At 45.7% G+C, this 72,089-nt stretch overlaps 1 protein-coding gene across 1 annotated transcript; it reads right to left on the bottom strand.

Moving 5' to 3' along the window:
- Window positions 1-32,976: 32,976 nt before the first annotated feature.
- Window positions 32,977-34,404, bottom strand: LOC123100606 (zinc finger protein 7-like). Its single transcript, XM_044522508.1, has 2 exons — window positions 33,675-34,404; window positions 32,977-33,479 (listed from the first exon to the last, which is right to left on the bottom strand). The coding sequence occupies exon 1, from the start codon at window positions 34,263-34,265 to the stop codon at window positions 33,714-33,716; it is 552 nt and encodes a 183-aa protein (XP_044378443.1). The 5' UTR covers window positions 34,266-34,404; the 3' UTR covers window positions 32,977-33,479; window positions 33,675-33,713.
- Window positions 34,405-72,089: the final 37,685 nt, after the last annotated feature.

The raw sequence follows: 72,089 nt of genomic DNA on the forward strand, positions 1-72,089 counted from the left end.
ACCTTGATTCAGGGGCTGCAGACGTGGATTGCGGGCGGCCAACAGGGGCCGCCCCCGGTTCCCAGCTTCACGGCCAGCAACTCGCACAACGCGCAGGCGGCGCCATTGGTGTCTCCGGCGGAGGCGGTATTGGTGTCTCCGGCGCCGGCACGGGCATTGGAGCTTAATGCACCCGGGTGTACGCCGGCCGGCACCTCGGCAGCAAGCGGCCCCTCCGTCAGTTGCACGCCCGCCGTTGGCGGTGCCTCGACATTAGCCGAGCTCGACGCCATCACGGTAACTAAGCCTCTCGGCCGATGACTTCATCTCCTTGCCTTTGACTGGGCATCCCTGACGCCCTACATGTTTTCGCAGGGCGCCGCCGACGTTCCATGCACTCTCCTGCACTTCGTGGGCGGCGAGTTGATCGATGTCGCCAAGGGCAGAATCGTTCAACCGGGCAACCCCGTGTTCCACGGTAATCCGATGCCACCCACCGTGTATAGGGTTGAACTGGTTCGGGTGCTGCCAGGCTGCGACGAGTTGTTACCTCCGATTCGACCCGCTGGGGCCGACGAAGATGATGTGATGACCCTCAGCGCCTGCGTAAGCTGGCCCCTGCTTTGGCCGAAGAGCCAGATTCGTTTGGGGGCGGGGGACACCACCCCACAGACAACACCGCCAGTCGTGCCGGCGCCAAGCCATGGCAAGACCGCCGCAACGCTACCGGACATGCCGGACATCCCTATGGCACAGGATCCGGACATGCATATGGCACAGGATCCGGACGACGACGACAACGACGACGGTACATTTACCAACGTCGATAAGTACTTTGCCGAACATGGGTACGGTGACGAATTCTTCGGGCCTCCTTCTCAAGAACCCAACCCTGAAAAAGACGACCGCGATCTAGCTGGTACCGCGGAGAAACCCAATTGCAACAGGCGTCGTCTGGCGTTCAGTTCTCAGGAGACGCCTCCAGCTGCCGCCTTCACCGAGCCTCAGATAGCCGAGGTGCGGAATATTATCAGCCCCAACACACTCAAGAAGGCGGTCTCTGAGCAGAACTCGATCCCATTACAGGAGATGAGGAAGAAGGGACGGAAACGAAAGAATAACAAGGGCGGTGCGAGCCAGCCGGCACCGAGTACGATCCGTGCTCAGGACGGGCCACCTTCACCTAAGGATATCTCGAGGAGGGTGCATGTGGCGGGTAGGCCGATGCTACCGACTAATCTGCTCAATGCTGCAACCGGTGCTATGCGGAGTCTGCATGACAGTGTTCTTTCTTTGGAGAAGCGGCGTCTCTCCGAGAATGATGTGGCATACCCGGTTTTCGTGGCCAAGGTGCCAGAGGGCAAGGGCTTTGTGGATAGCGCCATCGGGGGTACGATCGTCCTGCGGTTTGATGACATCTTCGCTATGTTTAACCTTCATCCGCTGCACTACACCTTCGTTCGGCTATTTTCGCTGAGTATGGAGATGCGGATCATTAGAGACAAGACCCCGGACATCGTGATAGTCGACCCCTTCTACATGCGTGCCAAGATCTTGGGCAGCGCTGGGGACCGGCAAGTCGCGAGTTCATACCTCGAAGGCGTCATTCTGGCAAACCCAGATAAGGATAACTTCCTCGTGCCTTACTTTCCCGAGTAAGTCATCCCCTCACCGCCCCGTAACATATGATTTCTTAGATTTCGATCGTTCTTTTTTTTCTAACATTCCGTGTTTTGTGCAGTGACACACATTGCACACTCATCCTCTTAAGCCCGAAATATTCCATGGCCACGTATTTCGACCCGGACCGTCAGTCGAAGAAAGACTACACAAATATCAAGAAAGTTCTTGATGATGTTCTCCCCGGCTACGCCAGATCTGGAGGCACCTTCAGCAGGCCAGTTCGTAGGTACGGCAAGCACATCTTCACCCACAATACGACGTTCCCCTGCGTCAAGCAGCCGCCTGGCGGTCAGAAGGATGCCTACTACGCCCTCCATCACATGCGGGCGATCGTACGGGACCATAATCACCTTCTGCTACCAAATAATCTCAAAGATTGGGCCGCACGCTTGTCGGCAATCCAGGACGCGGACATCAGACAAGAATTCTTTCGCATCCAGTCGGAGTTTGCGGAAATCATCCATCAAGATGTCCTTCGTACCTCGGGGCAGTTCTATCTCAGACATCAACCGTCCAACAGTGAGATAGAAACAACGCTACAAATGCAGGCTGACAACGCCCGCGATTTCATGACCATCACGAAAGACGGCGGCTTCATCCACGCTCCGGTCCCTGAGTCGAGTCGAAAGTAGTGATGCTATGTAGTTCTGAAATGTCGATTGGCTCTTGTTGTAATATTAAACTTTAATGAACTTGTATGTCTCTTTGGTTTGGACAGTCATTCAACTTATATGTAATCGATGCTATTTATTAGTAGGACCATGAATCGTGCTATTAATGTGTTGCTTTTCTCTTCCGATCCTTTTGTTGCATACTTATATATTGCTTATGTATTGTGTGTGAATTGCTACTAACGTTTTGTTTGGCTAGTGCATAGAGATGCCATCGTATGTCGTGTACAAGGGTAAGGTTCCCGGAGTGTCGGAGATAGGTAACAGTTTCAGCGGTAACAGTTACAAAGGGTGCACCACTAGGGCGGAGGCGGAAGCTAGATACGCGCGCTATCTAGCGAGAGAGAGGAGGGAGCGGAGGAGGAACCGGATGAAGACCAGTTTCATCGCGATGATGCTAATCGTGATGACCGCAGCTCTCTTCTATGTGATGGTAGTTTAGATGATCGATATCGACTTGTAATGTGAAGACAAACTCTCTACTCGCGGTTTCGAGACTTGTAATGTTCTAACTTTGTTCGGTCTTTTGAATTCGGAGACTAATATGATGAATTGTATTCGGAGACTAATCTTCTATTGTATTCGATAACTCTGCTGTTTATATGTTGTGCTGTCTATATTCTGTGCAGTAATATGTTTTGTAACCTGTGCAAATATCAGAAAAGAAAAAAAATCCCTAGTATTCATACTAGTGGCGCACCACCCAGAACTTTAATGGCGCACTGCAAAATGCACACTAGTGGCGCATCATCAACAAGTGCGCCATTAGTAAGCCAGAGCACATGGTTAAATATGGCCCCCTGGGAGGCATTCTAATGGCGCACCGTATGGTATACTAATGGCGCACTACATGGTGCGCCATTAGTATCTAGTATACTAATGGCGCACCTGTGGTGCGCCATTAGTAACAAAATCTAATGGCGTGGTGCTAGTGGCGCACCTGTAGTGCGCCATTAGTAGGCAAAACAGGTGCGCCACTAGCAGGCCTTTTCCTAGTAGTGAACCTATACAACCACGAAATACATTTCCCGCTGCCACAAGTTCCAGAACCACGAGAACCCATTTGGAAGCCTTTCCCGACACTCTGCCGGAGGGGGATTCGATCATGGAGGGGGTCTACATCATCCTTGTTGCCCTTTCGATGATGCGTGAGTAATTTACCATGGACCTACGGCTCCATAGTTAGTAGCTAGATGGCTTGTTCTCTCTATTTGATCTTCAATAAACTGTTCTCCTCGATGTTCTTGGAGATCTATTCGATGTAATCACTTTTGGTTGTGTGTTTGTTGGGATCCGATGAATTGTGAGTTTATGATCAGATCGATTCATGAATATTATTTGAGTTTTATCTGAACTCTTTTATGCATGATTAATATAGCTTCATATTTCTCTCTGGTCTATTTATTTGGTTTGGCCAACTGATTGATTTTTCTTGCAACGGGAGTGGTACTTTGTAATGGGTTTGATCTTGCGGTGTTCAATCCCAGTGACAGAAGGGTACATGACACGTATGTACCATTGCTATTAAGGGTAAAAAAGGGGTTTATTCATACATGGGTTTATCTTGTCTAAATCATGTCATCTTGCTTAAGGCGTTACTCCTTTTTTTCATGAACTTAATACACTAGCTGCATGTTGGCTAGCGGTCGATGTGTGGAGTAATAGTAGTAGATGCAAAATTGTTTCGGTCTAATTATCTTGGACATGATGCCTATATATGACCATTTCCTTGGATATCATCATAATTATTTGCTTTTCTATCAGTTGCCCAACAGTAATTTGTTTACCCACCGTATGCTATTTTCAATAGAGAAGCCTTTAGTGAAAACTATGGCTCCCAGGTCTATCTTTTATCAATATAAAAACCAAAAATACCTTGCTGTGTTTTTATTTTACTTATCTTATTTTCTATTTTTTTCCAACCTATCTATCAAATACCATAGAATTTAATCTTGCTCGTAACCGTCGAGGGATTGACAACCCCTTGTTCGTGTTTGGTTGCAAGGATTTGTTGTTTGTGTGCAGGTGCTGCTAACGAGTTGTTGCTTGGTTCTCCTACTGGATTGATAACCTTGGTTCTTAAGTGAGGGAAATATTTATCTCTACTGTGCTGCATCATCCTCTCCTCTTCGGGGAAATCCCAATGCAGTTCACAAGTAGCAACCACCTATCGGAACCACGCCAAAAATCACCGTGTCCTCATTGCGCTTGCTTTCTCTAAACTCTTCCCTTTACCTACATGTGCAATGTCTTTCTTTCCGCTGCTATACTCTTAGAATTGCATGTGTAGGGTGTTCCTTGACTTATTACAATTGCTAAAATTGCCTACAACTAAAATTGGGAAAAGGTTAGGTTTATTTGGTCAAGTAGTCTAATCACCCCCCTCTAGACATACTTTCGATCCTACAAGTGGTATCAGAGCTTTGGTCTTTGTAAGGCTTGGTTTCCATTGCTTTGGTCACTACAACCTTGGTTTCACAACCTAGGAGAGTATGGCGTCTAGTGAGGGTAACTATCACCATAGAGGTCCATATTTTGATGGTACAAATTTTGCTAGTTGGAAGCATAAGATGAAAATGCATATTCTTGGTCATAATCCTGCCGTTAGGGTTGTTGTTCGTATTGGCTTGCAAGGTGAATTCTTTGAGGATGATAGAGAACCAGGTCACTAAGCAACCACGGAAGAATTGAAGATGTTGCAATACAATGCTCAAGCTTGTGACATTCTCTTCAATGGTTTGTGCACCGAGGAATTCAACAAAATCAGTCGCCTTGAGAATGCAAAGGAAATTTGGTATATTTTGGTTAATATGCACGAAGGTACCGAGTCCGTCAAGGAATCCAAGTTGGATGTGCTTCAAAGTTAACTTGACAAGTTCAAGATGAAGGATGGTGAAGGAGTCGCTGAAATGTACTCTAGGCTTGCTCTCGTCACAAATGAGATTGCCGGCTTAGGAAGCGAAGAGATGACCGACAAGTTCATAATCAAGAAGTTCCTTAGAGCCTTGGATGGAAAATATTAACCGTGTGCACATTGATCCAAATGATGCCCAATTACAAAGATCTCAAGCCCACGGAAGTTCATTGGAAGAATTGTTGCTCATGAAATGTCACTCAAGGATAACGAAGAGCTCTACAGCAAGTCAAGTGGTGCATACAAAGCTTCAAGTGATGCTCCTACAACATCAAGTGACAAGCTAGTATCCAATGAGGAATTGAGTCTAATGGTGAAAAACTTCAACAAATTCTACAAGAGTAGAAGCAAAGATAGAAGCTCCAAGTCAAGGTCCCACAATGGTAAAAGATCTTCTAGCCATGATCACAATTGTGGGAGACCCGGACACTACTCCAATGAGTGTACGAAACAATACAAGAAAAGAGAAGACTCGCCAAAAGGGAGAAGTAGAAGAGATGAATCACCTCATAGAGAGAGAAGGAGTAGAGATTATCGTTATGAACGAAGACCCTCTCGAAAAAGCAAGGATTCGGAAAGTAAAGACAATTCATCAGAGAGCTACACAAGACGAAGACATCAAGCTCATGTTGGTGAATGGGTATCTGGCTCTGACTCCGACACTCACTCCGAGAGAAGCTATCACTTCGACTCCGACTATACTCAAGATGAAGGTATTGCCGGTCTAGCACTAGTGTCATCCAACTCCCACGACATATTTTATTCACCAAATGAAGGAATTGGAAGATGCTTCATGGCTAAATGCCCCAAGGTATCACACCCCGAGTATCTTGATTTCAATAGTGATGAAGATGATTTGCTAGGTGGTGATGATTTGCTTGTTGATAAAACTAGTAATGTGAGCTATAATGAACTTGCTAGTAATCCTGATAGTCAAGATGAAATGAATGACAATTCTAAGAAGGAGATTGAGCACAGAACTAAGGAACTAAAGACTCTTAAGTTAGCTCATGAAACAACTTAAGAGGATCATAGAGAGCTCCCAAGAACTCATGAGAAGCTACGCTTCGAGAAGCTAAATTTAGAGCAAGAGCATGAGTATCTAAAAGCAATCAATGATGATCTTTCGAAGAAGAGTTGTTCTTACATTGCCAAACGTCTCCTCTTGTCTACTTGCATGCCACAAGTTAAACCTAGTAACAAGAGCAAGAAAGATTCTTCTTCTAGTAGTAACAATAACCATGCTAAATCCAATGTTATTACTTCTAGCAATTCTCTTGATTCCACTAATGATTCTCTTAACCAAGTTACACTTGAGCAAGAAAAATAGCTTATTAAAGGGAATTCTAGAGAAAGGTGTTTACATGAGTCTTGCCGGGAGTAAGGAATTCAAAGAGATTGTACACAAGCAAGGAAGACACCGGAAGAATCAAGGTGTTGATTTTGAATGAAAGTTCAATGCCAATGGAGTTGAATGGGAAGAAGATCAATACCCCAAGATGAAGTTTTTTCCTCAACAAGAGAAGTATGACCCCACTTCTTTTGAGGGAACACAAGCTCAAGATGATCTTCCACCACAAGACCACAAGCTAAAAGGCAAGGCAAGCTTCAAGAAGAGATTGAATCATTTGAATAAGCACCTAAAGCCATGGTCAAATGGGTTCCCAAGACTTCATCAAGCTCTACTTCATCAAGTTCAACTACAACTCCAAGGGTTCCCATCAAGTTGATGTGGGTCCCAAAGAACAAGAACTAGAGTGTTCTTGAGGTGACTCCGCCAGCAAACTTCACTCATATTCATTTTGGCAAGGACTTGTGCAACCAATTTCCACATCTTGCACTAGTTCATGGAGTCACAAACCCTCTTGTTGGTAAGACAAGGGACAAGGTAACTCAATGCATTCATGGACATCATCTTTGTGCAACTCACTCTATGTTTATAGATATCCTTGTATGTTCCTTGCGGGACTAACCTATGTAGGTATTGAAAGTGCAAAACTACAAAGGATTGCTCCAAACTCTTAATGGACTACATCAACATTCAGCATCCACATCTTCATTATCTACATGAAGTCATCATCGACAAAACCCAAGATTAGTTCTTCCCTCTTTGGGGGAATATCACATCTAGGGGGAGCTTTGCTCTAAAAATTGAGCTAAAGCAACTCTAATGATGTGAACACATTAATGCTTTATGTAAAAGTGGTAACCCCACTTGTTCACTAGTAGACCTATCACTAGTAGAAAACAGGCTTTGGTCACAGGGCAGTTTTCACATTAGTCCCGGTTCAGTCATGAACCGGGACTAATGTGAGCATTTATCGCGGTTCGTGCGGCTAAGGCATTAGTCCCGGTTCACCTGGGCCCTTTAGTCCTGGTTGGTGGCACCAACCGGGACTAATGGGCTTTGAGGCATTAGTACCGGTTCATGGCACGAACCGGTACTAAAGGTCCCATTTTCAAACTCTCCCCCCCCCCCCCCCCCCCCGGTGGACCGCCTTTTCAGTTTTAGAAAAAACAAAAGAAAATGATGGAAATGTCAAAAAAATAAAATAAAATAAGTTCCCCATGTGATATGTGGTCTAGTTGTTGGGAAAATTTACAAATATGAATTTCGACTTTATTTGCAAAATCTCTCTGGAATTTGTAAAATGGGCATAACTTTTGCATATGAACTCGGATTAAAAACTTTTTTATATGAAAAATCATCTACTCAAAAAGTTACATAAGAATTTAACGGGGGGAACCCCGTTAAACATATTCAAAATCCTCAAAAACCTAACAGAAAAAAAGTTACGGGTCTTTTAAGATCTAGAGTGGAAAAAATCGAAAAAATTTCAAACTTACTAGTGGGGCACCATTTGCTAGGTGCGCCACTAGTAACAGAAAAAAATATAGTTTCAATTTTTTTTGGAAAAAATGTGGTCAAATCTGGTCAAACAGTGGTCAAACTGTGGTCAAACAATGGTCAAACTAATTATTATAGAATATTAGTGTTACTAAATAATTATTTCAGTTATTTTGAATTTTGGTCAAATCTGGTCAAACTGTGGTCAAACAATGGTCAAACTAATTATTCAAGAAATATTAGTGTTACTAAATAATTGTTGTTTTTTAAAACAATAGTTTCAAACTCAAACAGTGAAATGTGTCACTTCATGCTCAAGCAAAATTCCTGAAGGTTAATAGGATTGACATCTTACTATTGTCAGGAAAACAACAAGTGCACACTTGGAAACGAGGGAGAATAGAACCCGGAAGTTAAGCGTGCTCAGGCTGGGGGAATGGGAGGATGGGTGACTGTTCGGGAAGTTAGATGATTTGGAATGATGAGGGGTGATTAGAGGATAAATTGACCAGTGATGAGGGGTGGTGATTAGAGACTAGAGGTTAAAATAATTCGGAAATTTGAAAATAAAAAAATCAAAAAATTCAAAAAAAATTCAAAAAAACTTTTTTAAAAAAATCATAAAATTTCCTTTAGTCCCGGTTGGTGTTACCAACCGGGACTAAAGGTGGAGCTCCACGTGGCCGCGCCCTTTAGTCCCGGTTCATGTAAGAACCAGGACTAAAGGGGAGAGGCATTAGTAACGACCCTTTAGTCCCGGTTCGAAAACTGGGACTAAAGGGCCTTACCAACCGGGACAAAAGCCCCCTTTTTCTACTAGTGTATGATCAAATGTTCTCATTTGACTCCTAAGTCAGTATACTCATATATAGATGACCAAGTCATTGCAAATTGCTTGATAGATGCTAGAATTGGTTGCGCATGTTTGACACATATTTCATTTGCTATCTTATTGTGTGAGCATGTTGGTATGCATGTTTTCTTCATTCGAGGACATCCATTTGTTGTTTTGATTGTCATGTTTTTTGGCCAAGTGGATGTACAAGAATGCCTAAGCACCTACTCTAGCTATCTATGCTTTCTTGTCTCAAATTCCATTCTTGCTACATCACAAAAATTGAACAAGTCTTTTTCGGACCCTCCGGGTGAGGCGCACTCGGAGCCACCGATCTGAGATGGATTGAACTCCAAAACCTTCTTTATGCATTTTAGTTGGACCAATCCACCCAAACTCGTTCAAACCAAAATCATTTTGATTGATATAGGTTTCCATCTCGGTGTCACCGAGTTGAACCATATTGGAGTCACTGATTTGCTATACTGCTTACAGTTACACATATCGGTGCCACCGAGTTGTTCCACTCGGAGTCACCGACAGCACATGGGTATATATCCCCGCAGCCCGTACATTGAATATTTCTTCAAACGTCACGACTCCGCGCCCCCCTTGTTGCCGTCGCCTTGGTCTTTGGAACGTCGCCCTTGTTTCCTATGCGCCCTCGCCGCTGGAATCCATCGCCGTCAACGGGATTCTTCCCCGCCATTGCCGCCGTAGAGGATCTCCACCAAGTTAGGGTGAGATTCGACCCCCTCCGTGTTCTAAATTATTATTCAATGCACAAATGGATTGCCATTATTCTTGCCACGGATTGAAACCTTCCCTTACACTTCAAATTCCGTAGATTAGTTTCGAGGAAAAAAAATAGGTTTAAGTTTCCGCCGAAAGCATTTTGGACCTACCGATTTGATATTTTTGGAGTCACCGATTTGGCCCAGGCCATTGCACTAGTACGTCTCCGTGCAACCGAGTAGTTCTAATCAGTGAGACCGGAAGTAAAGTTTCAGTGAAACCTTAGCATATCGGAGACACCGATCCACAAATCGGTCTGATCGGAATGGTGAGCTTTGTTTCTGTTAAGTACTTCGGTATCGCCGAGATGATCAACTCGGTGGATCCGAAATTCCTTCTGTGAAAACTTGAAACTAAGATTTGAACTCAATTTTCTTGAAAAATATCTTCCTTTTGTGATGACTTATCTACTCTGCCCATACCCATCTATTCACATGATCAGCTTTGCAAGATGTCAGAAGCAATTGATAGCCAGAATGTCTCAGAAACACATGCCGATATGAGTTCAGGCTCTAGTCCTGAAGGTAGTTTCTATGAGGGAGAAAGAAGTTCTCCAGAGTTTCCCAAAGCTGCCACAAGGGCAAGAAAGAAGAGAACCTCAGATGATGAGGATGAGGATTTTGTTGCTAGTGAAGCAATATCAAAGAAGAAGACTATGTTGAGAAAGGAATATGGCACAACTGCTAGCACAAAACCTTCAGCCAGCTCCAAGGAAAGAACTGCTGTGAGGAAAGTTACTTTGTCCAAGAAGGACAAAATTTCTGAAGAGGGGCAACCAAAGAAAAAGAGAATGAGAAAACAGTCTCTGAAAGTGGTCTTCAAACCAACTTTAATGAGGAGAGATGATATGCGTGAAAGTGAAGAAGAAGAGGAGGATCCAGTAGCTAATCCACCTCCTGCCAAGTCTCAAAAGCTTATTGCAGATGCTATGAAGTCAGCTGCCCCCTCCAAGTCCAAACCCAAAGCTCCAGCACCCAAGAGGTCTACAAGAAACATTTCTACTAGTGAAAAGAACAAAAGGCCCCAGTGCCTGAAGTTGATGCTGATGATGAGCCACTAGTGCTCAGGAGGTTGAGGCCTAAGATTCCTGATCATGACAACACCCATCCAGTTGCAGAGAACATGATGCTGAGGAAGGAAAAAGGTTTGCATTAGTGGAGATTGTCAGATCATTATGCTGTCAGGAGAAGGACTGCTTGTGACTATCAAATCCACACCAGAGAGCAAGAAGACTTCTATGAGAAAGTGTTGTTAGATAACAAGCCAATTGTGAGTGATATGAAATGGGTTTATTAGAAGTACATTGATGCAAATGAAGACAACTTACCCCCATGTTCATGAAAGCTTCAAGCTTGTTGGTGTAGATGCTTTTGTAGGGAAGAAGCTTACCAAGTGGAATGATGACATGATCATGCAATTCTACTCTACTGGTCATTTTTATCCAGATGGAAGGATACTGTGGAGGACTGTGGGAAACAGGTACCAGTCAACCATCTCTGAATGGGTTGCTCTTCTTGGTGCTCTTGAAGAAGAAGATGACATTGATCTATATGCTACGCCCAAGATGGACCACAATTCCAGGAAAAACATGTATAAGCCTATTCCTGGCAAAGATCTTGAGACACATAAGTTTGGTTCAGTGAAGCACTGATACGTCTCCAACGTATCTATAATTTATGAAGTATTCATGCTATTATATTATGAACCTTGGATGTTTTATATGCATTTATATGCTATTTCATATGGTTTTTGGGACTAACCTATTAACCTAGAGCCCAGTGTCAGTTTCTGTTTTTTCCTTGTTTTAGAATATGGCAGAAAAGGAAAACCAAACGGAGTCCAATTGACCTGAAACTTGACAGAGCTTATTTTTGGACTAGAAGAGGGCCATGGAGTAAAAGAGTTGGGCCAAAAGAGTCCCGGGCTGCCCACGAGGGTGGGAGGCGCGCCCAACGCCCCTAGGCGCGCCCCCTACCTCGTGGACAGCCCAGAGACCCCCCTGACTTGTTCTCGACGCCAAAACCTCTTATATATACAGAAACCTCCAGAAATTAACCTAGATCGGAAGTTCCGCCGCCGCAAGCCTCTGTAGCCATGAGAAATCAATCTAGGCCCTCTCCGGCACCCTTCCTGAGGGGGTCATCATCACCGGAGGGCATGGAGGAGGATCCCGGAGGGGGCATCATCACCATGAAGGCCAAGGACCAGAGGGAGAACCTCTCCCCATCTAGGGGGGAGGCCATGGATGAGGAAGCACAAGGGGGAGAACCTATCCTCCTCTCTCTCGGTGGCGCCGGAGTGCCATCGGGAGGGGAATCATCACCGCGCTGATCGTCTTCATCAACATCACCATCCTCATCTCTTTTACGCGGTCCACTCTCCCGCACCCCACTGTAATCCCTACTTGAACATGGTGCTTTATGCCACATATTATGATCCAATGATGTGTTGCCATCCTATGATGTTTTGAGTAGATATCCTTTGTCTTTGGGTTGATTGATGATCTAGATTGGTACGAGTTGTATGTTTTATTTTGGTGCTGTCCTATGGTGCCCTCCATGTCGTGCAAGCGTGAGGGATTCCCGCTATAGGGTGTTGCAGTACGTTCATGATTCGCTTATAGTGGGTTGGTGAGTGACTGAAACACAAACCCGAGTAAGGGGGTTGTTGCGTATGGGAATAAAGAGGACTTGATGCTTTAATGCTATGGTTGGGTTTTACCTTAATGATCTTTAGTAGTTGCGGATGCTTGCTCGAGTTCCAATCATAAGTGCATATGATCCATGAAGAGAAAGTATGTTAGCTTATGTCTCCCCCTCATATGAAATTGCAATGACGACTACCGGTCTTGTTAACAATTGCCTAGGACAATTCCGCACACCGATCCATAATTATTCCACACTCGCTATTTATAATATTTAGTAATATATTCTAACTTTATGATAACAGCACCTACTTTTATATTTTTGCTCTCCGACAGTATGCAAAGTTATCCTCTTCATACCCACAACGTAGTTTTATTTCTCGTTTCTAGTTGGAAGCAAGCGTTCGGTGTACGTAGAGTCGTATCAGTGGCAGATAGGGCTTGAGAGAATATTGATCTTACCTTTAGCTCCTTGTGGGTTCGACACTCCATACTTATCACTTCCACCTTTGAAAATTGCTACGATGATTCCCTTCACTTGGGGATTATCACTAGTAGAAAAGGGGGCTTTTGTCCCGGTTGGTAAGGGCCTTTAGTCCCGGTTTTTGAACCGGGACTAAAGGGTCATTACTAATGCCTCCCCCCTTTAGTCCCGGTTCTTACACGAACCGGGACTAAAGGCCGTCCACGTGGACGCAGACTGGAGCTCCACCTTTAGTCCGGTTGGTGTTACCAACCGGGACTAAAGGAAATTTTATGATTTTTTTTTGAAAAAAAAATTTGCGATTTTTTTTTTTCAAATTTCTGAATTATTTTAACCTCTAATCTCTAATCACCACCCCTCATCACTGCTCAATTTATCCTCTAATCTCTAATCACCCCTCATCATTCCAAATAGTCTAACTTCATGGATCATATGCAATTACTAAAGACCGGTAGTCGTCATTGCAATTTCATATGAGGGGGAGACATAAGCTAGCATACTTTCTCTTCATGGATCATATGCACTTATGATTGGAACTCGAGCAAGCATCCGCAACTACTAAAGATCATTAAGGTAAAACCCAACCATAGCATTAAAGCATCAAGTCCTCTTTATTCCCATACGCAACAACCCCCTTTAGCTCCTTGTGGGTTCGACACTCCATACTTATCACTTCCACCTTTGAAAATTGCTACGATGATTCCCTTCACTTGGGGATTATCACTAGTAGAAAAGGGGGCTTTTGTCCCGGTTGGTAAGGGCCTTTAGTCCCGGTTTTTGAACCGGGACTAAAGGGTCATTACTAATGCCTCCCCCCTTTAGTCCCGGTTCTTACACGAACCGGGACTAATGGCCGTCCACGTGGACGCAGACTGGAGCTCCACCTTTAGTCCGGTTGGTGTTACCAACCGGGACTAAAGGAAATTTTATGATTTTTTTTTTAAAAAAAATTTGCGATTTTTTTTTATTTTTTTTATTTTCAAATTTCTGAATTATTTTAACCTCTAATCTCTAATCACCACCCCTCATCACTGCTCAATTTATCCTCTAATCTCTAATCACCCCTCATCATTCCAAATAGTCTAACTTCCCGGACGGTCACCCATCCTCTCACTACTCCAGCCTGAGCACGCTTAACTTCCGGGTTCTATTCTCCCTCGTTTCCAAGTCTGCACATGTTGTTTTCCTGACAATAGTAAGATGTCAATCCTATTAACCCTCAGGAATTTAGCTTGAGCATGAAGTGACACATTTCACTGTTTGAGTTTGAAACTATTGTTTTAAAAAACAATAATTATTTAGTAACACTAATATTTCTGGAATAATTAGTTTGACCATTGTTTGACCACAGTTTGACCAGATTTGACCACAGTTTGACCAGATTTGACCAAAATTCAAAACAACTGAAATAATTATTTAGTAACACTAATATTCTAGAATAATTAGTTTGACCATTGTTTGACCACAGTTTGACCACAATTTGAAATTTTTTGAATTTTTTTGCCTCTCCAGATCTTAAAAGCCCCGTATCTTTTTTTCTGTTAGGTTTTTGAGGATTTTGAAAATGTTTAACAGGTTCCCCCGGTTAAATTCGGATGTAACTTTTCGAGTAGATGATTTTTCATATAAAAAACTTTTTCATCCGAGTTCGTATGCAAAAGTTATGCCCATTTTAAGAAATTCCAGAGAGATTTTGCAAATAAAGTCGAAATTCATATTTGTTAATTTTCCCAACAACTAGACCACATATCACATGGGAAACTTATTTTATTTTATTTTTTTGACACTTCCATCATTTTCTTTTGTTTTTTCTAAAACTGAAAAGGCGGTCCACGGGGGGGGGGGGGGGTAGAGTTTGAAAATGGGACCTTAAGTACCGGTTCGTGCCATGAACCGGTACTAATGCCTCAAAGCCCATTAGTACCGGTTGGTGGCACCAACCGGGACTAAAGGTCTAACCTTTAGCCCCGGTTGGTGCCACCAACCGGTACTAATGGGCATCGCACCCTTTAGTCCCGGTTCGTGGCACCAACCGGGACTAAAGGGCCCAGGTGAACCGGGACTAATGCCTTAGCCGCACGAACCGGGATAAATGCTCACATTAGTCCCGGTTCGTGACTGAACCAGGACTAATGTGAAAACTGCCCTGTGACCAAAGCCCTGTTTTCTACTAGTGTATCAAGCTCTTTTCTGGCGCCGTTGCCGGGGAGCAATAGCGTGGGGTTGATATTCTCATGTATTCTTGTTTGCTTTCTTCACTAAGTAGATTTTGTTTTTCCTTTTTGTTTCTATTTAGTTGTGGGTGAAACATACAATTTTTTTTAAAGAATGAAAATACCAAAAAAAAATTACTTGCCTCTCATGCCTAAAAAGCTTTTCAAAAAGAGAAGTGATTGGAAAGTCATGCATTGAAGAAGTGAGGGTCGACCTTGAGCACTTGTGTTCATGCTCACGGAAACAATTCAGAATTATTCATGGAAGCTTTGGTTTTAGGATGATTAGATTGCTTGTTTACTATGTGCAGAACAAAAACAGAAACTTTGGCTGTAGCGCGTGATTTTATATTTTTTACTGGAAGGTCAAATGGGTCTGAAACTTTTTGCACATTACTTCTGTACAAATTGTAAAATTTATTTCATAATTTTTGGTGTTACAGAAGTTTACTAAACCTCCAGATTACTATAGACTGTCTTGCTTTAGACAGATTCTGTTTTCTATGTGTTGATCGCTTATTTTGATGAATCTATGGGTAGTACCGGGAGGTGTGAACCATGGTGAAGTTGGAATACAGTAGATATAGTTCTAATATGAAATTGGAATGAGTTTGCAACAGTACCTAGAGGTAGTAATTTGCTTTAATATACTAACGGATCTCAAAAAGTTTTTGTTAAGTTTTTGTGGATGAAGTGTTCGAAGAACGAGGAGTTACCGATGTGAGAAGAATAAAGAGAGGCAAGATCTCAAGCTTGGGGATGCCCAAGGCACCCCAAGTAAATATTTCAAAGGATACTCTAGCATCTAAGCTTGGGGATGCCTCGGTTGGCATCCCATCTTTCTTCTTCAACAAATATCGGTATGCCTCGGTTTTTGTTTCATTCACATGATTTGTGTCCTTTGTGTTTTTTCTTTTTATTTAAGAACCATGCTAGTATGAGATGTCCCTTCATCAATTTATAGAATACTTCATGTGCTTCACTTATATCTTTTAAGTATGATCTTATAGAATTGCTCTTTGTGCTTCACTTAAATCTTTTGAGTATGGTTTTATAGAATGCTTCGTGTGCTTCACTTATACATTTTGAGCTTGGATATTGGTTAGTCTATATTAATTTTAGAACGCTCCATGAACTTCACTTATATATTTTGGAGTATGAATAATACTATCATCTAAAGCGGGTTTGGGAGAGTGTCAACTTTAGGAACTAGTGAACCCGCCATTCCGAATGGGGAGAATTTTGCTTATGTGGAGAGTAGTGAAATTTCTATGCTCATAGATCATGAAAAGAATGCTTTATGTGATGGTTATATTTTTGAATTCATTCATGATGCTACTGAAAATTATTATGAGGGAGGAATATATGCTAGTAGGAGTTGCAATAATATCAAGTTTCCTCTCTATGTGCTTAAAGTTTTGAAGTTATACTTGTTTTGGCTTCCTATGCTAGTTGATTCTTGTTCCTATAAATTATGTGCTCCCAAAATCCCTAGGCATAGGAAGTTGGTTAGATTCAAATGTGCTAGTCATATTCTTCATGATGCTCTCTTTATGTTTCAACTCTTATCTTTTATGTGAGCATCATTGAAATCATCATGCCTAGCTAAAAGGCATTAAAGAAAAGCGCTTGTTGGGAGACAACCCAATATTTACCCTTACTGTTTTCGTGTGTTTACATGATTAAGCTACTGTAGTAATCATGTTTTATAGCTTTTGTTTCAATAAAGTGCCAAGTGAGACCTTTGGGAAGACTTGGGTGAAAGTTAATGTGATCTTGCTGTAAAAAACAGAAACTTTGCACTCAAGAGATTAGCTGCCATTTTTTACAGAAGAGTGCTTTTGAGTTGATTCTTTTTGCAGAAGATTAATGCACAAGTTCCTCACGTCCACCAATTTATTTCATAATTTTTGGAGTAGGATAAGTATGGTTGCTATTCAGATCATTACAGACTGTTCTGTTTCTGACAGATTCTGTTTTCATTGCATAGTTTGCTTGTTTTCTAGTTTCTATGGCTTATATTTCTCAATATAAATTGTAGAAATGATATGGTACAGTAGACATTGTGTGGGAACAATTATGAACCTTGTCTTAGACAGTACTAAAGTGAATGGTTTACTCTTTATCATACTAACCTATCTCACGAAGTTTTGTTAAGTTTTGTGTGATTGAAGTTTTCAAGCTTTGGGTGAGATATCGATATGAGGAGAATAAGCAGTGGAAAGACCCTAAGCTTGGGGATGCCCAAGGCACCCCAAGGTAAAATATTCAAGGAAGACTCAAGCGCCTAAGCGTGGGGATGCCCCAGAAGGCATTCCCTCTTTCGTCTTCAAAATTATCGGTATACCTTACTCGGAGCTATATTTTTATTCGTCACATGATATATGTTTTTCTTGGAGCGTATTTTCAATTTTAATTGCTGTTTGAATAAAATCATTGGATCTGAAATCTTGAATGAAAAAAAAAGAATCCTCCCATGGCTAGTTAATTATTTGACTACTCAGTGTCCTTCACTTATATCTTTTTGGAGTAGTTTGTCATTTACTCACGTGCTTCATATATATCCTATGTGTAAATGGTTGAATGAATTGGATATCATAAATCTGAATTTATATATGTTTCATATGCTTATACCATGGGGAGTAATGACTTCACACATAATAAGTATAGGTAGTAAACTTATTGAAAGTTAGCAAACGTAGAATTGGTCACTTGAACAATTCATGAAAGAATATTGAAGGAAGAGAGATTTCACATATAAATATACTATCTTGGACATCTTTTGTAATTGTGAGCACTCATTAAAATATGACATGCTAAAAGGTTGATGTCGGACAAGGAAGACAACGTAATGGGTTATGTTTTCTTATATCCGAAATAAAGTATATTGTCTTGGATCATCTAACATGTTGAGCTTGCTTTTCCCCCTCATGATAGCCAAATTCTATGCACCAAGTAGAGATACTACTTGTGCTTCCAAACATTCCTTAAACTAGTTTTGCCATGAGAGTCCACCATACCTACCTATGGATTGAGTAAGATCCTTCAAGTAAGTTGTCAACGGTGCATGCAATAAAAATTGCCCTCTAAATATGTATGATCTATTAATATGGAGAAAATAAGCTTTATACGATCTTGTGATGTGGAAGAAATAAAAGCGATGGACTGCATAATAAAGGTCCATATCACAAGTGGCAATATAAAGTGACGTTCTTTTGCATTAAGATTTTGTGCATCCAACCATAAAAGCGCATGACAACCTCTTCTTCCCTCTGCGAAGGGCCTATCTTTTACTTTTATCTTCTACCCTTATGCAAGAGTCATGGTGATCTTCACCTTTCCTTTTTACATTTTATCCTTTGGCAAGCACATTGTGTTGGAAAGATCCTGATATATATATCCAATTGGATGTAAGTTATCATGAACTATTATTCTTGACATTACCCTTGAGGTAAAAGGTTGGGAGGCGAATCTATAAGCCCCTATCTTTCTCTGTGTCCGATTAAAACTTTGAACCCATAAATATCACGTGAGTGTTAGCAATTGTGAAAGATTAAATGATAGTTGAGTATGTGGAGTTTGCTAAATCAAAGCTCTGACATAGACCCTTCCTGAAAATAAGATGAATTGCAATTGTTTGATGACTGAGAATATAGTTTGTTAGTTTCAAGAAAGTTTATGATCTATACTTTAACATGTGAATAGCTTGTTACTTGATCATGAAAAGTTTTATGAAGATGAGCTACTGTTATGACATATAATGATGTTAGAAAAAGTGATTCGAACTATCATTGATCAAACTTGTGTACTTGCTAGCATTCACACTTCATAAATTATTTCTTTTATCATTTACCTACTCGAGGATGAGGAGGAATTATGCTTGGGGATGCTGATACGTCTCCAACGTATCTATAATTTATGAAGTATTCATGTTATTATATTATCCTTCTAGGATGTTTTATATGCATTTATATGCTATTTTATATGGTTTTTGGGACTAACGTATTAACCTAGAGCCCAGTGCCAGTTTCTGTTTTTTCCTTGTTTTAGAATATCGGAGAAAAGGAAAACCAGATGGAGTCCAATTGACCTGAAACTTGACGGAGCTTATTTTTGGACCACGAGAGGGCCATAGAGTAAAAGAATTGGGCCAGAAGAGTCCCGGGCTGCCCACGAGGGTGGGAGGCGCGCCCACCCCCCTGGGCGCGCCCCCTACCTCGTGGATAGCCCGGAGACCCCCCTGACTTGTTCTCGACGCCAAAACCTCTTATATATACAAAAACCTCCAGAAATTAACCTAGATCGGAAGTTCCACCGCCGCAAGCCTCTGTAGCCACGAGAAATCAATCTAGGCCCTCTCCGGCACCCTGCCGGAGGGGGTCATCATCACCGGAGGGCATGGAGGAGGATCCCGGAGGGGCATCATCACCTTGAAGGCCAAGGACTAGAGGGAGAACCTCTCCCCATCTAGGGGGGAGGCCATGGAGGAGGAAGCACAAGGGGGAGAACCTCTCCTCCTCTCTCTCGGTGGCGCCGGAGTGCCATCGGGAGGGGAATCATCACCGCAGTGATCGTCTTCATCAACATCACCATCCTCATCTCTTTTACGCGGTCCACTCTCCCGCACCCCGCTGTAATCCCTACTTGAACATGGTGCTTTATGCCAAATATTATGATCCAATGATGTGTTGCCATCCTATGATGTTTTGAGTAGATATCCTTTGTCTTTGGGTTGATTGATGATCTAGATTGGTTCGAGTTGTATGTTTTATTTTGGTGCTGTCCTATGTGCCCTCCGTGTCGCGCAAGCGTGAGGTATTCCCGCTGTAGGGTATTGCAATACATTCATGATTCGCTTATAGTGGGTTGGTGAGTGACTGAAACACAAACCCGAGTAAGGGGGTTGTTGCGTATGGGAATAAAGAGGACTTGATGCTTTAATGGTATGGTTGGGTTTTACCTTAATGATCTTTCGTAGTTGCGGATGCTTGCTAGAGTTCCAATCATAAGTGCATATGATCCAAGAAGAGAAAGTATGTTAGCTTATGCCTCCCCCTCATATGAGATTGCAATGACGACTACCGGTCTTGTTAACAATTGCCTAGGATAATTCCACACACCGATCCATCATTATTCCACACTCACTATTTATAATATTTAGTAATATATTCTAACTTTATGATAACATCACCTACTTTTATATTTTAGCTCTCCGACACCATGCAAAGTTATCCTCTTCATACCCACAACATAGTTTTATTTCTCGTTTCTAGTTGGAAGAAAACGTTCGGTGTACGTAGAATCGTATCAGTGGCAGATAGGGCTTGAGAGAATATTGACCTTACCTTTAGCTCCTTGTGGGTTCGACACTCCATACTTATCACTTCCACCTTTGGAAATTGCTACGATGATTCCCTTCACTTGGGGATTATCAAGCACCTGCTAGCTGGTTTGGCCACCTTCAACACAATTTTGAGGCACACTCTTTTGCCCAAGTCTAGAGATGAGAAGATGATTCGTGGCCACTCCATCAACCTGTTGCACCTATTTGATATACCTCAGAAGTTCAAGGTGACGAGCCTCATTGTTGAAACTATCAACAGAACTTCAACTACCAGAAGAGATCATGTGGTTTTGCTCCGCACATTCAGTTGCTCATCAACTCCAAAGGTTGGCACGAGCACATATCTTCTTGATCGCAAGCATCTCCCATTGTATCCAGAATTCAAGGACAATGTAGTGGTGATGGATCCTTCACACCCTACATCTGCTTAGGAACAGGAGAAGATTCAGGAAGCTGATGCAGCTAAAGCAGCCTAGGAGGCATCTCCTCCCAATGCTCCCATTCCCAACCTCAAGACAAAGAATGAGCAAATGACTTATCTGCTAGAAGCAACCCTGAGTATTGAGCAAAGTTTGGCTAACCTCACCAATAACCAGGAGAGCTTAGAGCTGGTAGTCGAGGCAAAGATATATGATCTCAATGTAAAAAGATCATAGATGTTCAGTCAGTCGTGACAAAGCTGAAGGATGATGTTGATGCTGCTAGAGATGCTGCAGAGGACAGTGGAGATGACAGACCAACAACTGATAGGTTCCAGTTAGTGCCTAGGGCACCCAGGTCTGCTGCAGTGCCTGATGCAGACACGAGGACTACACATTCTGCTCCTGCTGCTACTTCTACAGTGCCACCTTCAGTTTCTACTCCACCAGCCCAGCAGACATCAGCCGAAGCCTTCGCATATGCACTTCTCTCCACGCCATCTGCACAACAGAGCCGCCAGCCAGAGATCACCATCAGGAGCTGCCAAGGATCGTGCATAGAGAGACGCATAACTCTAGACCTATTCGAACTCTTTGGTACTTGTTGCCAAAGGGGGAGAATTTTTATAGACCATTAGGCTGCGAGAGAGAGAGAGAGTGTGTGTGTGATTGTGGACCCCTCAAAATGCTAAGGACATGGATTGGCAAAAGCTCAAGACTCTACATTTTTGGTTAAGTGATCCAAGATCACATTGAGTCCATAGGAAAGCCAATACTATTAAAAGGGGATGAGGTTTTGATTATGATCTATTTGCTCAAGTGCTTAGTGATATTGCTCAAAACCCTCAACCACTTTCTTTATCTAAATATGTCCAAAACCCTACATTCCAACTCGGCCCCACCGAAACTTCTCTATCCGGAGCCACCGAGTTCATCTGGACATTGCCTTTGCCAAACCCTAACAAATCGGAGTCACCGATATGGTTCTCGGTCCCACAGGTTTTGCCTGCCCAACCTTCTGTAACCAGTTGCAATTATTTCGATCTCACCGAGTTTTGCAATTGGTCCCACCGAGATTCCTAATGTTCATATCTTTTACACAGGTCGGTGCCACCGAGATTTCTGATCGATGCCACCAAGTTGGGTCAAAAGTTTGTAACGGTTGGATTTTGTGTGCAGACTATTTACCCATCCACCCCTCTTACCTAGTAAGAGATCCATCAGAACATGCCTACACTTCCACTACTCATTTTTTGAGAGAGAGCCACCTACTCATGTGTTGAGATCAAGAGATTCCATTCCTACCATTTGAACCTTGATTTCTAACCTTCCCCAAGTTGCTTTCCACTCAAATCCTTCTTCCACCATGGCCAAATCTGAGAGAGAGAGAGAGAGAGAGAGAGAGAGTTGAGAGTTGGGGAGACTATCCTTTCAAGCACAAGAGCAAGGAGTTCATCATCAACATACTGTCTATTACCTTTTGGAGAGTGGTGTCTCCTAGATTGGTTAGGTGTCGCTTGGGAACCTCCGACATCAGGTGGAGTTGAACCAAGAAGCTTGTAAGGGCAAGGAGATCACCTACTTCGTGAAGATCTACCCAAGTGAGGCAAGTCCTTCGTGGACAATGGTCATGGTGGGGTAGACAAGGTTGCTTTTTCGTGGACCCTTCATGGGTGGAGCCCTCCATGGACTCGCGCTGCCGTTACCCTTCGTGGGTTGAAGTCTCCATCAATGTGGATGTATGATAGAACCACCTATCGGAAACACGCAAAAAATCACCGTGTCCTCATTGCGTTTGCTTTCTCCAAACCATTCCCTTTACTTACATGTGCAATGTCTTACTTTCTGCTGCTATACTCTTAGAATTGCATGTGTAGGGTGTTGCTTGACTTATTACAATTGGTAAAATCTTCCTACAACTAAAATCGGGAAAAGGTTAGGTTTATTTTGTCAAGTAGTCTAATCGCCCCCTCTAGACATACTTTCGATCCTACACTTGAGCTTCTTGTTTTACATCTCCATCAAGATGTCAAACCCCTCCGCCTTCTTTCCCTCCTTCACCTCATAGAGTACGACACTTGCCTCCTCCTATTTTGTCATGATAACCTCAAAGTTGTCTGTCATGTTGGTCGCCGCCCCTTCTCGCTTCTCTTGTATTTCTACTTTTTTTTACTTTCTGTGATTGGACTTGGTTGGTTGTGTGCATCTTAGTTATGCAGAGGCCGGGTGTAATACTTAAACCTTTTAAATAATAAAGCGCCTTTTATCAAAAAATCGTATCCTCTCACTTCCTACTCGGTTCCTTGTCACATTCTTAGCCGGAGCAAGCCCATATTGTGTTGGCACATTTGGATCACCACCGTCATCTTTATTGAGTATGGCGGTCTTGAAAGAATTGGCAATAGAGGCGAGCCACTTGCTTTGCCCATTCAACATCAACCCACAATGCATATAGATGAAGTGTTTCTTCTCCATCTTGTGATATAATGTGCACACACGTACGGGCTTGAAAAGGAAGGCAATGCATGTTCAAAAAGTTGCAACAAGCCACAAATTGATGAAATCATCAAAACATAGATCAAGAAGCCACAAAACTTACGATCTCTTGGATTGTCGCGCAACTTGGCCACCGGGTTTTAACTTGATTGTAGAAGCCACAAAACTTGTTGACATGCTCTTGAATGTTGTACCATCGAAGGGTGAGCGACTTTGCATTGCTTTGATGAATCAGTTCCTTGCGGTAGGGGTCATAGTGCTTTTGCTCGTGAAACCAAGCATGCACGCTTTCCGAAAACATCGCGCCCCATTGTTCCGTGCCCTAAAATGCATCGACACTAGAGGCCAACCATACCTCACACAAAAAATTAGTAGGGCGGCTTCGACTGAACGGCCACCCGGGCGGCACCAGGGTGGCAGTGCGCTTTGCCAGACGAGGTACACCCTGACCGGCCGTCAGGGCACCTCCTGCCTTCTTCTTCTACGGCTTGTTGCATCAGGCTTTGCATTGAGTTCCACGGATGCGGCCTTGCGGGAGGCCACAACCACCGAATCCTTCGGCTCCGATGGGACGATGATCATCTCCGTCAGGTCCTTCGGTGGTGGCTCCATCAGGACGGCGGATTCCGGGTGGGGATTTTAGATGTGTCGAGCGGGTCGGAGTCCGACGTAGCGGAGATCCAGATGTCCCAACATTTGGTTTTAGTTTATGGGATTTCAGACGTCCGGATCGGTTTGGACAAATTTAATGGCCGGTATTGAATTGGAAAAAAATGTTCATACTGTTCAGTCCAGGGTACATTTAGTGTAGATTTGGTGAACCGTAGAGCTACCTAGTGAGCATTCTCGCTTTGTCGTTTAGGTCGCAGCTAAAGCATCATGGCACACGCGAAAGCAACAAATGCTGAACACTGTCGGTGGCATCATGGCTGCAGCGTCATTTGTCCTCTAAGAACTGTCCACACTGAAACAAAAGGTCCAGGACAAAGACCTCGACAACCTTGTACGGAGTACAGATACTGTACATGTGCTAAAATTGACATGCATATCAGTCCACTGAACCTTTACATGGAGTACTATCATCATAACTGTGCTGTGCCGCTTGGCTGAGCTCAAAGGCCAACTTAATTATGTGTTTTTCTTGATTCTCCGAAGAGCAAATTAACATATTTTCTTCATACCTCCGGGAGTATCGGAGGATAAATACTTTTTAAAAAGGAGTGTTGGAGGATATGAATGAAAAATGATGGTATATTAATTAGGCTTTTAGGACAACTCCAACGCACCCCCAAAAAGACGTGGATTTGGTCCGCATTTTGTTCGTCTGGCTTGGCTAGGTGGATAAAGACGTTTGATTTTGTCCGGCTGGCAGTAGGTGCGCTCAACGCCGTCTGGCGCATTTTAGGTAAACAAACCGACATCGCCTTTAAAAAATAAAACAGGCGTCCATAGTGCAAAAATTCGAAGGGACAGGCAGATGTGAGGCACGCACCAGCGGAAATGCATGCCTGCCGCCATCGATATGTGCCATGATCCTTGCACATGTCCCTCATGAAAATTCGTTGGAAAATGAATGGAAATTCTTAAATATGTGAATATGAGACAGTATGCATGTTTCTTCTGTGCAAATACGTCCTCCATGTGTATTTCTACGACCGTGCACCTTCTACTAGGCTCCATCACCCCGTTCTGTTCTAACAGTTATCTCATACTGTTCATTTCTTCCTCCTTCATCCGTTCTTCTACTTCTTGTCCATTCATGTACCTGTATTTTCTTTTCAACCATCTAATCGTCTTCATTTGCTATTGCTTCTTCGTGTATTGCATTTATGTCTATTTATTTGAGTTATACTTATCAGTTCATCCTCTTATGTCCTCTCCCAAGTTCACTCCATCCTTTTTCATGAATACTTCGCATTGTGTTTTTCTCTACTTTTTATTGCCTTTCAATCCATGCTATCATGTGTGAAAAATCTATCTTTAGATTAAAAATTGCAATACTTGTACGACCAAATCTTAACTTATGAAACGGTTCGATGAGTTTGTTAAATAAACAATTCTTTAACACACTTCGTTCTTCCAACTGCAATGATTTTTCTAAACTTTGATTTCATTTTGGCTCCTAGGGTTAATGTTATGTGTTCAATCGAGTTCTTTTAGATGAAACTTAGACAGTAATATTTTACGTTCTACTTTCTGAAACTTAGGACAACTGTTGGCCTGGATATTATATTTAAGTCGTGGGCGGCGCATCCAATTTGTCACCCCGAGTTACCCAAAATTTATTTTGGGTTGTGGACTAGATGCATGTCTTATCTTCTTTCTACTTTGTCTCTTCCCCTAGTCTTCTTCTCCTTTCTATTGCGATCCTGTAAATCTATTTTCTTGCTGCTCATACTCAGCTTTCCTGCCATCGGTTGCCGCAAGTCGACGTGCTCGACTATCGAAAGGTATTACGGCTACATCTTGTGGTTCTTTCCATTTCGCTCCAATTTGCCCCAGCCAACAAAGCCCCAATGGAGGTCAATGCAGATGAAATAGAGGTAAATTACAACGTACAGTTATTTAATCTGCTGTAAATTACAAGTCCAACCTTACTGGTGACGAAATTGGTTGTCACTCGTTTCTAGTGCCCAATTTGTTATGACCTTAGGGGCTTGTGCGGCGGTCACAACGCTCTTACGAACAATTCTTTATCCTTGTTTTTTCTAGCAGCCTACAAAGAAAGAACGACAAGTTTCTAATTATAGTTCAAATCTTCTTCATTACATTTGTTACTCAACTTAACTGCATTATACTTCATTGCTAACCATATCGCTCAACAACACCTTTAATTAAATTTTTCTTCACTCAATAAGAAATCCAGTGAGGAAAATATATCTCAAGTTTGTCAACTTCAAGTTTCTGTTGCTCGTGATTATAGAATGTTCCTCCTCAGGCCCACACACATTTCCTTTCGTACCATAATCAAATTTTGCTAAATGGTCCATCAACACATACACATACATTCATTCTATTTTGCATACCAGTTCCATACTAACAATTGCCCCATTTCAAAATGAAGCATGCATGTCTCTCAGATAGCCTTTTCTGACAATATTCTCGCTGACATTCAATATATTTTTTCAATGAATATTAACTTTATATTCCTCTATAGTAACACTTCTTCATATGGTTTTCATGTTTGCGAGGAAATCCCCTGCTTTGCAAGAAAATATTTCTTAAAAAAGATTGGTATTGCAAAATATGATTCAACTCAAGTCTTCATAGTCATGGTGGCGGGGCGCGGCCTTGGCGGAGCCGGCGAGGTCCTCCTCCTCGTCGCTCTTGCCCCCACACCTCTTCCGCCGCCTCGTCCATCTCCTTGTTGGCGGTCTGCAGTTCCACCTGACGCTGGCAGTACTGCCAGCAGCCGAGGCGAATCTCGCGGGCAGAGCCATAGGACTCGAGAGCAACGCCGTCTGCTATGCCACGTCCATGTCCGGCGCAATGGCCCTGCCGACGGCTTCTCCTCCGCCTGCCGGTGCTCCTCAAGGAGCTGGAGGATGTAGGCCCGTCATCCCGTGCCTCCCGGAGTTGCTCCTCCCACTCCTCCATAGGCCTCGTCGATGGTCATGTCGACATGCACCGGTGAGTAGGGTGGCGTCGGTCATTCACGACTGCGTCCTCCATTGGGACCTCGTCGGCCTCCGCTGTCTGCCGGCCTACCAGCCGACAGCTATGGCGGGCATCTCCTTCTTTTGCTCCGACAATAGTCCATCCTAGGGAGCTTTGGAGAACGAGGAGGCCATGGTGGGAGTGGCGCGAAGAGGAGAAAGAAATCGTAGGAGGATGAATGCGGCGATGGCCGGGGCTGGAGTTTATATAGCGGGCGAAGGGCAATGGCGGGTGGCAGACGGATAGACGAGTGGCGTAGAGTATGTTCCCTTGCTACCGCTTGTCATTAATGTAGGGTAACGGTCCAGATGCCCGCAAAGCCCCTCCCCATTTTGTCTTCGGTTTACGGGGAAAAATGTGTTTGGACCGTCGAGCAAACAATACAGAACTACGCTAAATAGCATAACACATCGGGATCATGTAGTCAAAACGTACGAGGGCGGTCTGACGATCCACATTGGAGATGCCCTGAGAAGCGTCCGCTCATTTGCCGGGTATTTTGGTCTGCCCTGACGTTTCGACACGCGTCGAGTTGCCACCCATACGTGCGGACAAGCTAGGCGGTCTTTTTCTAGTTCTGTAACGAGTCACACCACCCCACCCATGTGACTAGGGGGGACACTCCGTACCGTCAATGCGACAAAAGCGCTTGGTGCGGTGGGGGTCCGGTTGTGCTCAGAGTGGGTCTGTGGTCTACTGGACCCGCCAATTAATTAGGCGACGCTGATGGCACTGCAGTGTGACAGCGACTGTCATAATTGGTGTCAATGGTAGTAGTACGCCAAGTGACACCACAGTTGGCCTGGAGCAGCAGTATGTGTGGTGCGTCATGCATGCTGTCCTTGCTAGCATATGTGCCGCGGAACCTTTTTAGTACAGTATTACCCCCTCCGTTCCAAAATACTTAACTTCCATTTATTTAAAAATGGATGTATCTATATATTAAAACATGTCTAGATACATCTATATTTTGACAAATGAAAGTCATGTATTATGAAACGAAGGGAGTATTATCATAATATCGCGACAACAATAGATGAAGCATGTCGATCCGTGTCCCTCTTCGCGAAGCTCAAAGGCCAACGTATCTGTTTCGCTTTTCAGCAAGAGCAAATTAACGGAGGTTTTCTCCATACCACGAAGACATGATCCAGCACGATGGTTGATTAATTATTATTTTAACTAGATCAAAAAATAGTTATTGGACCCCGAAGGTTATGGATTTAACCATGTTAAATTAAACGTTTTTATGGCACTTTTAGGACGATAGGATGGCAAGCGTGACAAATCCATATGTAGCATATTTTTTGCCAGAAAATTGTCGTCCGTGTCAATTAAACTTGTCATTCTCACATCACTAAAATTGTCATCGAAAACATTCGATTTGCCATGGGCAAATTCTGAAAGTTCGGAATTTATCATTTTCATAGTTTCAAGCTAGCGTCTTAATTAGTAACACATATTCTGTTTTATTCAGTTAGGACCACAACTAACCACTCATATTATATGTGGCGAAGTCGACCGAAAAAACATCACAATTAAGTTCTTCTTAATGCATGAGATACTCCATGAGGATCGTGCATTATTCCAAGCGTTTTGTGGTTGAGAACTAAAACTAGTAGAATGGCTCGCTGAGTTATCAGGCTAGCTAGCTATTATACTTCCCGCAAAAAACACTACCTACCATACAAGTAGGGCGTACATGCTAGTCAAATTTTGCGGGGAACCATACACAGGTGTACTGATAGCGAATGCTACAATATATATCTTTCTTTGTATGAGAAATACTCTATGTCAATCGCACAGGATATGTGTGTGCATTGGCCACTGGTACCATAGAGAAGAGGACATATATATGGTCACTGCTTTTGCTCTCGAGGTTCGGTAAGCTATTTATTTTGAAAACACCCTAATCTTATTTACGGATCTTAACAAAATCTCATGAAGGTGTCAAACCGAAAAAATGTTGTGAGAGTAAAGGATGTCAATGGTATGCATGCCAAAGGATAGAAACGCCCACATGACAACAGCGTCAGGGAGAAGAAAAAGGTAGTACTCTAGGACTTACCTTATGAAGTACGAAGCTCGAACAAAAAAAGGTGTATAAAAGCTAGGCGCGTAGTCCTCTTCCTTCTCTATTAGCACAGTCACACCAGTGACGTATTAGATGACACGCTCGAAACACTAGGTGTGGTGGCGCACTATAGGGTTCTGGTGGACTGGACCAGCACAGTGACGCAGATGAACTAGGGCTGTTGATGATAATTGGTGCCAATACCAGTGCGCCAAGTGATGCACACCTGGAGGAGTATATGTTCAAAAGTATGCCATCATTGCTGTGAAAATGCTAGTCTAGACATAGCTTGGACATACATGCATTTTTTTGACAAAGGATGTATTTTATTGACTGAAAATGAAGCATCAAGAGAATACAAACACACCGAGCACACACCCAACCTTTGGATAGCTATACTGCACACTGTGAACAATGAACGCACACACGCAAATAAATGAAAAACACTGCCAAATAGAAACGCCATATAAGACCAAAGCCATCTCGCAAATAGCTTGGACATATATACATGAGATAGTTTGAGTCTTTAAGAGACTGCTCATGTGTGGATAAAGCGAAACTTTGAACCTGTTTAGCAGGTCCTTTTGTCACCATTGCCATGCACAAGCCATTTATCCTCGATACTGACTGCTTTTTCGTGAAGAATTACTTGTGTGATGTTTCCCTAGATAGGTCCGCTTTTGTCGACTTGAAGAGAGAGGCTTTAGGGTCTTGAGCCTTATGCCCGAATGCACCATCGCAAAGGTGAATCGTGCCGGCAATAGAGTGGCCCATGGGATTACTAAATTTTGTTCAGTTTCTAGAGAGGATGGTCTGCTTGTTGGGAACGTTCCGCCTAGCATGGCGAATTTGTGAATGGTTGTCAATGATAGATTTCCATGGATACCAAAATTTGACTAGTCTTCATAGACTGGAAAGCTCGGACCGTTGGGGGGCATGGAACTTCGTAGGGGGCAACGTTCTCAACGTCCATGGGCCGATCACTTCTCTCAGCATCTCTGTTATGTAGATCGAACTCGCATGAGGCGGTTGAACCTATTAAAAGAAACATCATCGTGTCACTTTGTCGGTGTATGGCGACCTTCGCTTTGAGCCTGTTGTACACACATGTACATACATTTCTCTAACCACGCTACTAATCAAGAGTACCTAGTAAGTTACTTTTATAAAAACAACATACCGCGGCTTGGGCACACCAAAACAACAAGGGGTGTTACAAAATGATCCTTACGGTTCTTTCCCTTTGTCAGGAAAAAGGGATTTTGGGCACTCTAGTCATCTACTTTCATGCCAACTATGTAGGCTGTTGGACGAAGCCGTCCAACGGTTCAGAGGTGGAAAATCCAAATAGTGTTAACCATTGGATATTCTGCCTGCTACGCTGGATTCTACGACGTGTACTAATCCAAAAGATTCCATACTTGATCTTATGCACGATCATAAGAGCATCTCTAGCAGACCCCACATAAGTGGTCAAACCCGTAAAAAATTTGCGTTTTACAGTTTTGGGCAAAAAAAGTGTCCAGAACAGAAACCGTAAAAGTAGTCCAACCCGTAAAATTTTTAAGGGCCACCGCAAAGGCACACCCGAAACCCTTATCTTTGGAGGTTGGAAGGCCGAATATAGGGGGCCCCGTATACCGGTCAAACTTCGTCGGAGCAAACACGCCGCCGCGGAGTTTGCCGAAATCCGCCCTAAACTCGCCAGAATTCATCACCGCACATCGGAAAAAGGCCACTAGACGCCGCAATCGATCGCCGCCGGTTCGAATTGGACGAGCTCGACATCGTTGTGGCCTCGCATGACCTCAGCCTAGCCGCCGGAATCCTCCCGACGCGGCAGGCAAAGGGGCACGGCTCGCCTGGTAATAGAGCAAGGCGCGGACGACGGAGGCGATGGGGCGTGGCCGGCAAGGCTGGGCGCGGACGACGGAGGCGATGGGGCGTGGCCGACGAGGCTGGGCGCGACCGGCACGGTGATGGGGCGCGACCGGCAGGGACGGGGCGCGACTGATGGGCGATGGGGCGCGGCCGACGGGCGACGGGGCGTAGCCGACGGGGTTGGGCGCGGCCGGCGTGGCCGGCGCGGCCGGCTAGAGGAAGGGGCGGCAACGGCCAGACTGGAGGAAGGAGCTCTTTATTCCAGTTTTACAGTTTATTTTATAGTATCTGTTCTGCCGCGCTAGTTTTCGACCCGCAAACGCGATCTTCATGAAACTGCAAACACGTTTTGCGGGTCAAGTTTTTGCGGGGTCTGCTAGAGTTGCTCTAATATGCACAAACCTAAAAAAAGACACTTCTCCTTTGTTCTAAGCTCTTCCATACTTTAATTCTTCAAGGTTTTCTTTGTTAAAGGAATTGACATTCATTTTATTTTATCATTTATATTCCATAATATGCATATAACACATATACTTCTCATTTTCTCCAGACTCTCGGAAATCCAATTCGGCTCCTGGGAGCATATGCTCTTGCGCACTATTTTTTTCTATAAATGACAATTTTTTTTGAAAAAATGTGTTTATTGTCACCCAAATGGTACCTGCAAATTTTTAGGGGAAAAGCTTAAGCATTTTGACTTGCGTAAAAGAACAACAAGTCGAACGCCAAATGTTATCTCCAAATGTTAACTTATTTTTGTTTTTTCATCGATGAAACATTGTTATCCCATTTTGCATGAAAATTATCAAGAACGCTTGTTACACTAACAAGGACATCTATAAAAAAATTAGAAATTTTAAAAATATTTAGTATTTATTTTAAATTTACTGTTCATCATCGAGCATGTGCCCCCTAGAGCCAAAACGGCCACCCCACAGACTCTTCCATACTTTACTTCGCTCAAGGTTTTTTCTTTCAAAAGAACTACGAACTACTACCTCCTATCCATAAAAAGTTTCATAGTTTTGAACTAAACCCAGTTCAAATCTACAACACTTATTTTGGATCGGAGGGAGTAACACATTTATTTTACTCTATGTCTACACCTTCCTAAAGTCCATTTTTTTTGCAGATGGAGTACTCAGCTATCCATAAATTTCACATGAGTTTTGTGTAATATATACCATGTAGTCATCAAATATTCTATACTAAGAATTTCAAAATACCGTGGGATGAGCGATGAGACTTAAACCTAGTACTTCTTAAATTTCATTGGTATGTTACTTTAATTTTATATATTAGCCTATTATAATGTGGTACTCCCTCCATCCACATATTTAGGGCGACTCGGGTGGAGTGCGGCCTCGGGGCCGACATGTGTGAGTTGCTGAGGTTTGTAACCTGGAGTGGCGGCTCTGTGTCGTGTGGTAGGATGGCAACTCTGGTCATTCGGGCGTCAGGGAAGTCGGCTCGTTGGGTACGCAACCCCTGGCTGGTGTGTGTTTTGTTGTATCGGTTTTCGGCCAGTTCTCTTTATAAACTGGCCAATTCTCTTCTTCTTAATGCAAATACAGAGCTCCTGCCGGTTCCTCGAAAAAAATGTATTAGGTCCTATATATGTGGATAGACGGAGTATGTCGATATCGGGCTGCACTTACTCTCACGTGCAAGGCACATGTAGCTTACTGGTAAACAGAGCTAGGTTACTCTTACTCATGTATTAACAGGCCTGTATAATCATAGGTAGGTTACACAATTGTACACCTCTAATCTTTCTAAAGATTTAAATAAGAAAGAGAAGAACCACAATCAACATATATGTGTGTTAGTGTGTGTCTATTTCGTGTCTGCTTTCTCATGTGTTTCTCTAGAACCCAACATTCGCAACTCCTCTCTTTGCCGAATTTAGCAGCAGAATGTACTATCGGTCTGCCGTGCGACAAAACAAAAATTGAAACAGGGGCAAAAGGTTCAAACTTCAAAGGCGTGGTATTATACCATGTTAATTATATACATGGCATACATCGATATTTCCCCGTTGGAGTCCAAAACTCCATATTAACACTTCCGTTTATTTTTTCAACTTTGACAACATTATTTAATTAATAACCATATCCTTTACAATAAGCGGAATCGGGAGATCAGAGGGTTTATCGTGCCACACCCTTGATTCCTGATCCAAAAAGCTAAAACGTGCAATAGTACGAGCACACTCGTTTACATCAGGCACACAATGATCTATCATCGCCTTGCCGAAAGAACTCATCAACCTTAGACAATCGTCAGTAATTACCGCTACTGATGCCCGATAGTCGTCCGGATTCTGGATACTGCTATACGTGAAACAGTATTAACAATTTCTTTCAGGAAGTTCTATTAACCACGCGAGCAACAAGAAAGCACTCAATGCAAAATAACAACAAAATAACGGCGAGGCATGGAGAGCTCTCCCTCCCGGTAAACGATGCAACGACGGACTGCAGGCTCGCCGCCAATACCGCTGATATGCGCAATATATATCGGAACATCCATCGATTGAAACCTGCCAATTGAGCAGGCAGTTTATTGATAATGGAATGTAATTCGTTAATTAATTAAGCTTGGCGCTTCAAGCAATACCTAGCTGCCGAAATCGGCAAAGCAAGCGCTAATGGACGTTGTGCTACCTTAATTAATCACGGCAAAGAGGGAGATCTATGAGGTAGTAGAGAGTTAAAATTGATATTGTAGCAGGTACCTGTGCAAGTAGACGCATGGTGCTGGTGCCCCAGAAATCCTAGAGGCGGAGCTCGAGCTCGAGCTCCTCACCGGCACTGGCAACGGAGGCCCTCGTGCTGAGCATTTCCACCGCGCCGTCATGGCCGGCGGCTGGATCCACAAGGAGCTGCGCCTGCGCGTGCTCTGCAAAGCGTGGAGCGGCGCTACCCCACCTCTCAGGCCTGGCATCAACGCCCGCCGGCGCCGACACGCGGCTACCGCCGTGCGATAGGACGGAGTTGCTCATGGACCGGCCGCTGCCGGAATCAATGGCGGTTCCGCGGAAGGGGCCTTCGCCGTAGGGGCCGTACATGTACATGTATGGGTCGCTGAAGCTGCCGAGTCGGTCCTTGCGGTGCGCGTTCTGGTGGCCGCCGAGCGCCTGCGACTTGAGGAAGGTCTTGTTGCAGAAGAGGCACGGGAACAGCCGCACGTCCTTGCCGTTCACGCGCGCTGTCGGCGCTACCGCCTCCCGGTTCTCCTCCCAGCCTGCCGGCCCGAACGCCAGCGTCAGGTCCGCTGCCGCTGCCGCTGCCTGCGCGTGGAACCACGATGACTTGGTGTTCTCCATCCAAGTATATATATACTGCTTTCGCTGCAGTGTCACTCTAGGCCCTCTACTACACAAGACTATGGGGGATTGGGGGGCAGATGATCGCCGATAATGGTAGCGGCGGCACTTCTATATTTGGGAATATCAAGGACGGGAAGCAGAGGAGAACGAATGGGAGCCGAGTAGGCTGCCTGTGATATGATAGGTATAAATAGATCCCTACTAGAATGCTACTACTACTGTTTTGATTCAGAAAAAAGGTAAAATATATTCCTACATTTGCCAAAAAAAAAGGAAAAAATACTAGATCACACCCCATTGGGAGGGAGAGCGAACGGCGCTACGGAAGAGTAGGCTGAGAGACGACACGATACTCACTATAGAGAGACACGGTTGATCGTGAACAACGCTAAGGGCATCTCCAACAGTCCAACGCCGACCTTAAAACGGGCACGGTGTTTATTCATGGATGCATTCGCGGGAAGTGATACTGAAGTTATCCATCATATTCAGCCACGTTCGTATATATTTCAAAGCGGATTTTAATAGATCGAACGCATTTTATTACAAAACGGATGATTTTCATATAAACCGAACGAAAATCTTTACATTTCCATCATATTTCAAACTAAGAGCATCTTCAGCCGTTCGGCCCCCCAGGGCGCCGAAAAAGAGCGGCCTGGGGGCGAACCGGCGCTTGATTGGCCCCTGTGGGCGACATAGCTCCCAGTAACGCCCCCAGGAGCCGCCCCCAAGTCGCGGTAAATTCAAACTTGGTCATTCCCACTCACAAAAAACGCCACAAGTCCGGCGATCGGCGGGCCACAGTTCGGCGATCGGATGAATAGTTCGGCGTACAAAAAAGAAAGGACGCGCGCGCAACGCATCACGGCGGGGTCGGCCTCCGGCGTCGGCGGAGTCGGCGTGCGCGGGCTTGGCGGGGTCGGAGCTGCTTCTGTGCTGGGCGGCGTCGGCGCGGCTTCTGTGCTGCTGGGCGTCGTGGAGGCATCATCGCTCGGGCTTGACGGCGTCATCGGCGTGGGCGTGGGAGTTGGCGGCGCCGTCGACGGCAGCTGGTTCAGGATGAGGCCGTGCTCCGCCAGGTACCACGCCTTGACCTGCCCGTCGTTGCTCTGGAGCATGTCCGCCCCGCCCAGCAGGAAAGCCAGGTCGTTGTTCCTCTTCTTCCCAGCGACGTCGGTCTGGAGTAGGTCGAGCTTGACGGCGCTGTTCGTCATCAATGCCGACCACCGCGCCTCGGTCTTCTCTTCACGCAGGGCGGCCCGGGCCTGTGCGTTGGCGAGGAAATGCTCGATGGACTCCTGCACTCGCGCGGTAGCTGTGTCAGCGTGTTTCCCCTTTTTAGCCCCTTTGTTGCCTTCGGGGCGCTCGTCGCCCGCGGCCGGCTTCGGCGCGTCCGGTTTGTAGGTCTCCTTGGCCTTGGCGAGGGTGCGCCGGACATCCGCCCACTTCTCGATCTGCTTGCAGACGTGGAGGTACTTGAATTCTTGGTCGCTGCTGTCCTGGCGATACATGGCGAACATGCGCAGCAGGTGCGCCGAGGAACAAACAGTTGGCGGGCGCGCACGGCGAAAAGAAGTGGGAGACCGGTGTACCATACCTGATCCTCAACGTTGGCGCCGCTCTCCGGGCGAGCCGCGATCTCCTCGACGATTCCATAACATTTGTTGCACGCCGACTGGATGAGCCCCCAATGGTTCGCCATTGCCTTCGACCCGTGCTGCATGTAGACGTCTTTGAAGTAGGGGTCGACGAGCTTGCGCTCTTCGAACTCGGCCTTGATGCGCTCCCAATACATCTCGATGCTCTGGTCCGTGCCGATGATCGGGTCGAGGCAGACGACTTTCCATGCTTCGGCGAGACATTCCTGCTCCTTGGACGCCCACTTGATGCGCGGTTCACCGGTCTTGGCCGCTCCCTTCTTCTTCTTGCGTCTCCTCGCAGGAACAGGCGCCGGCTCCTCTCCTCCTCCTCCTCATCCTGCTCGTCCGGCTCCTCCTCGCCGTACTCGACCTGGCCGTCCATGTCGCCATTGAGGTCCACCGTGTCGTCCTGGGTAGTGAACCCGGGGGACGCGGTGGTGGGGGCCGAGCCTGCCGTGATGATGTCGTGCATGTCGGCTTCGGTCACGTCAGTATCGCTGAGGTGGGGCATGGAAGCTTGTGAGAAGGGCAGCGCGCCGCGGCAGAGGGGGGCGTCGGGGAGGACGCGTAGGCCGGTGGTGAGTAGTTGTATGGAGGGTACTGCATGCCGGCGAAGGCGGGCGAGGGTGTGCGCTGGGCCGAGTGACCATGGGGAAGGTGACGTTGGGGTTGAACCCACCGTGCGCGTCCCCGTCGGCGTAGCCCGACGACGGTGTGCATCCCCAGGGTTGCAATGACGACGAGAAGCCGACCGGGGAACCGACGCTTTGCTGGCTCCAGGGAGCGTACTGGGCATGGCCACCGGGTGGATTCATCATCCCCATGCGAGCCGCCTCGGCTTGATCCGCCGCAGCCGCAGCCGCGAGCGCCGCGCTGTCCCGGGCCTTCTTGGCGTTGGCCCTGTTCCGCCGGTCGGTGGTGACAGCTTCCCGGCGCTGAACTTACGCCCTCCAGTCGGCGTTGGACATGTCCACTACTAGGAAAATGCTTATAGACAGTAGCATAGTAGTAGCGCTTTTTATAATAAAGCGCTGCTACTACTTATCAGTAGCGGTTTTTATAAAAAGCCCTACTACTATGCACTTACCAGTAGCGCTGTTTTAGTAAAAAACGCTACTACTACTACAATTGGCCGTTGCCGGCAGGCCAGGCATAGTAATAGCGCTTTTATGTATGAAGCGCTACTGCTACCAGCGTAGCAGTAGCGCTTTCTACATATAAGCGCTACTACTACGGGCTCTTTATCCAGCCCAACGGCCCGCGCTCGACCTCTCTCTCTCACTCCCCCGCCCTCACACTCTCACTCGCCTCTCTCCACCGTCGTCGCCGCCGCCCTGCGCCGCACACCGCCGTCCCCCGCGCTGGAGCTCTCCCGCCGGCCGCCCTCGTCCGCGCCGGCTATGCTCCCCCGTCGGCCGCCCACCCCCGCGTCGGCCTCCTCCCCCGCCGGCCACCCTCGCCCGCGCCGGCTCTGCTCCCCCGCCGGCCCCTCCCTGCGCCGGCCTCCTCCCCCGCCGTCCTCCTCCACCACCGTGAGGTACTCCTCCTCCCTCCATTTAGTTCATTAGGTTAGGTAACTTAGGTGAATTTAGTTAATTAACTTAGATGTTTTTAGTTAGGGAACTAGGTTAGGTAACACATTAAGTAGATGCTAATTTAGGGCAGTGGTGTTTAGTTTATAGAAAAATTCAATATAGTTTATTTTACTATTTTTAGTAAGTGTTTAATAGAATTAGTTAGAAAATTAATAGAACTAGTTAAACTAGTTTATTTTTAGTAAGTACTAGTTTATTTTATTTATAGTAAGTGCTTAGTTGAACTAGTTGAATTAATAAAACTAGTTTTTTTTAGTAAGAAAATTTAGGTATATGAGATTTGATGATCTAATTAAAATTTTACTATAGAACTAGTTTATTTTTAGTAAGAAAATTAATAGAACTAGTTTATTTTTTTAGTTAAACCAATTATTCCCGCATCGACGTCGACGATGCCTATTCCGCATCCTCGTCGTCGACTCGGCGGAGGAGGCCTGGGCTTGGTGAGGAGCAATGTCCGGGACTGGCTCCGCTAAGCTGGTACTGGGAGGTGCTACCTTCCGGGGGGCGTAGCTTCGTGAGGAGCCAGCCTGTCGTTGACCCAAACTTTCTTTGGTTGCGGTCGGGTGGGTCAGTGATGGTGCGGAGGCTTGAGGACCCCGCGGAGGTGGTACGTCACCGTGTCAGCGAGGAGGACGAGCACGTCCGTCACTATATGGTTGCGTTGGAGGGCAGGTTCTCCAATACCTGGGAAAACTACTCCATCAAGTTTGAATGCTCATATGATGTAGATATAAACATGTATATCTTGTGTTGCTCAAATACGATATGTGCTTGCCCAAGTGGCCGGCCATGTTTGCAGGTTACACCTCCTATAGTGGCCTATGTTTTGCCAGAGTGTTGATTAATTTTCGTTCCGGCAAATTTCAGGCGCTCGATATGTCCTTTTTTAGCAAAGGTCATGCCGGAGTTTTCCATGAATTCTGGCATGACTTGTGCTAGAATATGTAGGAAATATCGAGTGGCTTGGATTTTCTTGAAAAATAATTAAACGACATTTCGGGTTGACTTTAAGTCTGTCGAGGCTCCACATATATGAGAGGACGAAGAATCCCGACTGTTGTCGTGGGGGTCGTTTCTCCTTCTGCTAGACCTTTGTTATGCACTAGGGGAAGGAGGTGTAACGACCATCACCGACGGTCGCAAATGTCAGAGAGGAATCAGTGAGGGAGAGTCTCCACTATATATGAGAGGACGAAGAATCCGGACTGTTGTCGTGGGGGTAGCTTCTCCTTTATTCCCGTGTGCTAGACAATTTGGTGTAATGCACTCGGGAATGAAAGGAAGAGCTACCATCACCGACGGTCGAATATATACACCACGTGAGCTGAGAGTTTTCAAGAAAAGACTCTACAGACCGATAGTCAACCCGTGATGAATAATAATGATCTAATTTAGGTTTTTTAGTACATATATTTAATTATACAAGTTTAATATTTGAATTATGAACATAGGAAATTTTGTACTCGGACGATGAAAGTCTCCCGGGGGAGTGCGACTGGTGCCACGACGACCAAGTCTGTGCGATAGGCCTCACCTGGACGAAGATCGGCGCGCGCTTCAGCATTAAGCTCGAGGAGACCTTCGATGTTGAAACGGTACGCAACGACGACAAGTATTTTTTTTCGTAATTAAGCACGGCTTCAACTATTTCAACGTGTAATTTTCATCTTTTACAATTCGACTAGCTTATCCCATGCCATGCAAGACGCTATGTATTGGAGAGGATGGGTTTTGAAGACCATGAAAGTATGGAAACAAAGAAAATTCACCTAAGGACCCATCATGGTATGGATTTTGAAGTAAATCTGTACAATTCTAAGAGCGTAACCCATTTTGATTGCAAAAAAGGGAAGCACTTTGCAAGATGTATGGTTTTTATGAGGGTATGCTTGTCACCATGGATCTTGGTGATCCTGACATCGACCAAGACAATATAAACATTTGGGTGCTTGTTGATACGCTTCCAATTTTACCGCTATGTGAGTTTCTCAAACATAGTCTTATATATATTTACTAATTGGATGCATCTTTAATGATCTCTCATTAATCCACATCATCAAAATTAATTAAACCGTTAGATTAGAAAATATACAATCAGGATAAAAATAAAAACGTGCATAACGTAGATGATCCAGTCCTATACAAAACGTACATGACACGTGCAACGTTAATGAAACTAATAAAGGAAAGGCTCGCGTAAAAAAACTAAGAAATCCTCACGTGAAAAAACACGCACAAGGAAAGTCCTGTGACACGTCCCATAAATCAAGAAAGAAAATATAGATTCTCAAAAAAAAAATTAAGTAGGAAATATATTCCGATAGATCTCATAGTAGAAGTTAATAGCCCTTGGATTGAGTGGCCTTACTCTATACACGTCTCTTCCTTCTCTACGCGCAGGATTGATCTGTAAGGATTTATCTGCTTCCTATAGCGCTTAAACATCTATCTATCCATCCTAGAAAAAAATATCAATCTATCACTTCCCATAAAAAACATGAATCTCTCCCAGCCGTGTCTTTTGATTCACCGCCGCCTACAGCGGCGACGGCATCCTAGCACCACGTGTCCCTTCTGTGTCCTCGGATTCACTGCCGCCGCTGTTAGCAACCAGCCATGGACAGAACACCTCCTCTCATGCACAAGTCACTGAGATTTCTACACCGATCCTTCAGTAAAGAACTGAATGCCATATTGGATGAAGTAGTCAACGTAATCAGTTGGATGGGTCAGGAAGGAGCAGGGCAGCGCCTTAGCAGCCTGTGATAGTATGCATATGTTTGCCGTCATGTAGGCTTGATCTCCTGTTGTGCAAAGAAGATTGGCAGAATAAACTAGGTTGGTGCTTTCTTCACACGTGCGTGCATGTGTTTGTGTCCGGCTAACAACAATCGATTAGCCAGTATATACTTTTTAGGAGGATTGATTAAGAGACCGTGTTGGTGCTGTTTAGGCAATCATCCAGCCAGCTATTTTTTTAATTGCCCGAACAAAAAGCATCGGCACCATCCACGAGCAGAAGTTAGCGTTATTGCGTGACAGTCACCATCGTCGTCACGGCCGAAACTTATAAACTACACTCAGCCACTCAGGTGCGTGTGGATGTGGCAAAGGTATAGATAAATTTCAAAGATATATGATGATCCACTATGTTTTAAGTATAGGGCATATGGAAATATAATATTTTATACATAATAAGCAGTAAAAATAATTATAAATCTTTTGTACTTCCGATTTGTATGAGATTTCAAGTAAATAATTACTGCAACTTTTATGTATAATGTTATAGATTTTCGCCCGTGCTGTAGCACGGGTTGACAACTAGTTATTAACTAATTTATATTGTTTATTTCAAAATAGTTGATAGCTTATTTTCATTGACAACTTATTTTCATTGTTCAAAAAATGTGCGGAAGATGGTAGACAGAACCTACTACACCGATGGCTCTGAGTTAACTTATCAGGAGAAAAATCATCTGATCGCATTTTGTACTGATTTTGACAATTACAATATCTATTATCAAACTCCTCCACATTATGGTGAATACGTGCCACTAGTGCACGTGTTGAACCACGGTAACATCCATGGAGATGCCATGGTAAGATTTTTTACTATTACGACATCCGTGCATCTTTTGCATAAATTATTTTAAAACGTAAGTACATTGCTAACTACGAAGTTATTACTATGTTTTTCAACAGAAAATCCCGTTGGATTGTGTGCCTCATCTGATGTACCAGAATGGTCACCTTGATGTTTTGAACATACAGCCAGGTCATCCTACAAGTCACACCTGTCCATATTGGATTTCTAAAAGTGAAGACATGAAAATCAAAGAATGGAAAAAAATGTATGGACAGTCGTAAGGAGGTACTTGGAAGCAACATTGTGCGAAAGGCAAGAATTGGAGACATGATAATCTCCATTCTCCATAATGGAGAGTCAGGGCCTATCTTGTTTTATGCCATTTTACCTAAGAGAAGGTAGTAGGTCCTAGTTAATAATACTCATGATCATGTGCTAAGAACAACTAAGTAGGATTGGTTAGATGACTATGATGATGTGGTATCGAGTAGAAGTTGTATGATCGATGATGATGAGTATGACTTGTTATTATGATACCAATGATGAGTTATTTGTTATTATGATCCATGATGCATGATGCTAAGTTGTTATATGAGCATGATGACTTATTATATATATCAGTAGGTGAAATGAACATGGATTAGATTCAAGTGGAGCCAACATGATGTGCACATCGAAAGTACTACTAATCCAAACAAGTTCAAGTTTGGATTAGAGTAGTACTTTTGACATGCACCACATGTTGCCTCCACTTGAATCTACTCCACGTTTATTTCACCCACTGTTATATATAATAGGTAATCATGGTCATAAAATCATATGATGAAAGTACTGTATATAAAACCAAACAACGAAAATAAGCTGTATTTTTAAAAATACAGGAAAAGTTAGCAGCAACGCTTTTAGAACAGGCGCTACTGCTACTTAGGTATAGTAGCAGCGCTTTTTAGAACAAGCGCTACTGCTAACTAGGTATAGCAGTAGCGCTCCCATTCCAGCGCTACTGCTACTAGTTAGCTGTAGCGCCTTAGTGATAGCGCGGGTACCAGCGCTACTACTAGCTATAAAACAAGTGCTACTACTAGGGTTTTCCCTAGCAGTGGTCCGGTGGCTTGGACGGCGGCGCCCTGGGCTTCCTCTGCTTCGGCTGGGCGACGGCAGCGGTCCTAGCTGTCGTGGCGCGGGGGATCACGTACTTCTTCGACGACATGGCTGTCGGCTGGGAGGGGAGGGGGAGGGAGATTGGCGGGAGGAATGGAGAGAATGAGAGGGAAGCCGGGGGGAAAGCGGGAAAGAACGGCGGGAAAAGGATCTCAGCTCGCCGACAGAGCGGCCCCACGCCCCTTTTCGCTTGTGCTGGCGCCCCCAGGCGTCCCCCAGCGCGCCGGGTTCGGCTCGGGTGCGCCGGCTGTTATTTCGGCCCAACCTGGCAAAAAACAGACTCATGGGGGCGCGACTGGGCCGATTTTCGCCCGCCAGCGCTAAAAAACGCCTGGGGGGGCTGTTGGGGGCGCGACTGGAGATGTTCTAAACTATAGCGGACTAGGCTATTTAAACCTAGCCTAAATGATCGCCGTCCGAAGCGGCGCTTGTTTCCCAAGACACGTCTTCCCATGTCATGACACGTCCTCCCCATGTCGAACAAGCTGATTGGACGACGTGATCCCCGGGAAGTGAAGCTTCAGCAGGAGGGGAAGGGTAGTAGCCTTCCTGGGACCCAAGCAGCGGCGGCTTCCCATGTGCCACCATGCGTAGGCCTTGTGGACGTGGTGTCAGGCTGCGAACCATGGTGGCGACGCGAGCGACACAGTGCTAGCGACATCCACGGTCTCTTGCGCCTACTCTTCCTCCACAGCCATATTGATGTCCGCTAATAAGGCTTCTCTCTCTGCTCCACACGGACTCGTACAACGCCCACTGCTCATCAAGGAAGCCCTGATCTCCGAGACCATGCCCGCGACGACATCGTCGTTTGCCTGCTCGCAGGCGATTTGCCCCTTCCCGAGATGGTGCTAGTCGAGTAACGCGGTCACATGTGGCACCGGCTGCTCTTCCGCGGGTCGGGCCAAGATAGCTAACAGTACATCCTCTGTCCGTCGCGCAAGACTGGCCCTCCAGCCGGCAAATTCCTACTCCTGCTCTGTGGGAATCCTACTGCACATAGCTCTAGTTCTCGAGGACATGGCAGACCTGGTGAGGTGGTGCTGGTCGTGATGGACGAGGAGGCACCGTTTAAATACGGGGCACCAGCGGGGACATGGGCCACCGTCCGGGACACACGGCATGGTTGGTCAATGCAGACACCGGAGTTGGTTTCCTGGCTCTGCACCATTGTATTAATGCTGGCAGGAGGGCGGACGGGAGCCAGTATGAATGCAGCGCGCAATTGTCCACTCTTGTCCGGTCACGCTTCTCCGGTATTAGAACAGTCGAGGAGACCGGGCAGCACTCTTGATCGGCGAGCCGCGTCAATGCCGGCTTCAGTGAGAAGTCACGTCTGCTTCGGGGCCAGCATGAATGAGGCGTTGGCGCTCTGGAGTGGCACAAGACGACATGAATGCGTGGAAACTACTTCGCAGAAGAGTGGGCGCGGGTGCGGGAGAGATTTTGGGTGGGACCGGCATGGTGCAAGGATGCGTGGCAGCAGTCAGAACGCCCGCAAAGTCCTCCCCCTAGTTTGTTTCCGTTGGATGTCCGGACTGGTCAATAGACCAATGAGGTACCATGTTGGATGGCAAAATAGGTCTGAACTGCTCGGCCAGGACGAATACGGGCGGTTTGAGGGTGAACGTCGGAGATGCCCTAAGGCTTCCCATGTAGGAACACTAAGGGCATTTCTAACCTTTGCTCCTCAAATATGAGGAGTTAAAAAAGTGGTCCGACCTAATGATATCTCCTTTTTATTGATCCGGTATTGGAACAAGAAAGGTTATCCCGCACCTATTTCCCCAGAGGTGACCCTGGTTATCAAACCCACGAGAGGAAGACCACCTTGAAGCAATGGTCTCTAGCAAACTTTTGCCAAAGTATCAAATCCAGCTTTTGACCATATGAGCAAGCAAATTGTGATTCAACCACTTATAATAAAAAGATGTATTGATGTTTGGATCACAAATGATATTAGTTTGTGCTCGGCAAGTCACCCATCAAGAGGTGCTTGCTTCATATCGGAGTGGGGGATGTGTCCAAATAGCATCTTGACCGACATGAGTCCTGCATCAAGAATCAGTTGTCCTATCGAAGGTCCTATCCATCTCGTGGGGTTGCCCCGTGAATTAAGATAATAATATCAGTCGAAAGCATTGGGCATTTAATGACTACACCTCATGATTCCCCAAGGGTATGATCCATGTTACCCTACTAAACCTTACGGTCACTGGTGTTCGGTATAACACTTCACGGTACCCATGATCCTAGCCTCACCGGTGCTCAATCTCCATGATCCTGGGTACCTGCAGGGATGAAGACTGTGGACAAGACAAGAGATACTTCAAGAAACAATTTTATTTCACACATACGAGACGCTGTGTCAAAGACTTCCATTGATCCCTTCACCAAATACTTGGGGTTGGAAGGCTCATATCTCACCCCATAACTTTCCGAAGTAATCACACATGGAGATCAGATCGTGAGAAGAAAACATTGAAGAACACATCTTGGGATTTATTGATTGCAACATGTCTTATAGTGGATGCCTTGTGCGATGCACGATTACAAGTATGAACTAGATGAGAAAGCACTATGGTCGTGGAGATGGCTATGGAGGTGAAAATGGCGGCGGCTAGGGTTTGTGGATGAAGATGATGATGAACAAGTTCTGGCTGTGCTCGATGCTCCTCTTTCTCCTCATTATGTTGACATTTCGACGTGGTCCCCTTTATAAAAGTTGTTCAGGTGGACGACCTGCCTCGGTGTCCATGCCAAACGACCGCTGATGCGAGGGCGTGCGGTTGCATGGAACAGCGTCTTTGGTCAGGTGGTCTTCTGACTACTCCTGGTGACTTATTTCCTCTCCATTTTCCTTCCTTTCCTTTCTACCACGTGATTTCTTCCATTTTTAGCCCATTTCCGGCGAAAAATATATCAAAGAGAGGATTTGTGTAATTCTTTGCATTCATTAGGCATTAGTGGCAATATCGGAGCAAATATCTCTCTTTTGATGAAATAATTCGGTTTAAACATGGTTGAAATGAGTGTAAAAATATCACTCATCAACTCCCCCAAGCTTAAACTTGATCGTCCTCTAGCAACATAGAGAGAAATCGGAAGCATAAGGAACTCAGTTGTTTAAACCAAAATAACGAGAAGGTTTTGGTACACTTACGATATGTATGCCTAGATAGCTATCCGCTTCTTGACCTGAAAACTTATTATAGATATAGTGGTGGCATGGTTATAGTGCAAGTGTTAGTGAAGCAAAGATAATCAACACAAAGTTTTTGATCTACTAGATAAAATAACTTTGCAACACTTCATTTCATTTAATCTAGATAACATTTGCTTGGCCGGAATGCATGGAAGATTTTCTCAAAATAGAGCCATGAAAACATAAGTTAGGGAGTAGTAAGCATGTAGTAAAACAAGATGCTCAAGTGCTCCTGAGCACACCCACAATTGTCTCCTCCTCTAGGCTCTTAAACACTTTGTTTCTATCATTGTTTGCTGGAACTTTGATTGTCGCACGAAGGAGATTATGCCAAATAAGTGATCATCCATAGGTTTTCGTCGTGGCTTACTGTTTGGGAACTGTGGACCTATAGGCAATAATGTCTCTTTCGAGCTCTTTTGATCAGTCCCCTTTATTTACCACATACACACCCATTCAAGAGAAAGCCGAATAATATTCCTTTGTAGTGTTGCCACTACGTACGGTAACAAACTCATAGCCGAAATCCGAGCTATTGCTCTTGGTGGATCGTTCATTGGCCAGCGGAGTCCTCATCATAACATCAAGAAGGGTGACGAAGCCACATTTGCACACGTAAACGCGTATATAGTAGCAACGACCATGGCACCAGCTGGAAGCTGTAACACCATGTTGAGGTATACAACACAGATTTTTGGCATAATCCCACCCACGTTTCAACTAAGTTCCTCTAGACAATTTAATCCACAAGTGCTATCAAGTCTATTAAAATTAACAACATGGGGTTGAGCATGTTAAACATCACTTTCACTACAATTTCTCAACTCCCCAGTCTTGAAAGACTTTCTCTTGTGCAAAGTTACACTTGGTTAATTTCATTTTAGTCAAAGACTGTCCCACGACAAGTCTTATTTGTCTAAACTAAAGAAAACAAAGGCTACAAAATTATTTGAGCTACTAGAAGACTGTCACACATACAACTACTGCATCTACTCCAAGTATGCAATTGCAAAAGAAGGGGTACAACTACTGCATCTACTCCAAGTATCCAAGTGCAAAAGAAGGGGTACAACTACTGCATCTACTCCAAGTATCTAAGTGCAAAAGACGGGGCTCGTAGGACATACCTTCATGGTTGCGCATTTACACGCTTCTCTTCCTTACTCTTGCATTCCTCGTTGTCCTGGCATAGATCAACTCCTCTGAAAACAATATGCAAATGAACTCCAAGGGGATAAATAATAACAAGAGCAAAGCAAAACTTATTCTACTTTTCTTTTTGTTTTTTTGGGGGTTTTGAAAACTAACTTGCAACCGAAAAATCGCAAAGGCAAAAATAAAAATGAAAAGCAAATAAAAAGCAAAGTGCTCAAACAGATCAACACGAGTGTTTTGAAGCTCCTCGAGCTTAAGTACAGCCTCATTACAATTTAGTGAAATACCGCCACATCTTGATGTAGAAGTGGTGATAACCTCCCCCAAGCTTAGGCTCTTGCAAGCCCTAACCAGTGAGATCATTGCGGTGGTTGGTCAAGACCCCACTCTTGGCTCCAATTGGAGAAGTTCATGTTCATGTAGGCTGACGTGCCTCGAAGGGATGCGGCTAGGTTGCTCATATCATCAAGAGAGCCCTGGAGGCTGCTAAGGTCAGCGTAGGTGGTGTAGTCTTGTTGGAGTTGCTCCTCCTCTTCGTTGGTGGAGAGTTCTTCTTCATCTACTTGTTCAGGTTTGGCCATTCTTTGTCAAAAGCTACATCTCCTTCCTATGCAACATAATGCAATTGTCCATTCTCGATGGAGAAACGGTTAGGTATAGGTGTGGGTAACAAGTACGCCATACGAACTACTACCAAACCAGCGCTAGTACGAACACGCATGTTAACAAGGGTGTTACACACAATGGAGCGGAGATGATTGTAGTCAAGGCCAAGGGAGTTGGTCAACATGGCGATCACTCCTCCACACACGATATGCCCTTGTGCATGATTTGCTTGATGCGCTAGCTAGCTGTAGCAAAAGTATTGCCCCTAGGTTGGGCAAATAGCCAACGTCCAGGTTTGCTGCTTTCCCGAGAACTAGCATGTTTTCATCATTCACCTTAGAAACTTCTCCTCTTGCTTGCAATGAGTTAGTGATAACATAGTAGAAATAATGTAAAGTAGAACTTTCAATGTAACTGGTGCGGGAGTCTTGGATTATGGGGTCCACGGGTGGCCGGGCTGTGTGATATGGGCAGGACTAATGGGCTATCAAGATACAAGAAAGAAGGCCTTCCCCCGTGTCCGGATAGGACTCTCCTTTGCTGGATGGCAAGTTTGGCGATCGGATGTGTAGTTTCCTTCGTCTGTAAACTGACCTTGTACAACCCTAGGCCCCTTCGGTGTCTATATAAACCGGAGGGTTTTGTCCGTAGAGGCTATCAGAATTCATATAGGCTAGACATCTAGGATTTAGCCATTACGATTCTGAGGTAGATCAACTCTTGTAACCCCTATACTCATCAAAGTCAATCAAGCAGGAAGTAGGGTATTACCTCCATTAAGAGGGCCCGAACCTAGGTAAACATCGTGTCCTCTTTGTCTCTTGTTAGCTTCGATCTTCAAACACAGTTCGGGACACCCTACCCGAGATCGGCCGGTTTTGATATCGACATTGGTCCTTTCATTGAGAGTTCCACTGTGTCGTCGACGGCAGGATCGATGGCTCACCTTGTCAATAACGACAACATTACCTCTGGAAGGGCCCTAGCTCAAGGATAGGTCCTCCAGCTCGGCAGTTTTACCATGGGCGCCCGCTTGGCCGTTAAGCCAAAGGCAGCCCTCGAAATCCTAAACATCATCTTCGCATCGGCCTTGAACACCCCGAAAATATGGATCCAGCAGATGTCTCATCCTTAAACGAACTACTAGATCACATCGCCGCCCTGGGGGTTGCAACACACAACAATCGGATTGGGCTTAAACCCGATCAGAGGGAAATCAAGTCCCCACCGATCACCCATCTGGTAGCGGTCGTGAAGGAACAAGCTGACAGTACTTCTCCCCCTAAGTTAAGAACAAGCTATGTTCGAATTTCCAAGCCATGCGTGCTGGATACCCATCTTCGGGAAGAGACCTCATGTCCTCCAAACAAAGAACCGGGCGTTGAGCCCAAAAGCCACCAGGACACTCCGGATCCTGGGCTGGTGACCTCGAAAATTGTTGAAACTCTGGATGCAATAGTGGGTCAGGGTTCGGATTTCAACCCGCCCACCCACCAAAAGCAATATTCCCCAAACAATTTAGGTCCTCCTGACGTATGCGACCTAATGTATGTGCGGCAGCAACCTGAGGAAACAGTCCATCACTTCTGGCCCAGATTCCTCCTTGTTAAAAACAAGATTAAAGATTGTTGCGACGACGGCGCGGTTTCAGTATTTTGTCGCAACTGTACGGACAAGGGAATCCTCAACACCCTCAACCGCCGCCGCATACTGACTTTGCAGATTTGGCACACATCGTATAGAAGTACTGCGCAATGGAAAGCGCCTAGAAGTCCCAGACAGCCCGGTGGGAACCTCCTGCCTTTAAGTAGCCCACCGGACGGATAAAAAGGATGCACCCTCACGGGGCTCCCGATCATCATCTCATGGACAAAAAAGTGAAGCCCTTCATGGGACACAGAACTGTCCTTGATGACCTGCTCGACAAACCCTGTCAGATACATACGACGCCGAATAATGAACCAACACATAGCCTTCAGGCATGTAGGGTACTCCAGCAGGTGGCTAAGAGCGGCGAGGCCATCCTCACGAACATCACTCTAGAGAGGTACTCTTCGGAGGACGCCGATCTCAATGTTTTTATGGTCTTCGAGACCTTTTCTTCCAACAATCGGCACAAAAGGGCATTACGTGACCTCGCCAAAGTCAACCAGGTAGCCGCAAGAAATCCATGGAACGATATGGCGATAACTTTCACCGCCGATGACGAGCCAAGGGCCAGATCAGTCCGAGCACTAGCCGTCTTGGTCTTAAACCCAATTGTGGATGGCTTTCGGCTCACTAAAGTGCTCATGGACGGCGGCAGCGGACTGAACCTCGTCTACAAAGATACGTTCCAAAAAATGCAAATGGACAAAAGTCGCATTGAGCAAAGCGGCACCACCTTCCGAGGCATTCTCCCCAGTCGAGAAGCACGAAGCTTGCAGAAGATTAAACATGATGTCATATTCGGCACGCCGGAGAACTACAGGCCCGAGGAGTTGCTCTTCCACATGGCACCTTTCAACAGCGGATATCACGCCCTGTTGGGGCGAGACGCATTCACACGCTTTCAGGGCATACCCCATTACGGGTACATGAAGCTCAAAATGCCAGGGCCCAACATAGTTATCACTATCACTAGTGATCCGGATATAGCACTCCGCGCCGAAAACAAAACTACATCCCTGGCCCTCGAGGCGCTATCCAAGGCCCTCACGGCCGAGGAGCTAACCACTCTGCGCTCCACAGTGGACAAGGACGATGTAATCCTCGACAAGAGGCCCAAATTCACTTCCTTCAAGCCAGCAGACAAAATAGTCAAATTTCAAGTACACCCAACGGATCCTAACAAAACAGCAGCCATTGGAGCACAGCTGGATCCAACGATTGACGCAGCTCTAAGAGTGTTCCTGCGCAAAAATTGGGACATCTTTGCCTAGCATCCTTCGGATATGCCAGGAATCCCACGCAGATTGGCCGAACATAGCCTCAACATAATAAAGGGGTTCAAACCAGTCAAGCAAACGCTGCGGCGATTTTCTGAACCCAAGCAACAAGCTATGGGGGAGGAACTAGCCAAACTACTTGAAGCCGGGTTCATCAGAGAGATCAAACACCCGGACTGGCTAGCAAACCTTGTCATGGTGCCAAAGAAGGACAAATCCTGGCGCCTTTGTGTCAATTTCAAAGACCACAACAACGCCTGCCCTAAGGACCCCTTCCCGCTGCCCCGCATCGACCAAATCATTGACGCGACTGCAGGACACGATTCACTGTGTTTCCTCGACTTATACTCCGGATACCATCAAATTAACTTGAAGGAATCCGATCAGGCCGCAACGGCATTCATTACTCCGTATGGACCTTTCTGCTTCAACACTATGCCTTTCGGACTCAAAAACGCCGGTGCCACTTACCAACGCATGATTCAAACATGCCAGGAAAAGCAAATTGGCAAGACGGTGGAGGCATACGTAGATGATGTAGTCATAAAAACTGAACATGTCGAATCATTGGTGGACGACCTACGCCTTACATTCGACAACCTCCGAACATATGACATACGGCTCAATCCAGAAAAATGCGTTTTCGGCGTTCCAGCCGGAAAGCTGCTCGGGTTCATTGTTTCCAATAGAGGAATCGAAGCAAATCCAGCCAAAATTCGAGCCCTATCACAATTGGCAACGCCAATAGACCTAAAGCAGGTCCAAAAACTAGCTGGGTGCATGGCAGCTTTGAGCCGCTTTATCTGTAGATTGGGAGAAAAGGCACTGCCACTTTATCGCCTGCTCCGACGTACCGACCGCTTTGAGTGGACGGATGCGGCAACAGCCGGATTGGAAGAAATAAAAACTTTGTTAGCAAGCAACCCAATCCTTGCTGCACCAAACGTCGGTGAACCTATGTTGCTCTACATATCTGCAACTCACCAGGTGGTGAGCATGGTGCTCGTCGTCGAACGAGAGGAAGAGGGACAGAAATTCCCACTCACAAAAACCAGTATACTATGTATCGGCGGTCCTTACACCATGCAAATCCCGATACCCACACTATGAAAAGATAGCGTACGCGGTCTTTATGGCATCTCGGAAGCTGCAACACTACTTTCAAGAGTGTTCGATCGCGGTGGCTTCCGAAGTACCACTCAATGACATCATAACCAATCGGGACGCCACCGGACGCATTGCCAAATGGGCTATCGAGCTCTTACCATTTGAAACAACATACAAGCCACGCCGAGCTATTGAATCTCAGGTGTTGGCACTACAAAAAAAAGACACATCCGTGACATTTTGGGCCGAACGAAAAAAAATCTGTCATACTTATGACACTTCTATGACGATAATTGTGACAAAACCCGGTATCATCATAGATGTGGTGGGCTCCTACTTCTATGACAAAAAATCATGACAGAAAATGGGCTTTTCTTCCTGGGCGGGCCGGAGACGCAGCTGCGTGACATTCTTTGGGCCGTCCATGACGGAAAAACCGTGGTAGAAGCGAGGGCGAGGAAAATATCGGGGTGTTCCCGGTTACGGTGGGTGGTCGGGGCCGAGCGATGCGCGTTTCTCTCGTACACGCACGCGCGTGGGTGCGAGGCGTTGGGCTCTAACTGAACCCGAGCGATTGCACTGCAGGCTATGCGTTACTGAACCCGAGCGATCGATCGATGGCTGTTAACTGAACCCAATCGAGCGATTCCTTCGTTACTGCTGCTAACTGAAGCCGATCGATGCTGCCTCTGGATGAACAGTGAGCGTTGCTGGGGGGTTTGGATGAACAGTTCCTGGTGGGGGTGGATGAACAAGACCCCGTGGTGTTGCCTCTGGATGAACAGGACCCCAATTGATCGAGTCGGTTGGGGCTGGATGAACTGGACCCCGTGGAGGGCAGGATGAACAGGACCACCCCGTGGAGGGCAGGATGAACAGTAGACGGTGGAGGGCTGGATGAACAGTAGCCCGTGGAGGGGTGGTTGAACAGGAGCCCGTGGAGAGGGCTGGTTGAACAGTAGCCGGTGGAGTAGCGCGCGGTGGAGGCTGGATGAATAGGAGCCCGTGGATGAACAGTCGCAGGTGGAGGCTGGAGGAGGTCGACGGTGGATGAACAATAGCCCGTGGAGGCTGGAGGGGGTCGACGGTGGAGATGAACAGTATTCCGTGGAGTCCCGTTTTGCGGTACGCCACACCCCTCCCGATGAACAGGACCCCCGTTTCGACCGTAGAGCTCCAACACAAGTCTGTTTCCTCCGTTTTGCGGTACGCCACACCCCTCCCAATCAACAGGACCCCCGTTTCGACCGTAGGAGGTCTGTTTCCTCCGTTTTGCGGTACGCCAGACCCCTCCCGATGAACAGGATCCCGTTTCGAACGTGGCCGGTCGAACACAAGGCCGTTTCCTCCGTTCTGCGGTACGCCAGGCCTCCTTTCCATCGGCCCGTCCAAGCCCTCCCGATGAACACGACGTGGCATTCCGTTCCAACCCAGCCGGTTGGCTCCCCATGAACACGACGACGACGCTGTTTCTCCGTTCCGACGCAGCCATGTACACGAGCCCTGGCCGTACGTACGCGCGAGTAGGCGTTCGAGACCCCGCCCGTATGTACGTCCATGGCCGTATTTTCTTTCTTGCACCCTGGCCGTTGTACGTACGTGCACATGCTACGTGCGCGCCTCTAGTACGACACGTGCGCGCCTCTACATCGACCAGTATGTACGTACACGTTCGCGACCAGAATGACAACGGTACATACGCTTCGACCAGGTGGGTCCCGACTGTCAGGCACTTCCTTGCGTGCGAAGATATAGCTGGTGGGTCCCAGCAGTCAGGGGGCGAATCTTTTTTTTTGCCCGGATGCACTTCCTTGCATGCGAAGATGTAGCTGGTGGGTCCCAGCAGTCAGGGGAAACGTTTTTTCGCAAAATACGGTGGCCTGTCCGGTAGGTCCCTGTTGTCAGGTGGAGGAATAATTATTTTACGCGTAATAAGGAGGCACTTCCTTGCTGCGGCCGTGGACCCAGCTGTTAGCCTCTCCACGTACAGTCCATGTCCGATGGAAGCCGTTCCTTGACCACGTTGACCACGCTGCGCCGAGAGCACCAGGGCGGTAGACGACGGCGATGCCTAGGAAGGGGACGACGCGGAGCCGGGGAAGACGCGGCAGTGGAAGCCCGCGCGGAGAGGAGTACGAGGGTTCACTGGTTCGGCTGCGGTGTGAGGCTGCCGTCGCCGCAGGGCCTGGCCAGCGGTGGGAATAGTAGGGGGCGGTGAGGCCTCCACGGCAGCATAGCCGGCCACGGGAGGTAGGAGCATGCGGCACAACCGGCGCTGCTTTGGGCGGCTGGAGCAACAAGACCAGAGGTTGAAGAAGCACTACGGCCGTTGGATGGACATCGTACGGTCACTGGAGCTAGAATCATTCATATTGACTAAGTTGAAAAAGCACTCCGTCCCCGTCAACTTAGTAGGCCCAAAAGTCAGCCTCCCACCAAGGTGGGTACCAACCAGCAGGGGGAGTATTCATTTTTTTGTGCGTAATAAGGAGGCACTTCCGGTGGGTCCGAGCTGATAGTGGGGGGAACGTTTTTTTCACGCAATATGGTGGCCCGTCTGGTGGGTCCCAGCAGTCAAGGGGCAAATGTTTTTTTGCAAAATATGGTGGCCCGTCCGATGGGTCCCTGCTGTCAGGTGGAGGAATCATTATTTTCCGCGTAATAAGGAGGCACTTCCTTGCTGCCGTCGTGGACCCAGCTGTCAGCCTCTCCACGCACAGTCCACGTCCGATGGAAGCGTTCCTTGACCATGTTGACCACGCCACACCGAGAGCACCATGGCGGTGGACGACGGCGAGGCCTAGGAACGGGACGACGCGGAGCCGGGGAAGACGCGGCAGTGGAAGCCCGCGCGGAGAGGAGTACGAGGGTTCACTGGTTTGGCTGCGGTGTGAGTCTGCTGTCGTCGTAGAATAACAGGGGGTGTGGGTGAGTAGAGGGATGGCCTGGCCAGCGGTGGGAGTAGTAGGGGGCGGTGAGGCCTCCGCGGCATCACAGCCGGCCACGGAAGGCAGGAGCACGCGACACGACCGGCGCTGCTTTGGGCGGCTGGAGCAAGAAGACCAGAGGTTGAAGAAGCACTACGGCCGTTAGATGGAGATCGTACGGTCACTGCAGCTAGAATCGTTCATATTGACTAAGTTGACAAAGCCCTTGGTACGCGTCAACTTAGTAGGCCCACAGGTCAGCTTCCGAAACGGTGCGCCCCAGATGTCAGGGGAAGGAATCATTTTTTGGGCGGGTGAAGCTAGAATATCCGAGATTGAAGAAGAAGCACGGCATCCGTTGGATGGACATCCAACGGCCACTGCTGCTAGAACAGTGTGTTGACTATAATAAGTTGACAAAGCCTTGCATATGCGTCAACTTCTTTTTTTAGGGGACACGTCAACTTAGTAGGCCCACAAGTGTGTGGGAGAGAACTTATAGCCCATTTGCGATTTGTAAGAATGTACAACCCATTTTTGAATTCTAATGGAATTTACTACAGCCCATTTACAGTTTGTTAAAAGTACAGCCCATTTTCTAGCTAGGACAACGATTAATAATTTCAACCAACCGTTCAAGACAGAATTCAATAAAATTTCCCACATTTTGATGGGATCCGAAATATTTTTATCCCGAAATTTCTAGTCAGATTAAATATAAATTTGTATTACGTAAAAATCTAACGAAACATTGCGCGCGCAACAATTAAAAATTAAGATTTTCAAAATCCATAAATAATATTTTATAAACTAATTCCGTGCTTGGTGCATTTTTTATAGTTACTGCCCAGTTTTTATAATTACATCCCATTTATTATTTTTAAAGCCCATTTTCCTGTTAAGCCTAATGCATCCCTCCTAGGAAAGATTTGCAGCCCAGCGGGGCGGAGAATAACAAGTTGACCTTGCCTGGGTATTCCTCAAAAAAACGTATAGCTGGGCTAGCCATTTTCATCTTGAAAAAAATTAATATCTGGGCTGGATATCTGTCCTGGGCTAGACGGGCCACAGCCCGCCCAGTTAATACCCTGCTCTCCTCTGAACAACAACGAAAACATCGCCAAGAAAAACTCTGCAGTGCTCACGCCTCAAAAACACAAATACTGCTCGAGCTGCTTGGTCCCAGCTGTCGGCCGCACCTTGTGCAATTCTCTCGTTTATTGACTACATAGGTTGACAATGGTGTGGGACCGTGATGTCAGGAAACCAGGAGGAAGCAAAAAAATATAGTTGTACATAATAAGGAGGCACTTGCGTACGTACGGCTATGGCCCTAGTGGGTCCCTACTGTCAACCAGTCAAAATAAAGTCATCTCCTGAATCCTCATGTTCATTGACCATGTTAACAATGCTCGGCGCCACGGCGAGCGCAACAACTCGAAGGACGACGGAGAGGGCCTCGCGGGCCCTACGGATGGTCTGATACAGCGCCCGCTGCTCATTCAGGAAGCCAGGATCATCGGACACCTATGAGCACCTTCGAGAGACTGAGACGGCATGAAACGGTAAGGCCGCGCTTGGGAGCTCTGGTTTATTTCACAACTGTATTAAGATACAAGTGTAATTTACTCGTCATCGGAAACAACGCGTAAAATACAGGCGTAATGAAACCGAGGGCCCGAGGTCTGTAAGTAAAACCGGCGGGTTACGCGTGTAATTTGAGAGACCGGTGTATATTTTACTAGTCGAAATCGACCAACCAAGCGCTTCGCCCGAGACCATCTGCTTTTATTTACAAGCGTCAGTTTTACAAGCGGTTTTGGTTGGAAAACGACGATCCAATCACGGCCTAAGATGATGAGTTGGTCGGAAGATCATATGGTTTCACGTCTAACCTACCCGACTTGTCGTATAGGCTATGAATGAAACATAAGACGATGAACTTCTTAAGCACGGAAACAACAGAAGAGGATGATCTTCCTAACAAGCAAATCACTGGCATTAGATCGACATGCAAAACAATACGAAGCATTATTCTCAGGAGGCACGGTGAACAGCTCGTGATGCCGCATGCCACAACATTCCAAGCTCAACTTTGCAATCAAACACAAGGCCTGGCATTACATAGACAATATTCAGAACAAACTCTTAAAATATCTTACATAAGTCAACATTCATGTGACTATGCATCTCAGCAGAGTAAATATTTACTTCTGAACTGAAGACAGGAATAGGAAGAAACGATCGACGTTGCTCACAGCAAAGGGCGTCCCACTCAAAAATATCAAATGCATGTCTTCTGGCTAACATCAATCAGCAAAAATTGACAAGGTTTTCCAATTCCAATATATTAAACTAATGTCAACTTTGACAAGCTTTTCCCATTCAAAATATGTAATGCCTATGATTGTGGAACGGGCAGGGTTTGTCATCAGTTTGTCATCTGATAGTCCGGTGGCTCAAGGTGACGACGAATGATTAGAGAACCATTCGATGTATTGTGCATGATGAAGTATTATTATGGAGGACACGAACCATCTGAACATTTTGTGCAGTTCCACTAAAATCAAGCTGAGCATCCCTGTGGATTTCGTATTTATATGCTGCCAGAAAACAAAGACACATCAGCACACACATGAATATTGGCCCCAGTGTCAACCCACCAATCGGTGGACTAACAAACTGAAAGTACGGTAAACAGATTACCATACCCAGATGCCCCATCATTGTTGCTTAGAGTGACATTGACAGACTTGGAGTCCTGTCCTGGCTTCTTGGTACTTGTTTGGGCACTTGTTTGCCCAGTGTTCCTCCGAACCACAAGTAAAGCAGCCATCTCTGCAGACTAGTCATGTCACCAGCGTCTACTAATACTCTGTAAAGCTTCTCGATCATTCCTTGTGTAATGTAGCGCAAACAGTGACTGCTTCTTTCTGCAAAGTGGTAAGACCAACTGGACCCACTAATGCAGCAGTTTGCCTTAGACACATTGGCTCCTTTTGTGCAGTTCAACTAAAATCAAAGTCGGAATAAAACCGAGCTTTAATTTTGATATCCCTGTAAGCAACAAAAGGTATAAGGGAAACAATTACTGAGAAATAACGGTTGATGACTTGTACTCCCAGAAGAAAAACATCTACTGATCTACCTTATCTTAATGGGAAACAAAGCAGGAGAGTAGCAATTCTCAATCAGTGTGATTCATTCATATTAACTGAGACATTATCTTAACAATGCCTTGTTTCAACATGTATAAAGAACGACAAAGCAGAAAAGTATCATTCCTAAAACAATGCGACTGATTCATTTTAACAGAGACATTATCTTAACAATACCTTGGTTAAACATGTAGAAAGAACTACAAAGCAGGATAGTACCATTTGTAAAACACTGTAACTGATATATAATAACAGAGACATTATCTGAACAATACATTTCTTAAACATGTACTCCGGCCGATCCCTAACAGAAATGGTACTCCCGCCGATCCCTAACAAGTGTTGCAGTTTTGAACTAAGATTCAGTAGTTAATTCTGAGGAAAGTAGGTACTGACCTTTCAAGACCAAGATTTGAAACAACGCCTGAGGTGGATCTAAAAGAGATCTCAACACATATATGGAAATCCGGTCTCATTTTGTGCAGTTCCACCAAAATTAAGCGAAGCAAAATGTCGCAATAGCAACAAGTTGAATAGATATCCCTGTTTTAACAGAGGCAAAAAAGGAATCAATTACTGGCCAATAAAGGAGGATGAAACATGCGGCCACAAAAATGGTAATCCCGCCAATCCCTAACAAGTGTTGCAGTTTTGAAATAAGATTCAGTAGTTAATTCTGAGAGTGGCATTGCTTAATTTTACCAGCGGCATTAGATTAACAAAAAGCATAAACAGTTCCAGGGGAGAGTGGGCGCAACAACAACATGTGCTTCCATCTACTTATAAAGGGGGTGATGCAGAGTTTGTTGTAACAAAGCAACAAGCATAATGTCTGGGTTGGTCCCATTTTTGTTCACTACTTAATGGGAAAAGACAGCAATACAATAGCTTCAATTCAACATTTATTTAAAACAGTACCAATACAAGTAGCACAACATCTCAAAACACACTGCACGATCATGTGGATGAAGGCAAGTACCAACCTGTCATGACGCACACAAGATCACGTACGAATCTGCCAACACGAATAGGAAATCCAATCTCGTTTTGTGCAGTTACTCTGAAATCAAGTAAAGTCGCCGGTGAGACATTTAAGTTTGCTATAGCAACAAGTTGAATAGATATCCCTGATTTAACAGAGGCAAAAAGGAAACAATTACTGCCAATAAAGGAGGATGAAACATGCGGCCACAAAAAGAAGCATCTACCTTATCTTGATGGAAAACAAAGTATAGGACAGTAGCATTTCTAAAACGGTTGCATTGATTCATATTAACAGAGAAATTCTCTTAAAATAGTTCAGTAGTTAATTCTGAGAGTGGCATTGCTTAAAATACAATAGCTTCAATTCAACATTTATTTAAAACAGTACCAATACAAGTAGCACAACATCTCAAAACACACTGCACGATCATGTGGATGGGACATGGGACATGCCAGCACCATGTGCGTCCACACGTATAAATGGGTGATGCAGAGTATGTAGCCAAGCAGCATATCTGCGTTGGTCCCATATTTGTTCTCTTTGAAACTTTTTCCGATGTGAGGGCAGCAAATCTAGTCCTGCACAAACTACCCGACCCCCCAGTTTCTTTCCCTTTTCAACAAAGAGTTGGGTTCCTTACAGATGTGTGTACTGGGTTACCCCCTTTTTCCCTTTTCGACCAACAAAGCGGCTGGATAGCTAGTCTATACTACTTTCCCTCCCTCCTTTCCTCATTGAACCACGTCCTAGATTCATGCTCCACCCCACCGCACCCTTCTTTCCTCTTTGAACCAAGACCTAGATTCGACTACAGAATCGAAAAAGATCAGCATGCAGCTAGACCAATGACGGTTTCAAAGAAACTTATACCTTAGGGTCGTCGGGATGTGGCAAGGCGTGTGGCGGGAGGTCGGATCTGCCCACACTACGTATGACAGCGAGGGAGAAGGGGTCGGTGGCCCTCCCGCACAGGCGCTGGGTGAAAGAGAAAAGCACAGCCGGCAGTGGATTGCCTCCCTCGCCGAAGGCGATAGAGTGAACGCTGCACCTCCTCCCCTTCCCGGTGCGACGGGATCCGGACGCCTCCTTCGCCAGCTGTCTGTGAGGGGGGTGAGAGAGACAGAGGCCACAACGCAGTCTTATTTAGATCTGGTGAAGAGGGTGAGAGACAGTGAATATAGCAAACCCTAGCAAAGGAACGCTGAGCCTCCAGCGTGTATATATATATATGTAGTGCGGCGAGAGTGTGGAGAGTGCAAACCCTAGCGAACAAGCGCTGAGGCTCCAGCTTATATATATACTGTAGTACGGACTGAGCTCCGGTGCCTTAACTGCACCTGCTTTTGGCTGTATGACAGGTGGGCCAGCCACATTTTGGGCCCACCTGTCATAAACCCAAAGGCAGGTGCACTAAAGTCAATGAAGCTGCGTCCATATAGTACTCGTGTATACGACTAATATATAGTGGAGTGGTTTTCTTATTCTCTCCATAACAATCGTTTTAAATTGTGTAAGTACGAAACGAAACTCTTTATTTAACGTACCAGTGAAGAAAACTACTACTCCCTCTGTTCCTAAATATTTGTCTTTCTAGAGATTTCAACAAATGACTACATACGGAGCAAAATGAGTGAATCTACACTGTAAAAATGTCTATATACATCCGTATGTGGTAGTCCATTGCAAACCACTTGAAAGACAAATATTTAGGAACGGAGGGAGTACTTCCGATGAACTAACGATCCACGCGTCCTGGTCGCACTTCCTGTCCTTCACGTGCGGTACACTACCCTCCCTTAAGTGAACAACCACACATGCGCCAAATTATCGGAAACGTGTGAGAGTGTGTACAAATAAAGAATTTTAATTTCAATTATCGGAAAGGTTTGAGAGTATGTACAGTTTGCCCTCTCTAATAATTATGGTTTGTTGTGTTCGGCCTAAACTTGGTCAAACTTTACAAAGTTTGACTTCAGTCAAATCTAATATGCGGAGTAAATAAAAATGGAGGGCTACTACGTCCATCCGGGTTTTTAGTCCACACCATTTTTTTAATCAAAGTTAATAGCTGGACAAATAAAATTACAGGGGAGCTGGAGACAAAGTTGTGAGAAGGCTTAGAAATCAATACAAAACTTATGCTCTTAGTACCAACGTCGATCCTTCTTCGAGGAAACATTTGGTTCATAGCCAATTGTGTGATAAAATTGCACCAACGTGAAAGACGACTGCGTCTCCAACGCAACCAAGGTGAACTGACGAAGGATATCATCTTTGTGGGTAACAAGCAAAGAGCACTGATGGAAGACAACTTGTTTTTCATTGAAAATCGATCAGCTTCACCAGCCGACGCAACCATGAGGCGCAACCATGAGCATCGATAGGTCATCGTGGTGATGCATCATCCATTTGGCATCAAGTTTGGGTGAGGCACCTATGAAGTTCGACAAATCCTCACTGTGGTCTGTTTCTTCTCAGTAGTCAAGCTCGAGGAAGGAAGAACCACGTGGCAGAGGACAGTGAGGCGGAACAACAATGGCCATCCAATTTTGTGCAGTTCCACTAAAATTGAGGAAGACATGCCCGGGTATGGAGATACGCATCGCTGTTTCCAAAAATATAAAAAAGGGATATAGTGTTGTTACTTTGTTTTACAAGATTAACAACGACATCTCAATTGTCAATAAGAATTATGAAAAGTACACCAACAAACAGAAGCATCATGATTATCTTGATGGGAACTAAACCAGGATACCCGAGAAAAAAAGCATTTCTTCATTTAACCAGTGATAGTATTAGATTAGCAGCAGCAATAGGAGCATATGGACAATGACCGCACAACCACCATGTACTTTTTGTCGAAACAAAATGTATACCTCCACCGAGGCATAAATCAGGACAACTTTTCGAGTGGCATTTCCTCTATAATAGTAGGTGATGTTGGACCAGCCGACGAACCCTAGCTACTATACATGGGGAGCTGGGGAGTAGTCGCATAGAAGAAAACCCGCATGCAGCGACCTGGGGAGCTGGACCAGTACAAGAAGTTATACCTCAGGTGGGCGAGATGTCGCTTAGGCGGGCGGGCGGGATCTGCCCACACGACGGCAGCGAACAAGGGCGCGGAGGACCTTCGTCCGCGCCAGCGCCGGCTCCGAGAGGACGGTGCGCATCGGCTTCCTCCATCGCCGACGGCGACAACGTCAACGCTGCACCTCCTCACCTCCCGCAGCGGACGGGATTCGGCCGGATCTGTGACCACCGGTGAGGAGAGAGATAGTGTGGACACTGTCATCTTGTTTTGATATGGAGAGGGTGAGAGAGCGAGACGCGAGAAACTCTATCAAACAAGAGGCTATAATGGAGTAAAACAATCTCTCCATAGCAGTGGTTTTAAATAGAATACGCGCGTTCCCGGAAAAAAGAAACGAAAACTGGCGGACAATTTTTTAACGTACCAAGAAAGAAAACTCGATCAAAAACACGCCCCCGCTTCCAGGTCGCGAGAGTCGTCGCGCACACACACATAGACATAGACATGCATATCCGTGTTTACGTAAAATTCCATTTCCATCTCCATCTCCAATCATATTTGTCCAACTGGCACATTATTTACGTTGTTAATTATATACGCGGCAATATTAACGTACAACATCTCTTGTTTGCGGGCGTCCGGACCGCTGCCACGGCCGCTCCTGACCAACCCGAACCCTCTTCATCACCCGCGCGTGCTTCCCGCCCGAAACGGTCAGTGCCGCATTCATGCCCGGCCAGAGCGGACGCGACCTCTCACTGGCGCCGGCCGAGAGAGCGTCGCCCGCACCGCTTCCTGGTGCACGCGACTGCTACGCGTTCAAAGGTCGCAATAGCCGGCCACAACATGCATGTAAAAAGTTCTTGGGAGGCCGTGCTACAGCTAGCTGTCCTCCCCAACTCGTCAATCTCTTCCAGTAGTACTAGTACTCCATGGCGCGATCCATCGACAAGCAGGCGGGAAAGTTATCGTATACTCGGTTTGCGGTGAGTGGCATGCCGAGCGACCGTGTGGGGTCGAGCCATGGAGGAGGGTGAGACACGAACGCGACAGACGTGATTTAAACGTTGGTTTTGCTCGATGGCGCGATCCAACGAAACGAAACGTTGGTCTCTCCGTTTCCATTTTTTCTCCGGAAAAACGGAAACTTTCCACTCCATTTTCATTCCTACTCCAAGGTTGCCCCGTTACAACATTCCATCAAATACAAAGGAAAACTAACACGCATGCTGATGCATCTCAATGATTCAGAGATCATAGCCAATATTTACTTCACAACTAAAGACAAAAGTTGTGAGAGCGTGTATGAAAGAAAAACTACTGATGGGGTCACTACGACGTAAACCCTAAACCCTAAACAGGATTTAATTTCCTTGCCAGGTAGAACCTGTCAAAGGAAAGACGGCTGGCGCCCTCGGATCATACAATGCTTTTGTGCAGTTCCACTAAAATCGAGCTGAGCATCCCTGATGGCAAAGATATTGAAGAAGTTGTGATTAGAATAATAGTACTGGCACTAGTTCATGAGACATAAACTCATCACAAGTAGAAGCCGGTAGGAGTAGAGAAAGATCGACATGGAGATGGAGCTACGTGGGGAGCTGCGGCAGTGGAGCAAGCCGGCTCCAAAAGGAAGATGGACTACCTGGGACGTCGGGTTGTACCTAGAAGGGCGGTTGGGACGCAGCATCGGCCCATACCGCGGTGACCCCCGATTGGGACGCACAGACTGTGGATATTCTCCCTCGCCGATGTCGACCGCGTCTACACAGAACATTGTTCCCTTCCCCCAGCTGCGGGATCAGGCCGGATATGTGACCAGCAGTGTGGCCACTGTCGTTCTATGCTTGTGAAGAGTGCAACCCAAGCAAGCAGGCTTGTAGCTTAGGCTCCTGCTAGTGTATATATAGTGGTTTTCTTTTTCTCTCCACATCAACCATTTTATATTGCGTACGTGCCATTGAAGAGTGAAATGATGGTTGCTTCTTCCGACTAACTTACTGTGTGATTTGACTGCTCCTTTAGTGGCCCCTACACGTACTCCCCCTACGTGTATGCAACAGTCACACGTACACATGGACGCAAAAAGGCGCGCGACGCCCTAATGCATGCATGTCCGAGCACACGACGGAACACACACGGTCATGCTCAAGTGCTCAACCTACACATGCTTCCGAGCAACTTACAGTGGGAAAGGTGGGGCTTATGATTTGACTGCTCATTACTCACTATTAATGCGGCGCAACGACCGGTCTGAGTCTCCCATGCGGCTGTGCACTACCCCCTAGGTTCTTAAATATACTCTGGAGTATTTGTCTTTCTAGAGATTTCAACGAGCGACTACTCAAATATTTGTCTTTTTAGAGATTCAAATGGACTACTACATACGGATGTATATAGACATATTTTAGAGTGTAGATTCACTCATTTTGCTCCTTATGTAGTCACTTGTTGAAATCTCTAGAAAGACAAATATTTAGGAACGGAGGGAGTACACATACGAAGCAAAATGAGTGAATCTACACTCTAGAATATGCCCATTTGAAATTTGTAAAAAGATAAATATTTAGGAACGGAGGAGTATAATTTTGTGCATGGCACATGGACCCGGATGCCGAAGAGGCTTCTGGCAATGCTATCAAGCTTCCAGCATTTGTTTACATAATTGACGTACTATACAAATAATTTTCCAGTGACATGAAATTGTACAATGGTGTGAGCTTTCAGCTTTTGTTTTGTGTGTCTTGCCATCGATGCTCTTTTGGAAACAATAAATAACTAACTTCCTTGCTAATTAGAGGTAATATTTACATCACAACTGAAGACAAAGTTGTGAGAAGGTGTTAAATTAAAATTGATCCATGCTTTCTTTGGCAACAACATCCCCCCAGCTTTGTCTAAATCAACAAGGCATGTTGGGAAAAAAAGTAGCTGTATGGAGCATGCAACACTCCGATCATTTTGTGCAGTTCCACTAAAATAGAGCTGAGCATCCCTGTTCCAAAGATATTAAGTGTGATTACGATAATAGAGGACTGCTGATGAAACAATAAACACACAAATAGAAGCCGGTCACCTTTGTAGCCTCTCTTAAGACTAACTAGTTGGAGAAGATTAGGCTCGGAGTTGGATGCGGAGGATAGAGCAAAACCAATCTCCCTTTGTGCAGTCGCGATGAAATGTAGAGACGTTGCCCGTGTGACATTTTGGCAGAACTACACAAAACACTCTTAAGAAAAAAGTGATTTGTGCAGTTCACCAAAAGGTCACAATAGCAACGAGGTGAAATGGATAGCCCTGTTTGCAAAAAAGAGGTAGAAAGGAAACAATTACTGGCCAATAACAGTTGATGACACATGCGACGACAAAAAAGAAGCATATTCCTTGTCCTAAGGGAAGATAACAACACGGTTGTGTTTGTCTAAAACCGTGTGAGGACGAGATTGCAATATGGAAAGTACGCTGGACGAGCTACGTTTTGGGCAAAGAACTATGGAAGATCCACATGCAGCGACGTGGGAAGACGGGCAGTGGAGAAAGGCCGGAGGGGATACCTGGAGGTCGTCGGGATGTAACTAGGTGAGCGGCGGCGGGCGGAATCTGCCCATACCGCGGCAACGAGCAGGTGGCGTAGGCCCTACCACATCAGAGCTTGGTCAGAGAGAACGACGTGTACCGCAGATCGGGACATGCTGCCTCGGCGCCGTCGAACGGAGAAATGATGCATGTCCTCCCGTTCCGCCGGCGGACGGGATGCGGCCGGATCAGTGACCAACGGTGAGAGAGAGAGAGGCCACCACAACCTTGTGTGAGATACTCTAAAGAGAGACAAACCAGGAAGGCAGGCTCCATTGTATATAGTGGAGTGGACTACCTTTTTCTCCATAAAAATCGTTTTATATTCTGTGTACGTGCCATTGAGCGATATAACTTTATTTAAAAATAATGCGCCAACACATCAAGTCAAACTTTGTTTCGTGCACGCGTGGTACACGACCTCCGTAGGTAAACAACCTCTACACGCGTTCAAATTAGCACGTGGCCTGCCATTTCGTACAGAAATGAGCTCCACCGTGTACCCGCGCGGGTGTGGCTGGGCACGAAGCGTGAGTACGTGCACAGTGCACCTATTCTCTTCTTGTATACGTACACCACCTACGTGAGGTTGTGTGAGAGAGATACAAAAGTAGAGAGATATAGTGTGTGGGTTCGTGAGAGTTTGGGGGGGGGTGGGGTCAATCAAAAGATGTAACATATGCAATGTGTGTGAAATAGAGTCCTGGATATATCATATATATAGAGGGGGCGATCCACGAGAAGAGAGTGGAGGTATCATCGGCTTGAGGTGTCCATAGAATCGAAGAGAGGGATGATGTGTGTGTGTGTGTGCGCGTGATCGATAAAGAGTGCCATCGAATTTGTGTGTGCCCACGTCAAAGATATAGAGTGGCTGGCCTACTGGAACGTGAGAGGGGATAGGTGCAGTTTGTCTCTTTGGCATGGATACCCACCTACAACGCTCGAGTATCGGTGAGTGGTGGGGGGGGGAGGGAGGCCTAATTAACTATAGAGGTATGGCTGGTATATGTGTGGAGGAGGAGAGAGGCCTACCTCATGTATTAAGGGAGATCGATCTACCTCATGTATTAAGGGAGATCGATCGGCATCCATGCATATGTGTAGGAGAGGAATAAGGTTGGGAGAGAGACAGAGCTAGAGTGTTGGAGGGGGTGGTAGTGGAGTTGCTTCTAACAAATGGTGGGATAAGCTTGCTAGACAACCGGAGGGCACGCCTGCAATATCTGGTAACGTGCGTGTGAGAGACGGGTCAGGAGGCATGCACGAATGATGAGGGGGCGATATGGATGTGGTAAGCAGACATAACTACATAGGAAGATCAATCGTCCTTTGTCAGAGAAAGGAGAGACATAACTTGTGAGGTACGTCGATCGATGGGGGGGGGGAATAGTTAAAGTCAACCTAGGTCTATGTTGGGAGATCGATCGATATACATGCATGTGTGAGTTAGAAGCAAATGAGGCACGGGGAGAAGGATAGAGAGAGAGGGATGCATCTAGGAGGTGGTGCGAGAGTCATACTATATCGAGGGGGAGAAGTGTGCAAGTACGAGATCGATGAAAAGAGTGGTGGGAGTGAGGCATGGACGGTGATAAGAGAAGAGGGGAAGCTTGTGTTTTGTGCTAGGCACACCTGGCTAGAGAGGCATATCGATCGATGTGTGCCATAAACAAGGAGCTGGGGGGCCTACACACACCGTGGGTGAATGACCTAAAGTGAAAAGACGAATTTGCGCGATGGAGCTAGAGAATGCTGAGGGAGGGTTAGAGGGATGCGGGTGTCTGCATGCACGAGAGAAAGTTAGAGCTAGCTAGCTACAAAGATAAGAGGATTGTGTGGGTGTAAAAGACGAACAGAGATCATACTTCATTATAAAAAGTGAATTCGGATATTTGAAGAATTTATCATTGTGTTTTAAACCGACGCATGTGTGAATATATATAACGGTGATACACATGGTGTGGTTAAGAACATGTTATACTACATATAATATATTTTATCTCTACTCTTATAAAAAACGGAGTTGTTGATGATGGTGCCATCCTGTAATATAGGCCGTCTGATTTATATCTGACGGATAGGAAGGAAACTATGGCAATTTTGAAAAAAGATACCCACACCCCTCTCCATATTTGCAAATTATGCCTCCCCTTGATCATGTTGATGTTATGTAGAATGCATGGGCATCTTGCTAGTACTACGTATAACATATAGAACATTGATCATAATTTGGGCTAATGTGTGGCTTTTGCAGCTCAGGTCTAAATACTTGTCATAATGTAGGGGGCGGGGCACTATACTATGTGTGATAAACACGGTGTACACGTATGGAACATGGTTTAGATTATGAATATATAGTTAGTACATCAAATGTAATATTATTTGGAATCAACATCAAGTGTATTCAAAAAATAGAATTTGAGTTCATGTAGTACACATAGTTCATATCTATCTCTATAGTAATCATGTGGTGTGTTATTAAGGTAATACACGAATGATGGTTGAAGTTGGCAACAATCATGATTGTAGATTTGTTATTGAAATAGAGAATCGAATTCAAATTTAGTTCGAATTAAAGCGGTAGTATAGACATTTGGAATGCACTAAAAATGTGGGTATGAGTAGGTTACAAGCATTATACAGCAAGCAAAAAAATTTAATTGGACATAACATGGATTCATACTACCGAATAGCATTTAATTGCACTAAATTGTTGGTATGAGTAGCTTTAAATAGCATTTTTATAGTAAGACGGGGCAAGACTCTCTCTTTGTGTGGTGTGAATAGTTTTATTTTTTTCGTTTTGTTCTTGGTTGAGGGAAGTGCGAATTGATTTGGTACGTACAAGTACAATATTACACGTTAGGCTTGTCCCTAAAATTCAACCCGTGCCTTGTTATATCCCGAAAATTCAGATATCGTGCTCCCAAAACTGGCGCCTTCACAACCTGCGTCTTGCTATCCCGAAATTACAACGTGGGCAAAAACTCCCTCCAGCTGCCAAATCCCGACACGTGAAATCCCCCTTCTAAACCTGAGCCGAAAGGGCCGCTAGTTCAAATCGGTGCGGGGTACTTTCGTAACACACCCTACATTTCGGACAAGCGCGTCCCTAAGTCATGGTTCATCCCCTCCCATCGCCTCCTTTTTGCCATTCGAAATCCCAGGCTGCCATAACCTCTCCGCTCCAACCGCGAAACCCCACCCTCCTCCGTCCGCCACCTCACCGCTGCCCAGTTGGAGCCTCTTCCCCGGCGATGTCGTCCACTGCAACAGCTCGACGTCCTTCGTCCACCTCCCCGGATGAGGATCCGTCGTCCATCTCGTCGTCCCGCCCGTTCAGCCGCCCCGTCCTCCACCTCCAAGGAGTTGCTCTGACGATCGCCTCGTCTATCGTGGCTGCTCCATCCCCACATCGCCGCCTTAACCTGCTGCACCGAAACCGCAGCATCCTCACCGACTCCTCGGACAAAGCCGAGGCCTACTCGGCGCCACCAAAGAGGTTGTACACTCATCGCATCACACCTTCTCCTTAGCTCGACCTCCCGGCGCCGACGGTGCTCCATCCCGCACCCCCATGGAGCGGCTACCTTGAAGCCGGCGCCGCGGGTGACATCTCCACGGCGGCTCTCCCCCAGTGCGAGGCTCCTTCGGCGGCGGCATCCATACCAGCTGGATCTGCTGCTGCTGTGGCTCTCGCTCGCTCGCTCACGCTGCTGCTGCTCCTGCTCTCGCTCGACCGCTCGCTCGCCCAGCTGCTGCTGCTCCTGTTCTCGCTCGCTCGCGCTGCTGCTGCTGCTCTCGCCCTCGCTCGTGCTGCTGCTGCTCTCGCCCTCGCTCGTGCTGCTTCTCTGCTGCGATTTAGCTACACTTCAGCCGACTGAATCGACTTTTGGGTCAGTCGATTTTCAGGGGGTGGGGGGGGGGGGCTCGTCGGAGTTAAGGAAGAACCACCCGCAGCGGGGACGGGGGCTCGCCGGAGAGGTACCCCACTATCTATCTTAGGGTTCAGGGTGGGGGCCGGGGGCATATAGGGCGGGCCGGGGCGGCGGCGGACCGGCGGTGGGGAGTTGTTTCGGGGCGGCGAGGCGGCGCTGGGGCCGGCGGTTCGGCCGGTGGTGGCTGGCTGCTCAGGGAGGTGCAGGTTGAAGATGAACTGCAAGCCCTCCCTAAACTACATGTCAAGTGCCTTCTGCTACCATTGCGTTCAGTTTTGACAGTAACATTCAGATTCCACAGTAAATTTCAGTTTCGACAGTTAAGTTCAGAGTCAACAGTTTTTACCTCATCTTTTGTAGTCAGGTGGTTTTTGGTGATGTAAAGTTTACATCTATTTGACACCATCCATTGGAGATGCTATTAGAATCCCACTTGAGATTGACGATGTCTGTCTTGTGCTGCTTCAGCCTTGACATCTTACGGCTCACCGGGGCTGCTTCAGCCTTGACGTCTTACGGCACATATCGAGGAAGCAATGAATAGTATCTTTGTCTAATATCTGGTTCACCTAGGGTATGCCTATGTTGTTCATCTTGGGTGGGAAACAAATAGTAAAGCAATCATCATCTGTCTTTTTATTAAATTAAAGCAATCATCAGCCTACTATCATTATTTTTGGATCCATCCAATGGTTGTTACCATCACTCTAAATTTCTTCATGCTCTCCTTACATAATCTCACCATATTTTTTTCGTATGCATGTCAGATATTGTACACAGTCATGCTGAACATGTAGAGAAAAAGAGAAGAGTTTTGCACGGCAATACAATGTCATGCAGACATTGCTCCATGGTGGGTTCAATGGCAAACCCTCCCCACCCCTCTCCAGATTGTAATCCAGAGGAAGATATCTATTCTGAGGCGGATTCAGATGCTGCTGACCACTCCTATTTACCCCCCAAGGTGTTTGCTCTACCTTGGCATGATGATGTTAGTCATATCATGCATATGTTGCCTTGCAGTGCCTACTTTTGACATCATATATGTCATCTGCTTAGTTTAGACATGTTCTGTAATGCCACCTGTTTAGTTTCTATATCATATATGGGAATTGTGCAGTCTCATGTCTTTTAGCCAGCCATAATATACGTGAAATGTGCAATCCCATCCTGTTTAACCAGGAATCATATATTTGAATGATATCTTGCCCATCCTTTTCTTCATTACATTTCCATTTGTCAACAATGTTTGTACATTAAACTACTCTTCCTGTGAATCAGCCATTTGGGTGGGAGATTGAAAAATCTGGAGTGAAAACAAGGCCTTCAGCGCAGACAGTGCTACCTGTCGAAGCAGATCTCTTGTTGGGTCCCGATAGCTCCTCAGAGATGGATTCAGAGACAGATGACCAGTCCTATTCCCCCACCGAGGTGTATGCTCTAACTTGGCACGGTTATACTGCTCATATCATACATATGGTGTCTTGCATTGCATAGATTAGACATCATATACACAATATTCAACACCATGTTCTTAGTTCAGACATCATATCTAATGCCCTCTGTTTAGCATATAAATCACATATGTGAATTAAATGATGCGATCCTGATTACTTAGATAACATGTAGGTGAATTATGTCATGCGATCCTGTTTAGTTATTCATCATATCTTTGAATTATGTTATGCTATGCTATCCAGTTTAGATAGACATCATATATGTGAAATTATGTCATGCTATCCTTTTTAGTTAAACAATATACATGTCAACTATTTCATGCCCTCTTTTTTCCACACTATCTATTGCATCTGTCTCTCATACAATGTCTGTACATTCAACTATGTTTCCTGTTTATCAGCCATTTGAATTGGAGCGGGTGATGCCAGCATCTAGCGGACCAAAAACACGGTCTTCAAATAAAACAGTGCTACCTCTTGGTGGAGATAGCACCCCGGTTGTACATGCACGAGAACCAGCCCTACCACACATAACCCAAACTCTCGCAGATTGTACCCCTACTGCGATGGACAGAGAACCAGCTTCACCCAATCTAACCCTAACCCCAGCAGATAGTAACCCAGTTCCTGTTGACACAGCACCATCTCCACCAAAGAGCTCCCAAACAAGAGCAGTTAGTAAGGCAGCTCCAGTGCCCAAAGGGCCAGTACTACCACGGCGAACCCCAACTCCACCAGTTAGTACGCCTATTCCTGTGGAGGAAGCACAACCAGCTAGTCGTAGTTTAGCATCTGTCGCATTTGATGTTGTTAAATCGTATGTGCGTATCTTCCCATCTTGGAAATATTATACTGAAGATGAAGGAAAATTCCAGTTGCAGGTGTTTGTCCAGGATTTATGTGTAAGTAATGTTATTCATGGCAATTACTTTGCTTTGTCCCATACATCCTACCTCCATGATGGTTATAATACAGCAAATTTTTCCATTTTTCTCTATAGAGAAGGACCGATTTGGAAACTCAGGATGAGGTAACCTGTGCTAATACCTCTGCTATCTTCAAGAATGCTTGGTGGCAGCATCGGAATTACCTGAAGAAAACATACTTCACCGTCAAAGAAACTCATCAAATTCCCTTACGTTCTCCTGAGGCACATGTACTGGACGATGACTGGGAACGCCTTGTTCTGTACTAGTCCCGAACCAAGAATGTGGTAAGGTCTATGAGCTTATTTTCTATTTTTAAGTACTATATTCTTGCGTCTTACTGTACTCTGTTCATGTAGAACAAGTGCCTATACCTGAAGAACAAGTGTTCTAATTTAAGATTCCATTGCTATCATAGTTCAAAAAAGTGCTAGGCATTAATTGTGCGTTTTGCCACCGCCTTGCGCTTTACTGACCATAGCGCATGCTTATGCGCAGTTATGCACAGATTAAGCGTAGTTATGCGCAATGCGTTTCGCCAACGCCTAGTGCCTAGGCGCGGTTAAGCGCTCGCTTAGGCGCGCCTTTTTTACCTATGATTGCTATCGTGCATACTGCTTTGCTCTTGTATCACTGTATTTACTCATACAAACTTATTTTTAAATTGAAGGATCCAATCGAAACTTCAATCGCACAACAGGTATGTTCATGCATGTTTCTTTAATAGGCTTGCTCTTATCAATAGCTCTGTTGATTTCAATTTCAATTGTGTATACAGTTGACTTCTCATATCATGCACATTACTAGCATCACAACAGAGCCAATAGTG

The sequence above is a fragment of the Triticum aestivum genome, chromosome 4D (genome assembly GCF_018294505.1).
Source record: "Triticum aestivum cultivar Chinese Spring chromosome 4D, IWGSC CS RefSeq v2.1, whole genome shotgun sequence".
NCBI lineage: Eukaryota > Viridiplantae > Streptophyta > Magnoliopsida > Poales > Poaceae > Triticum > Triticum aestivum.

Excerpts from the sequence above, each read along its gene's own strand:
- LOC123100606 (XM_044522508.1), bottom strand. The coding sequence starts at position 34,265 with ATGGAGAACACCAAGTCATCGTGGTTCCACGCGCAGGCAGCGGCAGCG.